This window comes from Schistocerca piceifrons, chromosome 6, assembly GCF_021461385.2.
Source record: "Schistocerca piceifrons isolate TAMUIC-IGC-003096 chromosome 6, iqSchPice1.1, whole genome shotgun sequence".
Lineage (NCBI taxonomy): Eukaryota > Metazoa > Arthropoda > Insecta > Orthoptera > Acrididae > Schistocerca > Schistocerca piceifrons.
In genome coordinates, this window is record NC_060143.1 from 176,827,324 (window position 1) to 176,899,412 (window position 72,089).

The 72,089-nt window shown below is 40.9% G+C and overlaps 1 pseudogene; it reads left to right on the forward strand.

Moving 5' to 3' along the window:
- Window positions 1-30,926: 30,926 nt before the first annotated feature.
- On the forward strand, window positions 30,927-31,044 carry LOC124803733 (annotated as a pseudogene).
- Window positions 31,045-72,089: the final 41,045 nt, after the last annotated feature.

Consider the following 72,089-nt stretch of genomic DNA (forward strand, 5'->3'; position numbering starts at 1 on the left):
GCCTAGGCGGAGTATAGCACTCTTGAAGTGGGATTCCAATCAGCCAGGGATTTTGGTAGAGGTTGGATTCGGTGTTTCAGTCCAGGGCAGCTCGGTGTGCAGACCTTCATTGGACGACGGCAGTCGGACTGCGGGCGCACGGAATTTGCTTCTGCTGCCGGCGCGTGAGACGAAGGCGAGAGTTGCAGTCGCACCGTGACGCCGGCTGTTGTAGCCAGCGATTCAGCCGTGGTAAGAACTGCGCAATGCGGAGTCCTGAGTGTTCGTCGTAAGGGACAGAGATGGGGATAGAGATGGCTTTCAACTTAGATAACGTCGAGAAAATTTAACTGTTATATAGGAAAAATGGGGAACCGAGCGTAATCAAGGGGTGCGAAACGTCTTCTTTTTATACTCCTGTCTTGCTCCGTCAGAGCTGCGTGGTCATTCATTGCGAGATTGTATGCCGCGATATCTAAAGCCACCAAACTGCTTCTCTTCCTTAATTCAGCCACGGTCTTTCCTCCACTAGCTACGAATCAATGTCAGTTTTAACTCTTTCTTTATTGTTAAGTTTATGTGATTCATTTCACTAGGCCTTTGAGATTGTTTCTTCATTCAAGCATGTCACGCTTGTGGGGACCCTAAAATTTTATGCCGTCTGAGAGCATAAAATATAATAAATAAATATTAGTAATGCGGCTGCTTAATTCTTTGAACTCTTCGAAGTGAACGCCAGTATATCTCCCAATCCCCCGCACTCTTTAGCGTCCTACGCTCTGTGAGAGTAAAGTACTGAATATATTACCAACGTGTAGTTCCTGACCGGTCGTTCTGGAGTTCAACAATTAAAATTTCGTTGCGCAATTTGTTCTTTAGGATAGAGGGTAGGGTTAGTAATCAAACGAAGAATCATGTACCGTTGGACGATTTGGCACTCAGGGCTGAATAAATAACGTCAGTCACATTGTTTGCGCACAGTTAGCGCTCAGCTACCCGAAGTCCTTGTTACAAGGCGAAGTGACCTACTTTTATCAGAAGTGTGGACCACTTTTACGTTTCCATAGCTATAAAAACTTAATAAGCCGGTAAGAAAATATTTAACGACAAGAAGTCTTCTCCTCTCATTAGGTTATTTCTGCGAGAGCTCAAATGTTGAAATGTGTGTGAATTCCTAAGGGACCAAACTGCTGAGGTCATCGGTCCCTAGGCTTACACACTACTTAAACTAACTTAACGCCAAGGACAACACTCACACCCATCCCCGAGGGAGGACTCCGAACCTCTGGCGGGAGGGGCCGCACGATTAGTGACATGGCGCCTCTGACCGCGTGGCCACTCCGCACGGCTCTGCGAGAGCCTAAAGAGAACCTGTGATGATGGACGAAGAGAATGTCAACAAATATAGCTATGCAGGACGGTTACGGAAAATTTTCTCCAAATAGTGTCGACTCCGAACCATAATACTCAATAGGATGACGAGAGTTCACGTGCACTCCCATTGCAGTCCTACTACATTGAAACGGCAGTTTTTGGTGAACTAGAACGAAACTCTACACTGTACATCATTTGCCATAGATGGCATGGTGAATCAGATTGACTGTACCATACATCTTAGGAGTGGGCAACTGGAAAAAAGAAAAAAAAAGTATCACAATCGGGCATGCAAGGTGCAAAACATCCATTCGTTATAAATGGCGTATCGTAGCCAGCCGAGGATCTGATTGTGGCGCAAAGTAGCGTACATTGGCACACATTATTGGTGAAATCCCAACAAAAACATTTGAAGGGCACTAGGACGACTTCGCAAAGACTTTCATACGTAACTGTGTATCTTGGGATGGGAAGGCCAAGTGAGCCATAACTGTATGTTACTTTTTTCCGTTGAGAAATTCAAGTAAAAATGTGACATAATTAGTGACACGTTCAATATTAATAACGTCCGCTCCCGGTAGCTGAGTGGTCAGCGCGAGAAACTGTCGATCCTAAGGGCCTGGGTTCGATTCCCAGCTGGGTCGGAGATTTTCTCCACTCAGGGACTGGGTGTTGTGTTGTCCTGGTCATCATCATTCAATCCCCATCGACGCGCAAGTCGCCGAAGTGGCGTCAAATCGAAAGACTTGCATCAGGCGAGCGGTCTACCCGACAGGAGGCCCTAGTCACACGACATTTTTTTTAACATTAATAACGCTCAGTTTGCTGGGAGACATTGTAAATTTTGAACAAAACATTCAACCCTGTGACTGAGGAAGTCGGGATGAGGGGTACACTTAGCATATACGGTCAAGGCCCCTATAATGTCACTACTTAAACACATCTACAAAAACAATAAATTAACAATTTATTCAAGACAATATTTATAGAACAGTTAAGAGACAAAACGTGGCCATCTTTAAGACAATACCAAAATGACAGATAGCTTGCTTCTTAAGCAAGGTAGAAAATTATTATCACCAAGACTGACTTAAAGAGATGAGCCACAAAGATTTCAGTAGCTAAAAAAACAATAAATTACAATCTGGAAGTAATTTAAGAAATGTGACACAGATAATTATTTTTTTAATGAACAAAAATTTGCAATGTGAAAATGATTTACGAAACGCACACCAGCTCATTAAAAACCCAAACAACACAAACAGCAGAACAAGTCACGAATTAATACAATTAATTACCAAGCAAATTTTAAAAGCCTTTTTTTTTTTTAAATATACATGAAACACGTTAAAAGTTTACCAAACGGGAAGAGACGCCAAGCTGCCCTGGGTAAAAGGTGACCTAACTTAAAATGCCTGAAGCAGCAGACCAACTATCCAAAACAACACCTAAACGCCGGGGCCCAACCGGGAGTCACTTCCCATTAGACGACACGTCACAGCTTCTGTGCACCGAAGTGGAACGTGGCGCTGCTCCCACACACCCCAACTCGCAGAAAACTGGAACACAAACAAACCGCAGAAGACACGGCAAACACCAACCAAACATCAATTAATATAAGTTAAGAGATCAATAAATAACAATATAAATGAAGAAGTAATTGCTCTAATACTGAGCGAGTACATTCAAATAAATGCACGTATATAAAGGAACTACGTATAAATGACTAGCTTTACAAAATACGAGTCTTTACTACTAACTGAGTGAATGCTTTCAAATAAACGCACGTATATAAGTGACCCAAATTTTACAGCAATATACAAGGGACATCGACTTGATGGAAATCAAAATACACTGAAAATCTCATACAGATAATACAAAAACTTCTGGATACCGTCCCAAAAGCCAAAAAATATAACACACACACACCTTCGTGCTAATCAGCTTCCTAATAGTAATCCAACCTACGGATTTTTAAAAGGAAGTAGTAACTGCTGGTCTCCATGCGGTCACACACTTTGCCGGCTGCTCTTACTTCAACAACGCATACATTAGGGCAACCAAACAACAAGTATGCTCTCTGGAACGCAAATTGTTCAACGAAACGAAGGCACCAAAATCACTTAATCTTCGATGGAGAGCGTTGTTCGAGATGGTCTCCAGGGATGGGTCTCTCCGAGAAAACAGGCACCAAGGCAATGCGACGAACCGCGCCCGGAGCTGACATCAGGCAGGTTCGCCACAAACTAGCGACCGTCTTACGAGGTAGGCCCGGCGTGCCGCTGCTGGCCGAGCACGCGTGTTTCCCTCTTTCGTCCACTCAAACACCTCATTGCGCCACGTAGCGAGTCCAACAACAACTGCCGCGAGCGCGAAACACCCGCGAGATCGCAACAGAGGCAAAGATCCTAGTACTGTCGGGTAATCGATAGGGTCGAGCCAACGGGCTGGTGTCCAAAAAAGACGCACCACGGCTCAAACACAAATAACTGGAACCTGTAGGGCCCGAGTTGCCTATACGATCTAAGTAGTCCTTTAAGATAACGTATAAGGGACAGGCAAATAATAACGTGACAAACTTAAGAGAAGTAAGTAAACTGTTCATTATTTCGAAAGTAATTACCATCTCTGTTAATACATTTATCCCACTGTGAGACAAGCTAGTCATTGCTTCCATGCAGAAAAGTTTGCGATTGCCCACCAAAACATGATTGGACCAAGGCGTGTACCTCTTCGGGGGACACGAATGTCTTTCTTTAGAGCTCCAAAAACATGAAAATCGTATGGTGAGAGATCGGTACTGAGTGGAGAACATATAAGGGCAGACCCTGATGTCGAGATTCTTTCGACTTCGCTACAGAGGTTTCGCTGGGAACCCCTGTCGCGATCACTCCCCATGCGATTTGCATATTTTTGGAGCCGTGAAGATAGACATTTGTGGCCGTCGATTTACTTCAGACGAAGATGTGCACACCTGGGTACAGTTATGGTTCCTTAAGCAACCAGAAACATTTTTCCAGGGAGGCACGGACCATCTCCTCTCAAAGTGGTATAAATGTATTAACGGTTATGGCGATTACTTTTGAAATAATACACAGTTAACTTACTGTTTCCACTTTTCGTTTTTATTTGACTGCCCCTTATACGAATCTACACTGTGTACTGTGATTGTCTATGTAGTTCTCGAGACTGCCTAGGTACATCGTGGTTATAGCAACTCTGTGTGATTTAATAATGCTTCGGTGGCTGTAGACTGGTTGAACTGTATGAACAAAGTCACTTTTCGTAACTGAAAGGTTATGTATATATACTTGTCAAGAAATAGTGCTGCTGCACGTTTTCATTCTCGAGAGGGACTGACATAATAAAAGCAAGGTAGATAGCTCGAGCTAGGCTGACCTCAAAGAGATCATTATTAACAAAAGGGAGAGAATATTTATTGTTCGATCTTGTGTCATTCATCGTACGGTGCAGATAATATTTGACGTGTCTAACGCCTGCCAGTAATAACAAATACGACAGTGATGATGCACACGTCTATGAACTCAAAACAACCAAGTGGGCACATTCAAGAAAGATTACAAGAACGTTCCGCATTTGCACGGATTACACAAAAGCAGTTCCTAACGTTCATGAAGAGAACCTACGTAAAGAAATGACAATGATTTAGGCAAAAAAATTATTCGGTATGGTTTTTGGAGGAATGCACATGCCAAAGCTTCAAAAATCAGCGAGTGCATTACCAGGAGAAAAATTAGATTTTGTCCTGAGAAATATGACTTGCGAAGTCTTCTATTACCTTCCAATTATTTCAGAAATTTTGCCAAGGTTATGATCAAGAGCAAGCACAAATCTTCAAAAATGCATAACACTGTACCGTCTGTAATAATGTTACAGGTTTCGGTTCTGAACAATCAACAACGGGAGATGCACAGCGTACGAAAGTGGACAATGTGACAATGCCAAACGAAATAAGAAAAACAGGAGAAGTGTAAAATCGATAAAAATACTCAGGGAAAATTATCACAAATATATCGCATGTCTTACATGCTTTAAAATAAGTTATTACAGGGACCCATAATCGCCAAGATAATATGAAATCGAAAACTGTGACAAGATAAAAATATGATGGCACGTTGACACAAGGACTACCAGTAATGTACAGCAATACAAGCCAAAGGGCTTCAAGGTCAAAGATGCCAGTCTTGACCGGATCTAAAGTAGTTACCATTAAATAATCATGTGATAATCAGATTAAAAAACTGAAGTATTAATAGTTTTACACTTGACTGAGATTACATAAAACACCAATAAAATAAAATACAAAAGTAACAGATGAGCTAGACTGAGGAATGTAAGAATATAAAATATTTTACGGTCTATTCACAAAACGTAAGCATGTGAAATACAAGCAACAGTTCAGTCCCTGAAATTAAAATCAGTCAAGCCATATCAGACGAAACTATAGATTAAATTAAAATAATAATAAGCAAATACAATTTTTAGGAATCTAGAAAAATATAAAATGAATGTAGAATATGTGGACGCAAAACATCTAAAATTTTATACGTATGACAAAAGAAGCATGGTGTGCATCTAAACTTTAACACACTTATTTCAGAAGTATCATGTAAGAATTCTACGATCGCAAACCTGAACGGATTGACTGGATATGCTCACACATGTGTATCAGCTCCTGAAGTCCAAACTATGAAACACAGACGCCATAATCATACATAAAATGTCAATAAACGTAAAACACAGTTCCACGTAATTAGATACATAAAAACTATTGGCTTGCTTTTCTGATGTAATAAAGCACACGAACCAGTCACGTTAATGTGACCAGTGCCTATGTTCGACGTCAAAGTGCAGTAACCACTGACAAAAACCAGGGGTCAGCACTTGAAGGTGAGGATATATAGAGCGTGTCGAGGGGACGTAGATAACAGTGCAGTCGTTGGAAGTATGAATTAAAAAACGCCATCAGTCACAAATTTTCATGATTTATTAAACGCACAATGCATATCGGACCCTGTGGATCCATCATAAGGTGTAACTTGTCTTAATACATGATCTATTTTGGCTCTTAAATGAGGTGCGAAATGCATCGTGTATTTAATAAATCAAGAAAATTTATTACTGAAGGCGTATATTAATTCAATCTTCCAGTGTATTGAATACAGTCACGTTTGAAACTGCAAAATATCGATAAAATTAAAGTGCAGTCACTGTCGCAGAGCGGAAGCAGAACGATTTATCTGACTTCCAAAAGGGTATGATCATTGGTTTTCGTCCCAAGGGCGAAAGCACTCCCGAAACGGCTAAGTTTGTGTTTGCGTGCCGCCGTGGTTAAAGTATACTTTGCATGGCATACTGGCGCTATCCAAAATCTGAATCAAGACACTGCTATAAGAAAGGTAAACGATCGCGGCGGACATTAATACAGGCGAGTAGATGGGCAACCATTGAACAACTGCTCGCCCAGATAACCAACGGCGTTTTCTCAACGACCGTTCAGCTTATGTTGTCGTCTATGGGCCTCTGCAGCAGGCGCCTGGTTCATTCACCCATGCTGACTGCTATTCATCGGTGACAAAAGTTGGAATTTGCACTCTGATACCACAACTGGACTTGGACTAAGTAGCGACAGGTGGTATTTTCAGATGAATCACGTTTTGTGCTCCATCGGACAGATGGTCGTTGGCGTCTGCAGCGTGTAACGTCTCAAAGCAAACACTCTGCAACGTTCGCCGCGAAGATGCAGGTTGGAGGAGGGTACTTTATTGTCTGGGGAATTTTTTCGTGGCATTCCCTAGGTGATCTCGTCATTTATGTAGGAACAATGGATCAATATAAGTAGCCTTCTATCCTTGGGGACCGTATCCATCCTTACATGCAGTGCGTTCTTCCTCGGCACGATGGCATCTACCAGCAAAACAATGCAACTTGTCACACAGTGTGTTTGGAAGAACACCAGAATGAGTTTGCCATACTTCCTTGGCCATAACAGTCCTGGATTTAAACCGAGTCGAGAATCTGTTGGACCACCTCCAGCGATTCTCAACCGAATAACCTAGCGCAGGTGACGATGGCACTTCACATCACTGTGACAGGTAGTCATATGAATGTGAATGGACAATGTAGTAAACTCATCATTAGAATACCACCGTCCACATTAAGGAGAAATTTCACCAAAAACTGTGACCTGCTTCGCCTGAATCTTCGTAACGAGTTACCCTTTTCAACTCGCCCCGGGGTTATTCGAAGCAATCACGCTGCTCCGAGCGATGGCTAAGAGAGAGAGAGAGAGCTGTGACTCCTACCATTTGAGGAAGTTAATCTAGAAGAAGGTATTAGCGACCATAGTGTATGTCAGTGGAAGTTGCAAAAAAACCAAAGAAAAAGCGTAGAGTTTTCTTGTTTGGGAAGGCAAATTAAAGTGTCATTGATGAATATCTTCATAGTCAGCTCCAAGCATTCACCGCGGGACACAAAGATATTGAGCATCTTTGGTCAGAATTTAAGGGTGCTGCCCACCATGTGCTAGAGAAATATGTGCCTAGCAAAAATATAGGGGAGGGAAAGGATCCACCCTGGTACAACAAACATATTAGGAAGTTACTGAGAAAGCAGAGAATTTTGCACAGTCGTTTTAAACGTAGTCACCGCCCCGCTGACAAACAGAAATTATGCGAAATGAAAGCAGCCGTCAAAAGGCCAATGAAAGATTCTTTGAACGAATTTGAAAGCAATATTTTATCTGCAGATTCTAAAAATAACCCCAAAAAATTTTGGGCGTACGTAAAATCTATGAACGCTACAAACAATTCAATACCTTCTCTTGCTGACAGTACGGGTAATGTAACGGATACTGATAAACAGAAGGCCGAAATTCTAAACCTGGCTTTCAAAAACTCGTTTACGGTAGAGGATTGCAGCACCATTCCCCCTTTCAATTATCGAACAAATGAGAGGTTGGATGACATAGTGTTTAGAGTATCTGGGATTGTAAAACAGTTAAGATCCTTAGACGCCAGGAAGGCATCTGGCCCAGACGGTATCCCTGTAAGATTATATGTTGACTATGCTACAAGTATAGCACCATTCCTATCCTCATCTATCAGAGATCACTGGAACAGCGGGAAGTTCCAAGGGACTGGAAGAAGGCCCAGGTCATAGCAATCTATAAAAAGGATAGAAAATCGGATGCACATAATTACCGGCCAATTTCACTGACATCGATTTGTTGTAAAATCATGGAACATATTGTGTGTTCAGACATAATGACCTTTCTAGACTCTGAGAAACTCATGAAGAAACCAGCAAGGTTTTAGGAAACAACGGTCATGCGAGACACAGATGGCCATCTTTGTGCATGATATACAGCAGGCTCTAGATGCCGGCTCCCAGGTTGATGCCATATTTCTCGCCTTTCGAAAGGCGTTCGACTCAGTTCGGCACTGTCGCTTGCTCCAAAAAGTGCGCGCTTGCTGGCTGTCCGATGACACATGCGGTCGGATAGAAAGTTTTCTAACAGAGAGGGAGCAGTATGTCGTCCTGAACGGGGTAACATCAACAGAAACAAGAGTAACTTCAGGTGTGCCCCAGGGCCGCGTAATAGGTTCGCTGCATTTTACGATTTATATAAACGATCTGGTTGATGGTACTGACAGCGGCATTAGACTGTTTGCCGACGATGCTGTAGTCTACAGGAAAGTAGTATCAGACAAAAGTTGTGAACAAATCAATGAGGATTTGCAGAAAACAAATGCGTGGTGTAATGACTGGCTGTTATCTCTCAACATTAGTAAGTGTAGCCTATTGCGTATAACAAGGCGAAAATACCCATTAATGTACGAGTACAAAATAAATACTCAGTCTTTGGAAGCGGTAACATCCGTCAAGTATCTGGATGTGACTATTCGAAATGGTCTCAAATGGAATGATCAGATTACACAAGTAACGGGCAAGGTGAACTCTAGATTGCGGTTTATTGGTAGAATGCTTCAACAAAGGAAATTTCTTACAATATGTTAGTTCGTCCAGTCTCAGAGTATTGTTCGTCTGTATGGGATACTTACGAGTTGGGTCTGATTCAAGAGATTGAGAAGGTCCAAATAAGAGCGGCACGATCCGTGACTGGTACATTTAGCCATCGCGAGAACGTTAGAAATCTCAATGAAAATTTGAAGTGGGACACACTTGCAGATAGACGACGCGCTAAACGGAAGGGGCTGCTCACTAAATTCCGAAATCCGATCTTCACCGGGGATGGAGAGCGTATATTATTACCACCAACTTTCAAATTGCGCAATGATCACATTCAAAGATAAGGGAAGTTAGAGCTCGTACTGAGGCGTTCAGACAGTCGTTTTTCCCTCTTGAGATCCGCGAGTGGAACAGAGGAGGGGGAATTATGACTTTGGTCCGAATTGTGTCCTCCGTCACACACCACTTGGTGGCTAGCGGAGTATATATGTAGATATAGAAATGTAACCATACCACATTCGGTGAGTCAGAGAGTCGATTGCCTTTTTCGCCGAATTCAGCGCTTTCGACTAAAACAAATGGAGGCACGTTGAAACAGCAACCACGTTTCAACCTTGCCAAAGGCTATCGCGTGGTTAAGTTTCCTGGAGCTCTGATGCGTGTGTGCTATGAATAAACTCTCTAAGTGCTCTTTCCCCATAATTTTATGAAGGGTAAGCCACATTGTTGTTTCCTATCCAATATTTCCAATATCAGCCCATTCGCCATTTTCAGGTGCTGTGAGTACCGCTGTTATCTGTACTATCTGCCTAGACTGTAACTAGACTGTGAAGCCAAATTCAGGTCTAAACAGCGGCGCGGAACCAACAGTAATTCACAGTCGAGGCAGCGAGTACACAAACCAGCGTAACTCGCAGCACCTGAGAAATGCAACTGCGTCGATCGTCAATAAGTTATGCATAAAATGGAAACAGCAGCTCGACTGTACACCCGGAAGGACTTAGTGAGAAAAACTGAGGGATCTAGTTTCTTATATATTTTCATATCTTTGCCTTATTTCTCAGTTTTCTATTTTATGTGTCTTAAAATTTTCGCCAGTTTTGCCGTACGACAAACAAATAAATTGTAAATACGTCATATTATTAGATAATTGTTCGACAAGAGCAGCTTTGTAGTAGTACTTTATTTCATCGTACTAACGTCATACGTTGCGCATCATCATCGGCATTTGTATTACTCAAACTACACATGCCCATGCTATTCTAAATGCGGTAGTAGCTCTGTTACGCTTTCACGACTAAACCGCTGAACCGATTCTGGTCAAGCCTGGTATGGAGATAGCCCGAATGCTGAGGAGGAACGCAGGCTATTTTAGGAAGTTGTATTCTTTTGACTATTATTTGTAAATGTGGTATACGTGAGTGGCACACAGGCGACGCAGAAGCAGTGCTCGACGACTCTTAGTCCTATAGATTATTCCGTGACTGTGCAAATCCCAAGATGTTGTTCCCGTGGTTTATGATATTGAGTTCCTACACCACCTGGAATAACAGAAAATTTTTGGTAGAGACGAAACCGGAGAAACATATTTAAAACTGTTACTACAAGCCTTGCCAACGTACTTCTCATTTAGCGTGTAGTTCTAAGAGAGCTCAAGCTGCGAAACTTACTAGAATTCAACAAACCTGAGAGCAATCTCATGTCCACCGGCACTTAGATGCAGGCCGACCGGAGTGGCCGAGCGGTTCTAGGCGCTACAGTCTGGAACCACGTGACCGCTACGGTCGCAGGTTCGAATCCTGCCTCGGGCATGGATGTGTGTGATGTCCTTAGGTTAGTTCGGTTTAAGTAGTTCTAAGTTCTAGGGGACTGATGACCTCAGCAGTTAAGTCCCATAGTGCTCAGAGCCATTTGAACCAACTTAGATGCAGAATGTCAGGTGGTCTTAGTACCTACAGAGACGTTAGAAGAATCACAAGTCCGTCGCATTTTAGATGTTTCTAAGATGCTTGAAGACTCACAAGTACGATACGATATTGCAGCGCCTGTGCTATTCCGAATACGATGCAAAGGGCAAGTCACTTTCAAGTAAACTGTCTCGCCTTTATGGGAATATACATACACGTACGAGTAAAGGTTGTTGACATATCAAAGTTTGATTCTTCCCGTCAGTCTTGCACGGACTGCCGTAAGGTGAGGCGACAGCTCGCTATCTGCGGGAAATCCAGGTTAGATACACGGTTCGGTACAAATTTCTATTGTCATTCCATTCCACAGTTGATGGTTGTCCATATTCGCAGTTGCGAATAAGTTAAATGTAACTCACAACTACGCAGTCATTTAAAGGCTGAATGGCAAACAGAGTCGGACCTTTACATGTGGATCGTGAGAGGAGTTTGTTGAGGCTTCATTTGATTCGGATCTATTGACTAGCTACTTTAAACATAAATCAGTCATCGTAGGGGGAAGGATCAGAAGTGTAGGCCCTATAGCGCATTGCAACGTAAGGGGGTAAACTGTTGTTACGTGTTGATCTTGTGGCAAAATTTCACATACAGTAGTAGGTGAGCCGGAGAAACCCCTAGAAACTCTGCTTGTATAAGAATATAATGAATCGACACATTTTTTAAATATAATTGTAAAATATGATCCATGCTTTCAGATTCGCCATACAGCAAAATAATAGGTACACATTCCCTTATGTACCTACATACAGGCATGCCATACATTTTTTACACATACGTCTCTAGACCGCTATAAACACAGACACCTCGTAAAATTACTAGCTTACTTACTCACCATCAAACATTATTAATAAAAACCTAATAATATGGGAGGGAAGCAGCGGGTAAAGGCTAGTTTCTTAAAATAAGTTACTTACAGTGTTTATTGTTGTGTTTTATGACTATGGGATTTTTCAGTTAATTCTAATTTGACTTGCCTTACGTGCGACGTTCTTTAGCGTATACCAATGACAGTACTTCGCAAAGCTTGTGTAATTATACGATTACGGAATTTTTCAGAAAATATATGTTGTTGTCATTGCCAATTGCTGTATATGCAGAGATTGCTTTTGCTGTACATCATAGAAAATACGCACTCACGGAAAAAAATCACGACACCAAGAACGAGTTGTGCGACATAAACGAAGATCAGTAAGCGTATTTCTACCCCTGAAAGTTAATGTCTATTCAGATATCACACAGTCGCATGAGAATGGCGATAATAGCGCCACTATGAGGATGCAAATCAGGTTTGCTTCAAATACATGCTTCAACGGTCATGAGCGTGGTGAGTTGATGTTTGAAGAATGATAATGATATTTTAAATTTTAAACACTAACAGCCTCAGCTGCAAAGTTTACCTAGATTTACCTAGGTTTCAGTCGGGATAACCCATCCTACCATTTGTCCATAGTGAACATCGTCAAGATAAAACTACAAATCCATAAATTATCGTCAGACTGTAAAAAACGTATCTGAAACTGCCTTGACCCCACTTCGCGACCGCGATGGGGCAGCCACGAATGCTGTACTGGAACTGAATTTTTACAGTCTGACGATAATTTATGGATTTGTAGTTTTAGCTTGACGATGTCCACTACGGACAAACGGTAGTTACTTTTATTCCGAAGAAAGTTGGGTTATCCCGACTGAAACCTAGCTAAATTTAGGTAAACTTTACAACTGAGGCTGTTGGTTTTTAAAATTAAAATTTATATTCATACAGTTGCTTACAGGCCCACGAAATGTTGAAAATATTTAAGTTTCAGGAATGACCTTAAGGCGACAAGACCGCGTTATCAACACTTCACTGAGTTTGAACGAGGCCGTACGACAGGACTAATAGTAGCTAGATGTCCCTTCTGCGACACTGTAGAAAGTATTGGCAGAAATGTAGCCACTGTACGTGTACTGCTGGCACTAGTGGTCACGAGAATGTAGCCGGCCGAAGTGGCCGTGCGGTTAAAGGCGCTGCAGCCTGGAACCGCAAGACCGCTACGGTCGCAGGTTCGAATCCTGCCTCGGGCATGGATGTTTGTGATGTCCTTAGGTTAGCTAGGTTTAACTAGTTCTAAGTTCTAGGGGACTAATGACCACAGCAGTTGAGTCCCATAGTGCTCAGAGCCATTTGAACCATTTTGAACGAGAATGTACAGTTGCGAGAAGACCTGGCTCCGGACGGTTACGTGGAAGTACCGAGAGGAAAGACCGACGTGTTCGGCGTATGGCTCTGTCGCATCGTACTACATCTGCAGCAGTAATGTGAGCAGCAGTTGGCAACACAGTGACACAACAAACCGTTACAGATCCGTTACTTCAAGGACAGCTCCAAGACAGATGCCCCAAAACCACCACCATTTCCGACTCCACTGGTACCTCATTGGAGGTCTGTTGTGTTTTCTGATGAAGTCTGAATCTGCTTCGCTGCCAGTGATTGCCTTTCGTTGGTTAGATGGAGGTCAGTTGAGGACCTGCAGACATCCTGTTTGCGTGCCAGGAACACTGGACATACACATGGAGTTATGGTCTCTAATGCGATTTCGTATGACAGCAGGAGCACTCTCTTGAGTATCCCACGCACCCTGCTTGCAAAATCGTACTGATCGATTGACCAGTCGTGCTGCCATTCATGAACAATATTCCTGGGGGTACTTTCCAGCTCACATCCGCTGTTGTAGCCCACTATAGCCCAATACGCCCTTAGGCCTTCTCGACCACCACATCTGTCTCCAGTCTAGGACATTTGGGATATCATCGGACGACAACCTCAGCGTCATCCACAACCAGCATTAACCGTCTCTCTACTGACCGAACAAGTGCAACATTCATGGAACTCCGTCCCACAAAATAGCATCCAGAACCTTCACAATACAGTGTATGCACGTTTGCATTCAACATTCTCACGCAGGATATTAATGTACCAGCATTTCACATTTGCAATGGCTAAATCCGCGTTTACATTAATCTGTGATCTTGCTAGGTTAACCACTAATTAATTATCCATACATATGTTTTCGAAATTATATTACTCTACATTAATTACTTTTTAGTGTCGCGATTTTTTCCGACAGTGTATAACACTACTTTCAGTTTGTATTATCTGTATTAGCAGAACAAAGGAATGTGTTTTCATTAAGATGCGAAATTTTCGATGAGTTTTTTGTCTACTTAATCGTCCCGTTCCTATAAAATAATCTCAGGATGTTTCGTTATATATGTTCAGGTTTCTATTTATTCCAACATATTTAGTAATCTGCCTTTTTCGCCAATATATTGGATGGATAGTCTAACAACCCTACCACAACAAAGGTAAAAAATTAATTATGACTGTAGTGTTGCTCACTCTGCTAAATATTGCATTTTCTGGCAACAACAAAGTTATATTATTTGGCAGGTGTCATCAGAGCACAGTTAATAAAGCCATTTCATGAAATAATGGGTAAACTAGGCACTCATCTTTTCGTGTTTCCCACGCTGGTCTCGTTGTGAACTCATGGCTCAATCGTCGAAAATCTAGGTAGTGATGACTCCAAGTTCGGATGCAAAGAAGCCTAGGTGTTATTCTGCGATATTCAAAAGTTTTATAGATGCGCTTCACAAACCGGACAATGACGATGTAAAAAAGTAATCAGCACTCCGAATTAAAGTTACACTTCCAGAATGAGATTTTCACTCTGCAGCGGAGTGTGCGCTGATATGAAACATCCTGGCAGATTAAAACTGTGTGCCCGACCGAGACTCGAACTCGGGACCTTTGCCTTTCGCGGGCAAGTGCTCTACCATCTGAGCTACCGAAGCACGACTCACGCCCGGTACTCACAGCTTTACTTCTGCCAGTATCTCGTCTCCTACCTTCCAAATTTTACCGGGCGTGAGTCGTGATTCGGTAGCTCAGATGGTAGAGCACTTGCCCGCGAAAGGCAAGGGTCCCGAGTTCGAGTCTTGGTCGGGCACACTGTTTTAATCTGCCAGGAAGTTTCATATCAGCTCACACTCCGCTGCAGAGTGAAAATCTCATACTGGAAACATCCCCCAGGCTGTGGCAAAGCCATGTCTCCGCTGTATCCTTTCTTTCAGGAGTGCTAGTTCTGCTAGGTTCGCAGGAGAGCTTCTGTAAAATTTGGAAGGTAGGAGACGAGATACTGGCAGAAGTAAAGCTGTGAGTACCGGGCGTGAGTCGTGCTTCGGTAGCTCAGATGGTAGAGCACTTGCCCGCGAAAGGCAAAGGTCCCGAGTTCGAGTCTCGGTCGGGCACACAGTTTTAATCTGCCAGGAAGTTTCAAAGTTACACTTATTTTTTATTACTTTTGTTGCAACATTACTTTACAATATAAAACATACTTGAAAATATCTTCCTCACTGTTAAAGTTCACATTTCATAAACTGACTACAATTTGCGTCTTTTCAACATGACGATCAAGACTTGACTCTCTAATAACCGCTTACGCGCCCGAAAATCAGAGTTACAAGTACGTCAAAGATCATAGTGACATAAGAATAACATCATTCCAATATAAGCATATCGATGTATCAAAGCACCTCTACATTAGTGAAATCAAATCTAATTGTTGTCACTATTTTACAGAAACACAGTAGAATATTGCTGGTATCGAGAGGTTGAGGTGAGGTGCAGTAATGGTTACGTAATTCAAGTACCATTACGACAGGAACTGTTACTGGCTGTGTGGCTTTTTTCTTTTGAGTGTGTAATAAACGAAGGCAGTTTCGTGCCATTTAGGTTCAGTTGTTCTTTACATCTTGTTTTGAAGTTTCATACAGTTTGTCATATGTAAATTTTCTTACAGTTTTCGCATTTTAACTTATATACACTTGAACGTCTAAATTATAGAGGACTGTTCTACGTCACTATAAATTTGTGATGATCTGCAATGGCCGGAACTAGTCTGGTGAAATGTAACGCTACCACAAAGCAACTTTTGTCAAAGAACTAATTAATAAATTGACATACTTACAAATTCTACGAGCTGCAGAGTACCAAACTTACAAGACAAACAAATAAATATAATAGCCGATTGCTGAAGAGGTAATCAGAGACGAAGCGTAAGCTCTGATACGACAGACAATGGAAACTGGACTTTTACTTTTCAAAAGAACAATCCCAGTGTTTGCCCTCATTGTTGAACCCCTCTCCTTCCTGGATTGTAGGAAGATTAGAGGTTAACATCCCGTCAGCGATGAGGGCATGAGAGAGAACACACATGCTCTGGTTGGAAAGGACAGCGACGGAAATCAGCCAAGTACCTTCAGCGATTTGGGGAAATCACAGAAAACGCGAACCTGGATGGCCAGGGAGGGAAGTGAAAATGACTGCGCCACATCACTCGGTTCCACTGTTCAAGCGAGACCCAAAAAATAATCGTAAATATTTCTTGACAGTTACTTGAAAAATAAATAATAAACCAAGCAAGCAGTATCAAAACTAAGTTGAAGCCCGTAATGAGGATTCCTCAGGTCTAGCACAAAACACAAAAATTAACGTCTGTTGTAATTACGTATGGATATAAATATTAATATAAACAGTTCGCACTAAGCAGTGCTTCCATCCATTGTCCGTTGCAGCCGACACGAATAAAAACGGCACGGCCCGTGAGCCTAGAGTTACACAATTTCCCGGGGTCTCTGCCACGCTCCCGCTGCTGTGCCATTGGTATGTTCTGTTTCATTTGTTCCACTGACGTTCCGTTTGTCAATTTACCTTCGCGCCAGGTCGTGTTCGTGCTGAACAATCACCACCGATGTTACAAACAGTGGCACGCGTCCTGGTTACGCCTCGCCTACGCCGCAATTATTTTCCACTCACCGACGTTATCAGCTTTTCTCTGCTTGAATTTCAGCGGCGAACGTTCGGTATCTGCAAAAGTTTAACCATCATATGGTTGAAGAAATCAGTTAGCGTAGTGGAATTCTCTTTTCCGTTCCGCGTTTACTGCTAGGGCTGCAGTGACTCTAAAATAATTGACTTGCCGATAAACCAGCCGTAACTTGAGGCTTGCGAATAAAAATGGAGGGGTAGTGGAGAAATAGGAGGAGGAATTATTCTCGCTGTATCCGAAGAGTTCTGTATTCTGCTACTCTGTGGTATTGCACTAGCTCAGAAATGCGCAGCTTTGCTACACTAGATCTGTATTTTAGTAGCTGCACGTGGCAGCTGAGTGGTTCTTGTCTGACAAATTAAAAGTATTCCCAGCGTAATGAGTGGTCCACATGGGAGCCACAACAACCAAGAAACTGAAAGATATTTTGAATGATAGTCTCCTAGGAAACACAGCGTTGAAGAAGTCCATGAAATGTAACAGAACATGTACCTTGTCACAGAATGATTTCATTGTGTCGATACGTGGGATTTATCACACTAAAAAAAGAAAAAAAAACTTTGCTGTTTGTAGCACTAACGCTAAAGTTAGTAATGCGACTTCGAATTCTTGTTGTAGATGCTACACCACAAGGCGCAGAGACTCCACGCGTTCTAGTAGAGTCAGAGGGGTTGCCTGAACAGCAGGCGTTAAGCGGTGAGACGACGCCATAGTTGCTGCTCGGGTTACAGAGAGCCCCACCTGTGCCGCACTCTTTTGCAGCAGCTGTCACTTTGGCGGAATTAGAGCTTTGCTAAATATTCTTCCTTCTGTCGTGTATTTAGTGGCCTGTATGACCTGACAACAGAGAGCGAAGTGGATAGTCAACTGGAGTTCAGCTGGAGGTTCAGCAGGTCTACTTGCAGGGTTGAAGTCCTGTTAGCCAGTACGATGAGCACAGGCAGATCTCAGGCAACCACCCAAACTTGAAGTAACATGTTTAGCACCTTGATTACTAGTCAAATAATATGCGTAATGTCTGTGTTCTTCAGTTAAATATTGTACGAGGGTTATCCACAAAGTACATTACGATTTGGAATTAAAAATAAATAAAGTGTTCGAAATTATTTTAATTATATACAGATGAAAACCACACTTAAATACTACTTTTCTACATAGTTGCCATTTAAATTAAGGCACTTATCGTTGCGATGGACGAGCTTGGAAATTCCTTCGTCGTAAAATTCGGGCGCCTGCGCCTTCAACCAGCAGGCGTCGTCATCAAAACGCTGCACAGCCGACCACTTCTTCATTGCTGGGAATAAGTGGAAGTCGCTCGGTGCCAGGTCGGGACTGTACGGCGGATGAGGAAACAACTCCCACTTAAAAGATTCGAGAACTTCACGAGTGGCATTTGCCGTGTGGGGCCGGGCGTTGTCGTGAATCAGCAAGATCTTTGAGCCCAACTGTCCCATGCGCTTGTTTTGTATTGCTCTTCTGAGGTTGTACAGAGTTTGGCGATACCTTTGAGAGTTTATTGTAGTGCCTCTTTCCAGGAAATCCACAAAAATCACACCTTTTCTGTCCCAAAAGAGGTAACCACGTGGTTGAAGGCGCAGGCGGCCGAATTTTACGACGAAGGAATTTCCATGCTCGTCCATCGCTACGATAAGTGCCTTAATTTAAATGGCAACTATGTAGAAAAGTAGTATTTAAGTGTGGCTTTCATCTGTATATAACAAAAAAAATTCCAATACTTTATTTATTTTTAATTCCAAAACGTAATGTACTTTGTGGATAGCCCTCGTATGTAAGTTATTCAGTAACAAATTTCGTGAACTTTTGCTCAGAACCGTCAGTCAGCACTTGTATTTGCCACTTTGGTAGAACTGATACGATATTTTTATGCATTACCAATACTGCAGTAGAGACATCTACTTATTCAGGGTCCACATGAAAGACGACATTCCTCGCCATGAACTCGTAATTACTACGTTTCATAACACCCTCAAGTTGAATTTGAGAGTTGCATTTTGCAGGGATAAATGGGAAGGAGAAGAGGAAGAAGAAGACGCAACTAAAGAGATCGAACGGTTAGCTTAATAAAACAACGGAATATACAAACAACTTCGGTACGCCAGCAATTACAGAACGAAATTTCACTGTGGATAGACAATAAACGACGTACAGTCGTGGCCAAAACGAGTGAGACCCCTCGTCCTTTCATCATGCTGATCAACACAGCTTTGAAGTCTGCTACACAGCATAACAGACAAGGCGACGAAGTGCTACCAACATACTATGCACAGGCGCGAAATTGAAAAACTACCCAAACTTTGTCAGACTATTTTCAATCATGTGTAAGACTGTTTAATGCTGATAAATGTGTTAAACACAACATGTAAATATAAGATATAAATGAAAGAAGAATCGCTAATTAGTATGAACTGACTAATAAAATAAATTTCAGCTTATCGAGATAACATAACTGTTTCAGTAAGACAAAGTACCCAGATCGTTACGAATTAGCAAAATATTATGCGCATTCGGCCGCAAAACGGTCTGTGTCAACGTTCAGACCAGTCATACTGGATTACCGTTGCTGACCTGTCATGAAAGTGTGCAAACTTAGGAATGCGTGAAGATTCATACCGAAATTCAGTTAAAAATCATTTAGTGCCACACTTAAGTCAATTCAATTATTGTCAGAAGCGGAAAAAGTAGGCAGTAACAAGCATGAAATCCTACAAGAGTTGCATATTCACGTCCACGGGACACCGGTACAGAATAAAGGAAGCAAAAAAACATTTTGGGGGCCCGAGAATTTCTTAAAATTACTTTACTGTTAGTCTATCTGCCTCCATCGAGATTAGAACCGAAAACAAACCAGACCTCCCTTGCAGTAGCAAACACCTTTCGCTACGCTAACAGACAACCCAGACAATCAGCCCTCTATTATTACCCCAGACATGAATAAGCCGGCAATTTCGGAATGAAAATGGCAAAATGATGTGCAGTTTCTGTTGCATAGAGCTTTCTGGACTCAAAAACGTGAATTTTCTACCTTTATGTCACCGCTTATGTGACAATCATTCGGGATGTTTATCGAAATAGCAAAATACTGTTATAAGCGAGTAAATTCAGTAGTATAATTCTGCTGTACCCCAGGAAATATACGGCGACACAGCTGCCAAACGTATTCTACAATGTTTCGAATTCTCCATTAGACTCGCCACAGCCAGAAAAGTGTTTCTTAAGCTAGCTAGCAATGGGAATGCTCACACTTCTAAAACTCGGTGGCATTAATACTGGGGCACGTGTATGGGCAAATGGATTTTATTTTCATTCCTGTAAACGTGATTTGGATCGAAAGCGTAGTTACGATTAAGATGCTGATGTATCGACTACAACTAGAACATTTAGAGTAAAGAGTAGAGGGAAGTATTTGTGTAGCCCTCATCTTCAGTAACTGCCGTAGCTATTTTCGTTGTCAGGATTACGTCACCTACATCGGTATAAATGGAACACTACTAGTCTCACTTTCTTGACCGGTTATTTAAGATCATTAATCGGTTGGGATCAATTAAATAATTTTTTTTACGTCCGAGAATGGTCAACCTTAGCAGAACTGTCATTCACAACATATTAAAATCATGACCCGCCCGAGTGTTACGCAGCCACCAACATGTAGGCAGTGAGGTAGTGTGGCATTCGAAGGGAAGTTTATCACTTTTTGATTTCTTTCAGCATTATATCTTAAAACCCATTTACCTCGAGTACGAGTAGACATAATAAGCGGAAATGTATCGCACTTCCTGCGGTATATGATCCCTTGGTGGTGTAAGAAATTGAGTTTCTAGGTCAACGTAATCTAAAGATATGGCCGTTTATGTAAAGAAAATTTACGAGAAAGGTCAAAAAATGCCTCTAAGAACTATGCGACCAAACTGCTTAGGTCATCAGTCCCCTAGACCTAGAACTACTTAAACCCACCTAACCTTAGGACATCACAAACATGCATGCCCGAGGTAGGATTCCTACCTGCAACTGTAGCAGCAGCGCGGTTCTGGACTGAAGCGCCTAGAACCGCTCGGCCACAGCAGCCGGTTTGGAAACAAAGCGAATATAAACACATTTTCCTTCTTATAAGGCAACCTTCTACAGGTAAAATTCACAGAGTGTTCTTCAGGTTGCCTCAGATATTTCAGAAATGTTTCTTGCGTTAGGCCTGCCATATATGCAAAACGTAGACATTTCATATCATGTAATATTTATCAGTATAAGACATAACAAGAGCGGACCAGCTCCTTCTGAGAAAAATTTCAGATTCTAAGTTCCTCCACTATGTAATGACACGGGTACGTGCTTGCGATCTCGCGTTTATGCCATAGATTTCCATGTTACACATATTTGGCCATTGCGTTGTGGCTGCAGTCGTGGAGGAGGCTGTCTGTTTCCTACTAGCGCTGTTTTCGCAGCGGATATTAACCTCGACGAGTCATTCAGTCAGAGCTAAATGGCCCATCTGGCAGAGGTAGACAAGGGCGCTATAACAGCACTCCATGCAGAGGGATTTTCAAATGGCTGTATAGCAAGAACTATGGGTCTTCACAAGTCGACGGTAGCCAGGTGGTTTAGGCGAAAGGAAGAGAGTGGTAACCTGAATAGAAGGTCTCATGGCCGTCGTGGCAAAACTGCAGCAGTTCAGGATCAGCAGATACGCCGTTTCAGTGAGAACCACCCATTAGTCTTAGACGACCATAATAATATTATTGTAATGGAATGGCCACCTAAAGGAGCTGACATGAACCTCATTGAGAATATTTGGGGAGAAATGGTCAGAATAATAAGGGGAAAGGGACAGCCACCGACGACTCGCCGACAGCTTTCTGATGTAATTCATGACGCTTGGAATGAGTTACTTGAATCTCCTAGTTATGTGGTTAGAGTTGTGGGCTCAATGCCCAACAGACTTCGAGCCGTTGTGGAAGCCGGAGGAGGTTATACGCGATAATAAGCAGCATCAGCAGAGGTGCTTTTTTTTCCAGCCCTTCAGCTGCAACAAATGTTCAAGTTTTTTTTTTTCTTTACAGACGTATATTTTATATAATTTTAAGGAAACGCAGTAAGTGGAATGTGGACAAACAAACTAATTCACAGCAAGATATGTAATATTTAATTTGCTAAGAGAAGAAATACTCACCTTATATATTCATGCAGTCTCTAAAAATATATGACACATGTGTATATGCAAGAAGGGTACAAAACAATTCAGCACAAATGAAAAATATTGAGGAGAAGCTCGCCGATGAAGGCGTAATTGGAGAACAAAGGTTGAGCTAGAAGGAGAGGTAAGGAGGCTCGAAAAAGCAGCGAAAAATCAAATACCCAATAGACTTCGAGTCGTCGTCGCAGTAAAGGGCGACTGGTATATGTGATTCGGAGCAACAGTAGAAGAATAGTTCTATTTACTGATTTTTGAGGCTTCATTTTGTGACGGCTAAACAGTGCTGCTTCATGAGACCCACTGTCAACATGTGGCTAAACATCAGAGGTGTAAAAAATGTTGTGAGGTGCCGAATTTCTCTGGAACAGTAACGTGTTTTGGACAAGATGATTTTTGGTTCATTTCATTTTAACCATTCACAGTATGCTGTGATATTCTAATCTATGATTTCATATTATTGTTACGTATCTTATCTTCAGTGAAAGTGAACGGTGGTAAGTTTCAAGATATAAAGAATAACTGGAAGTTTTTAATTTGTGGAATAGCGTATTTAACAGTCAATATTTTCAACAAATCTGTTATTATAGGACATATTAAGAAGCAAGTCTAAAATGGCATTGTGGAAAGATCAGGTTGGTCTCTAAAGGGTGACGACGGTCAAATAGCAAATACAAAAATATGAGTAACAACTATTGTTGATGGTGAGGAACCATAATCGATTTGCCACTATTCTGTAATTGTATTTCTGAAGTTTGTCGTCGATCCTAAGACTGAAACCGATACTCCGTTTTACGTAAAGAATATAAACTTTAAAATTAACCTAGCAGCGCAGAATATTAATACACAGTATACAGATCAGGAACCTAATCCCACTGCCTTTAATTTTATTCTCACGGATGCCATTGACACAGTATATAACAAGAGGAATAACAAAACACTCAGAATCAATACAGAGAACTCAAGTGTCCAGTGGATTCAAAAGTTTGCTATAATTGCGAAAAATTGCTTTCACTGACTCCTTCATGCCTTCATTTTCTCGGTCAGACAGTCTTTGAAACTAGGACTAGCAACATAAAAGATTTTTCCTCAAATTGTCAAATTGGAAGTCGAAGAGCAAGTTACATAATTTATGATGACAACAAACGTTTTTCAAGTAGACTGATCGCTGCAGGCATCCAACGCTTTTATTGTGCGTTACATGCGCAGTATATAAACTGGCAACGCCACCAACACACAATACCATTAAGCTACGAAACAACTGTAGAAAAACAGAGCATCCTTGTTGTCCATGTGATGGATAAGACAACTAATTCGCAATATAAATGTCAATGTATGCAGCAATTTCTGATGGAACTGTCATAAATTTAAGAACATAGACATTCATAAATTTTGCCTAGAACAGCATATGGAAGCATGTGCAACAGAATTAGAATGACCCAAAAAATCCCTCATAATATTAAGTGTATATCGAGCACCTGCAGGTAACTTTAATCTGTTTGTAAACCACCTTGAAGCTGTACTGGTCCATTTAACAACCAAAAACAAAGAAATAGTGGTTGCTGGTGATTTCAATGTAGATTTCCTTAAAGACTCTCCCAATAAGAACTTATTTGAGTTAGTAACACTATCATTTAACTTAAATCCCACTGTAAAGTTCCCCACTAGGGTAGCCACTTTCTCACAAACAGCCATTGATAATATCTTTACAGAAAAGTCCAATGAACAAAATTATATTACAAAACCAATAGTCAATGGCTTCTCAGACCAAACATTGCAGTTCCTTCTGTTAAATGTTAATACTGAACAGGATATAAAATCTGTTAAATCTGAGCTCAAGAGGGTAATCAATAAGCCAAAAATTGATTATTTTAGGACACTCCTCAGAGACATTCACTGGACTGATGTTTATAGTGCTCATGGCATGAATGAAAAATATAACACTTTTACTAATAAAGTGCTTACCTTATTCGAACACTGTTTTCCCCCAAAACGTACCAAGGTTAGAGCAAAGTCTACAAAAACTGGATTACTCGAGGAATAGGGGTATCTTGTAAAACAAAAAGGAAACTGTATCTGTCAATCCGAAACAGTTCCCATGTTGATGCTATAGCACATTACAAGAAATACTGCAAAATATTAAAGACTGTAATACGGATGTCAAAGCAAATATATTACAAGGAAAAGATAGTCATATCAGATAACAAAATAAAGACAATATGGGATATAGTGAAAGAGGAGACCGGAGGAACCAGACATGAAGAGGAACAAATAGCATTAAGAGTAAATGATACATTGGTGACAGATGTGTACAGTGTTGCAGAACTTTTTAATAAACATTTTATAACTGTTACTGAAAAGATGGTGTTGTCAGGATCGGTAGATGATGCTATGGAATACCTCAGACCAGAAATTTCAAGCAACTTCCATAATATGAATTTGACCCTCACTACCCCAACAGAAATAATGTCCATCATAAAATCTTTAAAATCAAAAACATGTAGTGGGTATGATGAAATATCAAGAAAGTTAATTAAGGAATGTGATTCTGAGCTAAGTAACATATTAAGCTATCTGTGTAACCAGTCATTTATCAGTGGAATATTTCCTGAATGGCTGAAATATGCTGAAGTTAAGCCACTGTTTAAGAAGGGAGATAAAGAAATAGCATCAAATTTCCGTCCAATTTCACTGTTGCCAGCATTCTCAAAAATTTTCGAAAAAGTAATGTACAGCTGGCTGTATAACCATCTTATCTCAAATAACATACTGTCAAAGTCACAGTTTGGATTTCTAAAAGGTTCTGATATTGAGAAGGCTATCTACATTTACAGTGAAAATGTGCTTAATTCGTTAGACAAAAAATTGCAGGCAACTGGTATATTTTGTGATCTGTCAAAGACATTTGACTGTGTAAGTCACAATATCCTTTTAAGTAAATTAGAGTATTATAGTGTAACAGGAAATGCTGCAAAATGGTTCAAATCTTATATCTCTGGCAGGAAACAAAGGGTATTATTAGGAAAGAGACATGTATCAAGCTATCAGGCATCATCCAACTGGGAACCAATTACATGTGGGGTCCCACAAGGTTCCATTTTGGGGCCCTTACTTTTTCTTGTGTATATCAATGACCTTTCATCAGTAACATTACCAGATGCCAAGTTCGTTTTGTTCGCCGATGATATAAACATTGCAATAACTAGCAAACCAAGCGTAGTCTTAAAAAATCAGCAAATAAAATATTTGTGGACATTAATCACTGGCTCCTAGCCAATTCTTTGTCACTAAACTTTGAAAAAACACACTACATGCAGTTCAGAACTTGTAAGGGGTGTCCCACGAGTATATGTGTAACATACAATGACAAGAAGATAGAAGAAGTGGACAGTGTTAAATTCTTGGGATTACAGCTTGATAATAAATTCAACTGGGAGTAGCACACTACAGAGCTGCAGAAGTGTCTTAACAAATCTCTGTTTGCAATGCGAATTTTGTCAGACATAGGGGATACAAAAATGAAAAAGCTGGCATATTATGCTGACTTTCATTCCATAATGTCATATGGGATTATTTTTTGGGGTAATTCATCAAGCCAAGCTAAAGTTTTCTGGGCACAAAAACGTGCAGTAAGAGTTATATATGTTGTGAACTCAAGAACATCCTGCAGAAGCCTGTTTTGGGAACTAGGGATACTAACTACTGCTTCCCAATATATTTATTCCTTAATGAAATTTGTCATTAGAAATATATCACTTTTTAAAACCAACAGCTCAATTTATGGAATCAATACTAGAAATAAGAATAATCTTCACAAAGATTTAAAGTCACTTAGTCTTGTACAAAAAGGTGTGCATTATTCAGGAACACACATTTTCAATAACTTGCCAGAAGCCATAAAAAACTTTACAACCAATGAAATTCAGTTTAAGAGAAGCCTAAAGGATTTATTGATGGCCAACTCCTTCTACTTCATTGATGAATTTCTCAGTAAAACCAACTGGTTTGTATATATATATATATATATATATATATATATATATACATACATACATATATATATATATATATATATATATATATATATTTCCCGAGGACATGCAGCTTTACTGTATGATTAAATGATGATGGCGTCCTCTTGGGTAAAATTTTCCGGAGGTAAAATAGTCCCCCATTCAGATCTCCGGGCGCGGACTACTCAAGAGGACGTCGTTATCAGGAGAAAGAAAACTGGCGTTCTACGGATCGGAGCGTGGAATGTCAGATCCCTTAATCGGGCAGGTAGGTTAGAAAATTTAAAAAGGGAAATGGATAGGTTAAAGTTAGATATAGTGGGAATTAGTGAAGTTCGGTGGCAGGAGGAACAAGACTTTTGGTAGGTGAATACAGGGTTATAAATACAAAATCAAATAGGGGTAATGCAGGAGTAGGTTTAATAATGAATAAAAAAATAGGAGTGCGGGTTAGCTACTACAAACAGCATAGTGAATGCATTATTGTGGCCAAGATAGACACAAAGCCCATGCCTACTACAGTAGTACAAGTTTATATGCCAACTAGCTCTGCAGATGATGAAGAAATAGATGAAATGTATAACGAGATAAAAGAAATTATTCAGGTAGTGAAGGGAGATGAAAATTTAATAGTCATGGGTGACTGGAATTCGTCAGTAGGAAAAGGGAGAGAAGGAAACATAGTAGGTGAATATGGATTGGGGGGAAGGAATGAACGAGGAAGCCGCCTTGTAGACTTTTGCACAGAGCATAACTTAATCATAGCTAACACTTGGTTCAAGAATCATAAAAGAAGGTTATATACCTGGATGAATCCTGGAGATACTAAAAGGTATCAGATAGATTATATAATGGTAAGACAGAGATTTAGGAACCAGGTTTTAAGTTGTAAGACATTTCCTGGGGCAGATGTGGATTCTGACCACAATCTATTGGTTATGAACTGCAGATTGAAACTGAAGAAACTGCAAAAAGGTGGGAATTTAAGCAGATGGGACCTGGATAAACTGAAAGAACCAGAGGTTGTAGAGAGGTTCAGGGAGAGCATAAGGGAACAATTGACAGGAAAGGGGGAAAGAAATACAGTGGAAGAAGAATGGGTAGCTCTGAGGGATGAAGTAGTGAAGGCAGCAGACGATCAAGTAGGTAAAATGACGAGGGCTAATAGAAATCCTTGGGTAACAGAAGAAATATTGAATGTAATTGATGAAAGGAGAAAATATAAAAATGCAGTAAATGAAGCAGGCAAAAAGGAATACAAACGTCTAAAAAATGAGATCGACAGGAAGTGCAAAATGGCTAAGCAGGGATGGCTAGAGGACAAACGTAAGGATGTAGAGGCTTGTCTCACTAGGGGTAAGATAGATACTGCCTACAGGAAAATTAAAGAGACCTTTGGAGAGAAGAGAACCACTTGTATGAATATCAAGAGCTCAGATGGCAACCCAGTTCTAAGCAAAGAAGGGAAGGCAGAAAGGTGGAAGGAGTATATAGAGGGTTTATACAAGTGCGATGTACTTGAGGACAATATTATGGAAATGGAAGAGGATGTAGATGAAGACGAAATGAGAGATAAGATACTGCGTGAAGAGTTTGACAGAGCACTGAAAGACCTGAGTCGAAACAAGGCCCCGGGAGTAGACGACATTCCATTAGAACTACTGATGGCCTCGGGAGAGCCAGTCATGACAAAACTCTACCATCTGGTGAGCAAGATGTATGAGACAGGCGAAATACCCTCAGACTTCAAGAAGAATATAATAATTCCAATCCCAAAGAAAGCAGGTGTTGACAGATGTGAAAATTACCGAACTATCAGTTTAATAAGTCACAGCTGCAAAATACTAACGCGAATTCTTTACAGACGAATGGAAAAACTGGTAGAAGCCGACCTCGGGGAAGATCAGTTTGGATTCCGTAGAAATGTTGGAACACGTGAGGCAATACTGACCTTACGACTTATCTTAGAAGAAAGATTAAGAAAAGGCAAACCTAGGTTTCTAGCATTTGTAGACTTAGAGAAAGCTTTTGACAATGTTAACTGGAATACTCTCTTTCAAATTCTGAAGGTGGCAGGGGTAAAATACAGGGAGCGAAAGGCTATTTACAATTTGTACAGAAACCAGATGGCAGTTATAAGAGTCGAGGGGCATGAAAGGGAAGCAGTGGTTGGGAAAGGAGTGAGACAGGGTTGTAGCCTCTCCCCGATGTTATTCAATCTGTATATTGAGCAAGCAGTAAAGGAAACAAAAGAAAAATTCGGAGTAGGTATTAAAATTCATGGAGAAGAAATAAAAACTTTGAGGTTCGCCGATGACATTGTAATTCTGTCTGAGACAGCGAAGGACTTGGAAGAGCAGTAGAACGGAATGGACAGTGTCTTGAAAGGAGGATATAAGATGAACATCAACAAAAGCAAAACGAGGATAATGGAATGTAGTCAAATTAAGTCGGGTGATGCTGAGGGAATTAGATTGGGAAATGAGGCACTTAAAGTAGTAAAGGAGTTTTGCTATTTAGGGAGTAAAATAACTGATGATGGTCGAAGTAGAGAGGATATAAAATGTAGACTGGCAATGGCAAGGAAAGCATTTCTGAAGAAGAGAAATTTGTTAACATCGAGTATAGATTTAAGTGTCAGGAAGTCGTTTCTGAAAGTATTTGTATGGAGTGTAGCCATGTATGGAAGTGAAACATGGACAATAACCAGTTTGGACAAGAAGAGAATAGAAGCTTTCGAAATGTGGTGCTACAGAAGAATGCTGAAGATAAGGTGGGTAGATCACGTAACTAATGAGGAGGTATTGAATAGGATTGGGGAGAAGAGAAGTTTGTGGCACAACTTGACTAGAAGAAGGGATCGGTTGGTAGGACATGTTTTGAGGCATCAAGGGATCACAAATTTAGCATTGGAGGGCACCATGGAGGGTAAAAATCGTAGAGGGAGACCAAGAGATGAATACACTAAGCAGATTCAGAAGGATGTAGGTTGCAGTAGGTACTGGGAGATGAAGAAGCTTGCACAGGATAGAGTAGCATGGAGAGCTGCATCAAACCAGTCTCAGGACAATATATAAGTACAATATAACTTCTGCACAATTTCAGTGCAATAATGTGTTCATTGTAAATGTGTGTGTGTGTGTGTGTGTGTGTGTGTGTGTGTGTGTGTGTAAGTATAATCTAACTTCTGCACCATTTCAGTGCAATAAGGTGTTCATTGTGAATAAGTATTATAGTAGTTGTATTACATGTTTATTATCTTATAAATAAATAAAAAACTTTTTTATTTTAAATTCAGTGCTTTAGTATTTGTAAAATGACTTTCATATAGTGTTCATTAAAAAATGACGATCATTCCACTTGGGACCTGTGGAATGGTACATTAGCTTATTTGTTTTAGTTGTGAATATTTGTCATGTATTGTTTTTCTGACATATTCCACATCCTGGAGGACCTCCTCACTACGGATCAATTGGAGTGAAAGTAAATCTAATCTAATCTAATCCTGGACCAAATAACATACACTTCCTATGTCTTAAGTGCGAATCATGTAGCAAAATTAAAGGACATAAAAATATTGAGTGGATTTACTAACATAATTATGAACCAGGCAAGAATGTAAATCGATGGTCACATAGTTGTCAAATCTATTCTACGGTGTTGCCATTGTCCATTAGACTAGCAGCAGGAAGAAAACGTCCGCTCAGCTAATGTGCTGAGATAGCACTTCGGAGACGCCACAGCATCGTCTGCCACCACTTCGTGGGAAACGAAATACCTCAGGTATAAGCCAATGTGTTGTATTCGCATATCTGTGACTATGCCTTGGCGCTAAAGTGTGGTTATGGATAGTACATATGCTCAGATTGCGAATCTAACAACATGAATAAAGACAATGGGAAATGAATTAGGCGTCCTTCCTTTTCCGTAACATCAAATATATTTTAGTTATTCTATCTTAAATGAACTGCGCAGAATATCATTCACCAGAAGTGAATAACTTTTTAGCAACTCCAGATGATATTAACAGTTTGCCGGTGCGGGTTAGCCGTGCGTTCGACGGCGTCTTATCGCGGACCGCTCAGCTGCTTGCGCCGTCAGTTCGAATCCTTCCTCGGGCATGTATGTGTGTTAGGTTGGGTAAGTTTAAGTAGTTCTAGGTCTAGGGGACTGATGACCTAAGCAGTATGGTCGCATAGATCTTAGAGCCATTTTTTGACCTTTTGCTTACATTTTCTTGACATAAATGGCCGTATCTCTAGATTGCGTTGACATAGAAGCTCATTTTTTAACACCACCAAGGGACCGTATACTGCAGGAAATGCGATACATTTCCGCTTATTATGTCTACCCGTACTCTAGGTAAACGGGTTTTAAGGGTTGAGTAGACAGATAGACGGTCATGTAAGTGAGACTAGTAGGCTTCCATTTTTACTGATCTAGGTGACGAAATCCTAACAGCGAATACAGCTACGACAGTTACTAAAATTGAGGGCCACATAAATAATCCCCCCTACTCTTTATTCTAGGCAACGGCCTTGCCGCAGTGGATACACAGGTTCCCGTGAGATCACCGAAGTTAAGCGCTGTCGGGCGTGGTCGGCACTTGGATGGGAGACCATCCAGGCCGCCATGCGCTGTTGCCATTTTTCGGGGTGCACTCGGCCTCGTGATGCCAATGGAGGAGCTACTCGACCGAATAGTAGCGACTTCAATCAAGAATACCATCTTAACGACCGGGAGAACGGTGTGCTGACCCCACGCCCCAAGTATCTGCGTCCTCCACTGAGGATGACACGGCGAACGGATGGTGCCTCTAGTCTTTACTCTAAATGTTCTAGTTGCAGTCGATACATCAGCATCTTAATCGTAGCTACGCTTTTGTTCCAAATCACGTTTACAGGAATGAAAATAAAATCCATTTGCTATACACGTGGTAATTCAGATCCCAGAATTAATACCACCGAGTTTCAGAAGTGAGAGCATTCCCATTGTTAGCTAGCTTAAGAATCACTTCGGCTAATGAACGTTTTCTGGCTGTGGCGAGTCTAATGGAGAATTCGTACCTTTTTAGAATACGTTTGGCAGCTATGTCGCCGTTTATTTCCTGGGGTACAGCAGAATTATACTACTAAATTTACTCGCTAATAACAGTATTTTGCCATTTCGATAAACATCCCGTTTGATTGTCACATAAGCGGTGACATAAAGGTAGAAAATTAATGTTTTTGAGTCCAGAAAGCCCTATGCAACAGAAACTGCAGATCATTTTGCCATTTTCATTGCGAAATAGCCGGCTCATTCATTTCTGGGGTACGGCCGAATGCGCATAATATTTTGGTAGTTCATACCGATCTGGGGTACTTTGTCTTACTGAAACAGTTATATTATCTCGATAAGCTGAAATTCATTCTATTAGTACAGTTCATACTAATTAGCGTTTCTTCTTTCATCTATATCTTATATTTACGCGTTGTGTTTAACACATTAGTCAGTATTAATATAGTCTTACACCTGATTGAAAATAGTCTGACAAAGTTCGGATAGTTTTTCAATTTCACTCCTGTGCATAGTATGTTGGTAGCACTTTGTCGCCTTGCCTGTTATGCTGTGTAGCAGACTTTAAAGCTGTGCGGATCAGCATAACGAAAAGGAGAGGGGTCTCTCTCGTTTTGTCCACGGTTGTACATATAATGCTGAAAGGAATCAAAAAGTGATAATTTATCAGGGGCGATCAAAAAAAGATTCCGTTCGAATGCCACACTACCTCGCTTCCTACATGTTGGTGGCTGCGTAACACTCGGGCGGGTCATGTTTTTAATATGTTGTGAATGACAGTTCTGCTAAGGTTGACCATTCTCGGACGTAGACAAAAATTATTTAATTGATCCTAACCAATTAATGTTTTTAAATAACCGATTCAAGATCAGTAGTTAAACAAGCAGATGCTATTTCAAAAAATCAAGGAAATCGCAAAACAGAATCTGTACTGTTACAACATTCAATTAATTTTATTGGTGACACTAAGTTCAAGCTTGCTCAACACCTGTCTCCTCCGCAAGAATCTACTCACAGAGAAACAAATTGATCCTGCTTCGAGTGGCACAACTGGAACTTTCTTAGACTAAGTCTGAGATTGATCAGTGGACGATTTGTCAGCAATGTCTGAAACAAATAATACACCTCTCAGTAACGTGTTAGCTGGACACCCACCAGACACTCTCAGAACACAGTCTCGATATTCCTATGACAGCCTTCATTAAACATGATTCCCTCTCACTCTTTCTAGACATGGAACTGTTGCCCAACCCCAAAAAGTTCATATAAAATGCTCTAGAAGCTTCTCAATTTAAAGCAACGTCTGCCTGTAGGGCTTAGCCACCTGCAAGGCCTCATGGATGTAGAAGCGGGAAAGTACTTTGCATTTTGTGTGGGTGGAATTCCTTACCGTTGACTCCTGGGTGCTAATATGATAAGGAAGACGCACTCCAGTGAGGCTCAAAAAATCGCAGGTGACTCTTGTTAGACGGCTACAATTAATGTCCCATTTCGCCTTTTGCCCACGTCCGTGACAATGGGAAGCGATGGTCGCTGGGCCACTCCACAGGCCCTCTTTGCAGCGTTCTGTAAAATTCTGCCCCTTGCCTGATGAAAAAAGAATCTCCCTGCTCTCTCCTGACCTGCCTGAAGTCTGTCACTTTCTCAGCCTCTCTCACTATACTAGAAAACGCAAAAGTTACTTTTCTAAAGCAGTCATTAGTGTCTAGCTGTCCACTGTCAACCAGTACAATTAATTAACTGATAACCGCACCCAACTTTAGATCCCAATGGAAGAAATATTGCTTGTTAATCTAATCGACCAAATTAATTACGTTAATTGATCATGTAAGGAGCTAACGGCCTTGCCGTAGTGGTATCACCGGTTCCCGTCAGATCACCGAAGTACTGTCGGGCTGGGCTAGCACTTGGATGAGTGTCCATTCGGTTTGCCGAACGCTGTTGGCAAGCAGGGTGCACTTGAACCTTTTTGAGGCAAACTGAGGAGCTACTTGATGGAGAAGTAGCGGCTCCGGTTTCGTAAACTCACACACGGCTGGGAAAGCGGTGTGCTGACCACGTGCCCCTCCATATCCGCATCTAGTGACGCCTGTGGGCTGAGGATGACACGGCGGCCGGTCGGTACCGTTGGGCCTTCATGGACTGTTCGGGTGGAATTTAGTTTAGTTTTATATCCTGTAAGAAGTTAATATACAGCCGCCTTACAACTGTATGCATGATTCAGAGTCGCGCTTGGTTGTATATGATCTCAAAGAGGAACTTTTTGATCGCCCCTTATCTTTACCGTACAAACCAATATTTACAACCTAATACTTCTTTTGTGGTGCTCACAAATAAAAAGTTGGAAGAACATAAAACTAATTAATTAATATGTTAAATTGTCACGTTATAAAATTACAATTACAATACTAAGTGTGGCCACAAATAGCCTATGTCGAAAAGCTTTGATAACAGCTGTTAAACAAGAGATCAGCTATAAGACTTGTGTGGTAGCAGTTACTAGGACGCTCTAAGCAAACCCGAATGATGGAACGACGTCGCTTATTGCTAACATATTGATCAGTCTTTATCGGTGGCTTACTGTATGTTTACCGGGAAACCTTACTTGTATTTTCTGTTATGAAAATTATACTCCTTACATGTTGTTCATATTGTTACTGTAACCTGCTGTGCTGCTTGAACTTATGTAAAATATTGTTATGACAGTTACACTATACTTTCCTACTAGGGTATGCAAAACTGCATCTGATTTTCCTAGAGCTCTTAAAAAAATACCACTTACGCAAGTATTCGAATTTGGTATTGCGACCACCTCTGGATTTACGGAGACGACGCAAGATACTGGAATACGTTTATCTGACTACTACTTACGATAAAGCACACGAACACATTAATTAGGTAATGGGTTCTGTCATATGAGCATCGTGTGCAAATCTGATTATAAGCTAGCGTGTCGAGTGATGCAATCCTTTTGTGACAAATAATTTTCTTTGTTGCTTTAGACACCGACTTCCTTACATCCGGAATGAAAATTTAATTAGAGATAAAAGCTCTCAAGGTGTACACTTTTCTTTTCTAAGTAATGAGTCCAGCTTTTCTCTGCGAGAGCAAAAATTTGGTTTAGTCAGAGATAACTCAGTGTAGGACTGGTTCTGAACAAAGTCCTCTCGTGTCTTAATGTGTAGCCACCTAGAAAATACACATGTGAAAGCGAGGAACCGTCTTTCTGGTAACTACCACTCTAGATTTCAAAAATGGAGCACAGAAAATTGCCAAAGCATCGACGATAAAGTAATTCAAAACTATAAATAAAATTTTCCAAACGTTCTGCATCGAAACACAACTACTAAATACAAAATAACGCCAAGTATGTCCCGTTTTATAACTGTCTTATGTAGCTGTTAAACAATTTGGGAGAGCGACACGCAAAATACGTAATGTGATATCTGAATTGCAGTTACTGATCGGCACGGCTCGTGCTTTTCTACACTATTTGAGTTAGTGTGATAAAATGGAACACCTACAGCCGTCCTTATGATGTATTTTGTTATATCGCTATCAGTTTCGATGCTTTAGTGCGCCATGTTCAGGCTGAACTAGGGCTGAGGGGTTAACTCCAATCTCAGTCCGTAGTTGATGGTTGGAGACACATCATTCATAGATGTTGGCCCCTGATGAATTGTGTATTCCACTTTATTACGTAAGTTAATGGCTGAAGTATCTCAAATATCCAGTCGAAAATATGGTCATACAAAATTTTGAATTAGTATCGGCACTAGTTTCTCTGCACTAAATATCCGTGTTGGGGATTGTAACAATGCTCAGCTAGCAACGTACAAAGAATTCCATTTCTTACGTACTTGACTCTGATTACAGATGTGTGAAGTTATTAATATGACAACATTTTGAAACAATTTATGTAATGAGCCTTTATAATCTACACCGTAACTGATTTTAGTAGCATAATTATATATAAACGAGTTACCAATGAAAATCAATAATGCAGTTTAACCTTGTTTCAATGGTATCGAATTAGTAAATTTAAGTGTTCTCAGTCTAAATGTCTACCATGAGTAAGAAATGACGAGAGTTTTTTTATTCAAGCTCTGATTTGTAGCAAACTTAAAACCACAGTGAACAGCCGATGAAGTTTTTAAGACGGCAAGTCCTGAGGCGTTGTCTCTTTTCCTTTTTAATTAATTCAGGTCATGTGTATGTGCAAATTTAATGCACTAATATCTAAATAGGAAGGCACTAGGACAGTTAGGATGTGAGTTGACAGCGATTGCGTACTGCTTGCCCTGGTATGTAGCTGCACTGGGTAATTAACAGAGACAGGTCTTTCTTTATGTTGACTAAAATCTTGCAAACTGTTTGTGTTATCTCTGTGTGGTCTGATCTCTCCCTCCCCAACCTATAATTACTGATTCAAATTAATTGTTTAAATTCTGCTTCTGCTGTTTTGCGGGACATATACTTTGTCCTTCGTAACAGCACACAGAAAAAACAAGGTGGTAAGTCCAGAAATGTTGACTGATGAAAATAATTGGTTCTTAGGTGGTAAAATTCTTCTTTACTGTTTCTCATGGTTTGCGTCTAGGGGTCTTCTTTCTCGCTTTTATGTAGAGTGTTGACAAAATATTTGGATTTGCAGGAGTTCACGGGTTTGGTCTTGTTGTATCATTTCTAATCAAATCTATGAGCACTCTTCACTCATCACTTTGTTCTTACATTCTTGAAATCATTTCACAAATTTTAATTAAAATTTTTCTTTGTAGTTCAAAATTATAAAAAGGTAGTTTCGGGCATTGTTATTTAGACATAATGGGCAACACTCGCCCAGCTTTGACCACACTGGGCCATACTCAACCTCTCTCGGCAAACTACTTCAACAGCAACTAACTTACTAGTATTTCTTGTAAAAATTGTCGTGATTATCTTGATGAATGTAAATGTCAGAGGGGTATGTAAACATGAAAAAAATTAATAATCTTTGACAAATGTGTTGTTACCTTCCTATTTAACAATATATGAACTATCAGTAAGTGACATACGAAGCGTATTCGCAAAGCAAGGGCCGATCGGTTGCGAAATGGAAACCACTGTAAAAATCCGATTAATCTTTCCACAGATGTATTGGGCAGTGTCTCTAGTACGCCCGTTGATCACAGCACGTCACTCTTTTCAAGATACCTAGTGTCTCCCGCCAAGTACGAGGGTCTGAGGCTATGCAGCCCACATCACATAACTGTCATGCGTTTTCTTCTTGAAGACAGTTCTCAGCCGCATTCTGCAGGGGCAATGAAGATGATCCTGCAGCGTTTCCTTTGGAAGTGTTTGATTATCCATAATACAGCCCATAATTGGCTCCCTGTGAGTTCCATCTCTGCTCACATGAACCGCTGGCTAAGAAGATAACATTTTGGCACAGACAACGAGCTGTAGGCCAGCGTAGATAATTGGCGGAAACTACTGGCGGCTGCCTTCTGTAACGAGGGTATTGGAAAGTTGGCATAAATCTACGACAAAAGTCGAAGTCGGATCGGCGACTATGTACATAAGTAGCTGGAAGTTGTAGATAACTGTTGCAAATAAAACATTTTTGATTTTCACAGTGGTTGACATTTCGCAATCGATCGGACCTTACTTTCCAAATACACCTCGTATTTCCAGGGTACCGACCTGTTTTGCGATAAGGTCTGAAAGTTGCAAAACGTTCTACGGCTAGCATTTGGAGTGGTACACCGAAATACTTTAACACCTCGACACCTCACGTGCCTTGGCGCCTCCTCTGCGCTGCAGACCCTTCTCTCGTCCCCCCGTGAGGTGAAAGTGGCCACCGCCTGTGTGTGGTTTGCGAGATTCTACCAGCATCCGAGCTCCGCATTTCCACCTTCCCAGAATTTTTGCACATTAACCTGCGGTAATTCTGCGAGCAGTAGTCTCTCCGCACTGTAATGAAACTGGCCAGACTACATCATGTTCTATGTACCAAGTGTAATTTCTGATACAAGGTGTTCTATCATGCATTTTAGATGCCCTCCGTTAACTGTCATAAGATTTTGTAAATACGAGGGCTTTATAATGTTACTTAAAATCCGTCTTGATTGCAAATTTTTTAATTATTCATATGACCGGTTTCGGTTCATTCAGAACCATCTTCAGATCTGATATTTCAGTTACAGGAGTAACCCGTCCAAATCCAGCAACTTTCACATGCTACGTCACATATTTATGAAACCGGTCATATGAATAATAAAAAAAAATTGCAATCAAGACGGATTTTAAGTAACATTATAAAATCACTGATTGCTGTTATCCCATAAGACATTATGTCTGTTTTTGCAAAATACGAGGGCTGTTCGGAAAATAAGGTCCGAGCTGTCGCAAAATGACAACCGCAGCGAAAATCAAAATTTTAATATTCGCAACAGCTAGCCGCACCTTCCAGCTACCTCTCTAAATAGTTGCCACTCCGACTTAGACATTTGTCATGGCGTAGTACAAACTTACCAGTACCCTCGTCATAGACAGCAGCTGCCTGTGCTTTCCGCCAAATCTCTACGCTGGTCTGCCTTTCGTTGTTGACTTCGTAGCCAGAGATTCATGTGAGCAGAGATGAACAACGGAAGGAGCCAATTAAGGGCTGCATTGTGGGTGATCAAACACTTCCATCGCAAACGTTGCAGGAGCGTCTTCATTGCCCCTCCTGAATGAGGCGGAAAATTGTCTTGAAGAAAGAAACGCATGACTATGTTATGTGGGCTGCATAGCTTCAGGCGAAGTCTCTCACCACATCCTCATACTTGGCGGGCGGCATTGTTGTTTTAGGCATTTCTAAGTGATCACTTTGCACTCTGAACTGAAATGATTGATATGAAGCTATCGACAGGCACACAAGACACTGCCCAACACATCTGTGCGAAGTTCCATCGGATTATCACTGCAGTTTCCATTTCGCGCCTCATCGGACCTTACTTTCCGCCTTTCTGCCTTTCGTTGTTGTCTTCGTAGCCAGAGGTTCATGTGAGCAGAGATGAACAACGGAAGGAGCCAATTAAGGGCTGCATTGTGGGTGATCAAACACTTCCATCTCAAACGTTGCAGGAGCGTCTTCATTGCCCCTCCTGAATGAGGCGGAAAATTGTCTTGAAGAAAGAAACGCATGTCTATGTTATGTGGGCTGCATAGCTTCAGGCGAAATCTATCGCCACATCCACATACTTGGCGGGCGGCGTTGTTGTTTTAGGCATTTCTAAGTGATCACTTTGCACTCTGAACTGAAAAGAGTGATATGAAGCCATCGACAGGCACACAAGACACTGCCCAACACATCTGTGCGAAGTTCCATCGGATTATCACTGCAGTTTCCATTTCGCGCCTGATCGGACCTTACTTTCCGAATACGCCTCGTAGTTCCTTGTCGGGAGAAAAAACATCTGCGGAATCTACAGGTTTTTGAATGCCTGCTTTCACGGAACTTTTTTTTCTTGACAGAATCGTATCTGTTAGCACTGAAAACCACTTCTCCTCAGATTCTGAGACAGTACTGCATTACTGGTTGTCTGACGGACTGTCGCCTGAGCAGCTGGTGTATATTATGGTTTAAATGGTTCAAATGGCTCTGAGCACTATGGGACTCAACTGATGTGGTCATAAGTCCCCTAGAACTTAGAACTACTTAAACCTAACTAACCTAAGGACATCACACACATCCATGCCTGAGGCAGGATTCGAACCTGCGACCGTAGCGGCCATGCGGTTCCAGACCGTAGCGCCTTTAACCGCTCGGCCACTTCGGCCGTCGGTGTATATTATGGGATATCTGGGTTCCCACACCAAGCGATTTCCCGTGCATGCTGAAAATAAGCGTCACGATTGGGAAGCAGACAGTGACATCGGAAGACGTACCAGGGATGTCAGTAACGTGTGGCGGCAAGGCACTCTATTGGGGGAGTGGGTTTTGCCGTCTTCTGGAGGAAGAATTCGGGCCGAGGTATGATCATGCAGTTGGCAAAGAGAAAACCTGCCGATGCAGTTTGTAATCAGAATTTTTCGAAGTGCTTCAGGTGGAACGTCTTTGGAGGAGGAAGTTCCTGGGAGAATTTTTTTGGACAGTCATTCCTGGGATGGAGTGATGTGAAGGTCGGAGAGTTCGCCAAGTTGTGGCGATCAAGACTGTTGATCGCCACAACAAGTCCAATGTTCGAATCTGAACAGTGGCGCCCTGGTCCTGGACTTTCAGATTAGCAGCGCAGAGCACGGGCTTCACTCACGACGGACAGTTGTCTGTAATGAGCATCCTTGCAACTCCGGCACATAGGGAATTTTCCGATGTCCTTTACACACTCTGTAGCGCGTTTCCTTGAATTTGTGATGACCTCAAGCCACAGGAAATATAATTATCAAAATCTGAACTGTGAAGTCATCCAAAATTCTAGTTGGAAAACCACACTCTTTGTTATTCTTCTCAATTGGTCACGATCCCACTTTGTTTATGAACTGAAAACTCTAATCTTCACGAGAAACTGCTCTGAAATTAACCTGAACCGACAAAATTGTGTATATTTTCTCTGAAACTTCAAGGACATCTAAGACAATATCTGAAAGGAATTAGAAAAAGTGACAAAATTTCGTGAATCACACACAATACTGTTAATAATTGCATGAACACTGGGGGGCTTCAGAATACATCTACCCACTTTTGAGTATAACCAGTGTCTCTTAATACTACGACTCGTAGCAGTACTATATCAAAAAGTTTTATTACTGGTTAAACAGTCCCTACGTGATTTGACAGCTGACATTTATAATTCACGCTCACGTCAGGAAATGCACCAATACGGGAATAGCAGCTTTTACGTTATTGGTCAGAACGCAAGCAATTATGGCGGTCCCCGTAATTTTCGCGCGACGCCATATTTCGCGACAAAATACTGTTATTAGTCACTGTTATAATATATCTAGTCTCATAACAATACATAAAATAACTACAATAATTTTGACATGCAAGGAGAATTAGTTCTAATGAGAGGTAGAAGTTTATATTAACTGGTGTTTCGACAATGACTACCAGGCAGCGTTCCATTCACGGATTGTAATTTTATTTTCGTTAGCAGAAAGCAAACATAAACTAAACAAAGAATTTATTTGAATAGAGTCTGTAATTCCTATACTTTTAATAGGGAAAGAAAGTTTATAGGTCAGGGGATAGCGTTCGGCGAAATCTCTTAACTTTTTGTTGCATATGAAGCGTTACGTTGGGCAGCGCGATGTCGGCGGGTTACGATGATGAGAGCAGGATACAGGCAGTTCCGCTGGTTAATCTTCTCCGGCGAAACACAAATAGAGTTCTCGCACAGCTGTATCCTTAACCCCATGGTGATTAACAAACCACAAGGCGTCAGTATACGACCGTTGTTGACATGTCCTCTCTTTCAAAGTACATTACGTAGACATCGCTCGTTTTCACACTTTATGCACTGTCCGTGGCGCTATCGTCCATAATCACACAGTTCGTCACATTCATATAGTCTTAGCCACAAATACACAGTTCATAGAATTGTTCTTGTGTGTGAAGCACACCGTAAACAATGTCCACTCTGTTCTGGCATTTCAAACTTCGACAACGGCACTGAAAGTCATCTATATTGCACAGTTAATTAAAGTCGTCACTTGATAGAATGTAATAGACAACAGTTCAACCACCAAAAACCAATACCAGCAAAGTTCATTCGCATAAAAACACTGTTCGTGTCGGCCACAACAAAGTATTGTTAGCGGCACTTTCACAGTCCGGTTTATTTGCTCTTAAAGTTCGCTGGCGATGGCATTACGTACCACAGTGGTAAAGAGAATTAACAATCTGATAGTTCGGTATCACTGTCCATACAATTACGTATGCTTTTCATAAAACACAGTACTATTCTTCCGCGTACGCTTCACAGACACACCATCCACCATCCCCTCTACTACGCAACAACCTTTCGACTATCGATATCACTATCGCTGTCCCCTGTCTATAGATGTTATATCGTTATCGTAAATTACATAAATCTTTATAAATGTTATTGACTGCATTTTTAACAATTAATAATATTCCAAAAGAGAACTTTACAAACTTTACCACAGGTACAAAGCAAGAAACATATTTATCCAATGGCAAACGAAATAATCACAATTACAACTTTACATTTGAAAACCACAGTAGAATGTTACATAATCACAATTAGAAATGCCCATATGAACAAACGAAAAAGAATAGAAATCTAAAGAAAATCATGAAAAAAAATTATATGCGTAATTAGCAATGCCTTCACAAATTGCAGCAGCAGTTATTTCATTAATGCAGTATCACAGACTTAAAGTTTAGTGGTTTACAATCACTGGCGCTTGCGACAGAATCAGAGAGCGTTGATGTTGATACCCAAAGAGAGAGGCGTCACGCAGGGAATCCCAACCCATCCCGCCAACTTTGACTACCGACTATTACTAGTTGTAAAATTCTGATTCATAAGTGTTTTAATTGGATCTGCGTTTTATATCGGTATGTTTGACCACCATATTCCACTAGCATTTCTTTTACAATAAATACGTTGTTTCAATCAATGAAAAATATCAAACGTGTGTGAACTCCTAAGGGGCCAAACTGCTGAGGTCATCGGTTCCTAGACTCACACACTACTTAAACTAACTAATGCTAAGAACAACACACACACCCATGCCCGAGGGAGGACTCGAACCTCCGATGGGGAGGGGGGGGGGGAGGGGTGCAATCTATGACATGGCATCTCAAACCGTGCGGCAACTCCACGTGGCTGTTTCAATGAACTTATTTGTCATTTCAGTGGAGAATACGAGTATATCTTGTTTACTTGATTTTTTTGGTCTTTTCTGTTGTATATTTGATGATATTTATTGTTTTATTACGAGTTCGCCAAGTCACAGACCACTACTAACAACCCCAACTCCCTATCGCATCCCCTTCCCCCCTCCTCAAAATCCCGTCGAAAACTGAAGACAGATGAAGCAGGATAAAAGGAAGAAGGTGTGCTGAACTGTGAAGAAAAAACAAAATAGAAACAATGAACAGTTCAAGCTCAACAGGTGCAACACTGAGTGATGCGGAATAGCCACGGTGTGTGGGTAAAGTGGTCAAGGTGTTGGACAGGAAACCGGACTAGTCGTGTTCAGAATTCCGTCGCGATATTTTATTTTATTTTATTATTTTTTTCTCATAATTATGAACTGTCCATTCGGTCATAAACGTTTGTTCTCTTTCTGTAGTCTTGGCAGTTTGATACTGTACATTGGCTATAGAATATGAGTCATGTGGACAGAGCACAGGGAACCATGGGTAAATGTGGAAGTGTTGCGTTTTCTTGGTGCAGTTTATGTGACAAATTGTTATGTTTTTATCATTTCCTTGGGAGTGATTATATTCACATTCCTACGAACACCTAAACATGGCAAGGAGGCATATGGCACTAACTCAACAGGCTTACAAATTTGGTGCGTCGATAAGAAATTTCTATCGTATGACACATGTACTGTCACTAATAGTGTGTATGGCACACTAGACGAGTTTTCCGGTGAAGGACTGGGTTGACTTCTCGCCCTGTCATCAAACTTTTGCCGTTCCCATTCGAGGGCCACTTCCTTTTGATTGCCAATAGAGTAGTTGTGCTGAATCTCAAATGGTTCAAAAGGCTCTGAGCACTATGGGACTTAACATCTGTGGTCATCAGTCCCCTAGAACTTAGAACTACTTAAACCTAACTAACCTAAAGACATCACACACATCCATGCCCGAGGCAGGATTCGAACCTGCGACCGTAGTGGGCGCGCGGTTCCAGACTGTAGCGCCTAGAAACGCTCGGCCACCTCGGCCGGCGCTGAATCTCAATTTAGGTCCCTTCCTTACATGCCGCTGCTGCAAACGGACGTTACACTACGACACAGACACAAATTTGAATACAGCGAAAAGCGACGGAGCAGGTGGCGCAGTGGTTAGCACACTGGGCTCGCATTCTGGACGACGACGGTTCAAACTTATTCCCGTCCATCCTGATTTAGCTTTCCTATGATTTCCCTAATCCGCTTCATACAAATGCTGGGATGGTTCTTTTGAAAGGGCACGGCCAACTTCCTTCCCCACCCTTCCGTAATACGGTGGGACCTATTACCTCGCTATTTGGTCCCCTCCCCCAAATCAACCAACCAACTGTGAAAGGCGAAAGAAAATTGTTACAAGGAACTTTAAACACGGCTCGCCTCTTTTCGTTGGTCTCATTTTGTTCGTTTACGGTCATTGCATTTCTTCCTAGCGGGCATCCCATGACACCCGTTCAGGTACATCGTTGATGTAAAAATGGTTCAAATGGCTCTGAGCACTGTGGGACTTAACATCTGAGGTCATCAGTCCCCTAGAACTTAGAACTACTTAAACCTAACTAACCTAAGGACATCACGCACATCCATGCCCGAGGCAGGATTCGAACCTGCGACCGTAGCAGTCGCACGGTTCCGGACTGAAGCACCTTGAACCGCTCCGCCACCGCGGCCGGCTCGTTGATGCATTTACTAAGTTTATTTATTTATTTATTTATTTTACAGAGAGTATCCATGCTTCTCACCGAACACGCAGAGCTACCGAGTTAGCAAATAAAGTTTATTAATACTAGGAAGCGATGTGGGTTTGTTAGTTGGTTGTGCTGGAAGGGACCAAACAGCGAGGTCATCGGTCCTATCTGGTTATGGAAGGATGGGGAAAGACTGTCGTGCCTGTTCTATCACCCCAGAAGTTGCCTGAAGTGATTCAGAGAAATGAACCACTCCGCCACTTCGCTTGGTAAACCACGGTGCCATGTTTCTTCCACATTGCCCTGTGTTGCAGTTCTCGTGATTGGATCGTTCACTGTTTCTATTTTGTTTCTTTTTGACAGTTCACCACCCCTTCTTCCTGCTTTATTGCTTGATTTGTGTTTCCCTTGCAAGGCCACACATCATTAGTAAACATTTACAACATTTTTACTAGTGCAAGGTGGTTCTATGGGAGGGGTCATTCCTGTGGAGAATTTTTTTTTCTTATAAGACCAAACTGCTGAGGTCATCGGTCCCTAAGCTTACGCACTACTTAATCTAACTTAACTAAGTTACGCTGGTGACGACACATACATCCAGGCCCGAGGGAGGTCTCGAACCTCCGACGGGGGAAGCCGCGCAGACCGTGACGAGGCGCCTCAGATCGCGCGGCTAACCCTGCGGAGAACTTAATTACAGGCAGTTCCCACATTTACCGTTCGACCGTGGCATTTTGCGAGCTTTGTGCAGATGTTCTATGCAGTGTCCCTAGTACGCTCGTCAATTGTGTCACCTCGCACTTTTCGGTTCTGAGAGCACAGCGAGCCAATAAAAGCCTTGAACAATAGAGTCTCCCGCCAAGTGTAAAGCGTACGCTGTCATTGTGATGGTTCCGGCCTGATTTCATGCAGGCGACGTAAAGTAACTGACATGCGTGGCAGCAAAGTGGGGCAGTGTTGCAGAAGTCACTGCAGCTGTAACAAAGACACGCGTGCGTAGTTTTCGTTGGAAATTGTTTCATCACCCACCATGCAGGCCGGACATGGCTCCCTCTGATTTTCATCTCTTTAGTCACATAAACTGCTGATATTGAGGACTGCATTTTGGCGCAGACAACGAGCTGGAAACCAGCGTAGACAACTGGCGGAAAGTACAGGCGGCTGCCTTATGTGATGAGGGTATTGGAAAGTTCTCATGACGCTACGAAAGAAGTCTAATCCAGAGCCGCGACTGTGTAGCTAAATATTGCAAATAAAACATTTCTGATTTTTATCGTGGTTTCCATTCCACGACATGGGAGCTTGTAAAAATAGGTCTCCTCTAATTATTCCGCTACTTTTGAATGCTTCAATAATATAAAGAAGCAGGTAAAGAAAGTCTACATCCTCCGTCTTTAGAAGCTTTGTACGCTAAAATTAAGTTGCGACATTTATACTTCCACTTATTTGTACAGTCTAGCAATCAGGCTGACACGAATGAACAATGGAATGCCACAAACGTTCTTCATGAGATGTAGCCTAAGTGAATTTTGGTACGAAGATTAATATCTTCCAAAACGTAAGAAATTATTGGAACACATATTTATGTCCGTGCTGTACAAACTAGGAATAGAAGTCCAACGTGGTCTGTTGTGTCAGTGTGACTGAAAATATGGCTCCACAGCAATATGTAGCCATTTAAAAGACAGACCCAACAAATTTGGACGAGATTCCTGGATTCGACACGTACAGTAGTCCTGTGTTTACTTCTCACAGCCAAACTCATCCTCCAAACCCTGTTTTCAGAAGCTTTAAATCGTCTGTAGAGAAGATGCTACTGTAAACCGCTCTTGAAGACAGAGCGCGGTCACACCACAGTGCAGAATATCGCTAATAACTTTCCTGATCATGCTGTTGCGATAGTAGGTGACTTCAACTTGCTAAATATACGTTGGGAGAGTCATGCTAACAAAACGGGTGCCAGAAACAAAGACCCGTTGGACATTATTCTGAATGTCTTACCCGAAAATTACTCCGAGCACATAATTAGAGAACCAACTCGTGAAGGTAAAGTCACAGACCTGAACTTATCGGATCAGTTAACATAGAGGAAGGTATCAATGTGACAGCAACTGTGACTACAGGTATTACAAGAGATGTTAATGAAGGCAGGGAAATATTTTTGTTTAGCAAGAGTGAAAGGATACGAACTGCATCGTATCTCAGAAATCAACTTCAAACATTCAGTGCTAGGGACAAAAATGTGGAGCACAAATTGAAAAAAAAGAAATGAAATTTTTAGACAACTATGTTACGAGCAAGGTTTTAAGGGATAAGAAACACCTATCGTCATTTAATAGCCGTGCTAGAAAACCGCTACATGAGCAAAGAGGGCTTCAAGAGAAGTCAAAACCTAGCAGACAAACAAAACCTGAACGAAGCGAAAATGAGCGTAAAGAGAGCAATGGGTGAAGCTTTCAGTGACTTTGAAGGTAAAACGTCGTCAGTCGATCTGACAAAAAGCCCTAAGCGGTTTTATGTAAAATCAGCCAACAATTCGAAATCATCTATTCCGTCACTCACTGACCTTACAGGCACTTAATAGAAGACAACAGGGAGAAAGTCGAAATACTAAAGTCCGCCTTCCGAAATTGTATCAACCGCTCGTAATACGCTCCCTCCTTTCACTCATCATACGGACGTCGAGATGGCAGATACTGAGATAACCGATCGCGGAGTGGAAAAGCAACTACAACGAGATACCTGTAAAATTCTAAAAAGATTGTGCGGAAGTCCTTGCACCCCTTGTAGCAGCAGTTTATCGTAGTTACCTCGAGCAACAAAGGGTACCTGGCATCTGTAAAAAGAAAGTGCTCGTCTCTCCCGTTTTGAAGAAGGGTCGGACGACAAATACATACAACTGTAGACCTATACCGCTGACGTACATCTGCTGTATAGTTGTGGAACACGTTTTATGCACAAGAACTACGACGTTTTTGGAAAACGAAAATCTCTTCTATAAAAATCAGCATGGATTCCGCGAACTTACGAAACTGAAACAGGAAACTCTGTTGAAGGGATGTGATTATTTATATTATTTTAAAAGGAGAGAAAAATATACTGGAACTCATCTATACTTCTCTACAAACACATGAAACACACTGAAACCTTTAATTGTAACTTCTGTGGCAAAACAGTATTCATCTATCAAAAGTTGTGAGGTACTTCGGTATTTTCAGCAGTTACGAATGTCCTATTTATGTTAGGACCGCTTACGTGGACGATAGTAAAGCAAGAAAAATTTTAGTACAGCCACGACGTGCCGGTACTGTGACGATGAAGTATGGTATTCCAATTTTGTCATCGCTTGGGACTGTCTACAAAAAATGGGTTGCAGAGTTTGAAATATAATTACATTTTTGGACAGTGGTTTTAAAGCTTTGAAGTGAGGGAAGGACTTTCTTCAAAAGCTAAAAACTAGCTGCTACGTCAAAGCTTTTACGAGCACAGCGGATGGGAGTCACTTTTTGCTTTACGAAGTGCTAACCTAATTTTTTTGCCTTTATAAAGGATCATAGAATAAATATTGGCATCTAGGTTATATGAAGCATTATCGCGTCTAATATGTGAAGAGCATATTTTAGTTAAATGACATAATCAGTTTGAGTGTAATTACGGACTGGTTAGGTCGAGTGCTATTATAATATTCATTAACTTTAGTCGTGTGATTCTTTACCTTTAGACGTCCTTCTGTATTTATGGCGAAAATAATTAATCTTCGTCCATCAGAGGTGTATTAACTTCTGTTTGATCAAATAACAAATACAATGAGGATTCATATAAATTTGTCAAAAATGTTAGAATAAACCTGGCGAAATGAGAAAACTGCATGTTACATTATTTTCACAGTATGAATTAACTCACTTGCTGCAGTGCGTTTACCCTTGTTCGGATTCCTAGTTTTGCAGCTACATTGTCACAACTTTCTAGTGAGATTTATAGAAGTATGCTTTCTTTAGATGAAAGCATATTATTATATGCTGTATCCCTTTGCATCAGGAACGCAGACGATTAATTATTTTTTGGTCTGAAGTTATTGTAGCTGCTTGCGTAAGTTTCTGCCATTTTCACAACTCAAACAGTTGACTTTGACGTGCCTGGTTACAGACCAATTCATTTGTTGTTGTTGTTGTTGTTGTGGTCTTCAGTCCAGAGACTGGTTTGATGCAGCTCTCCATGCCACTCTATCCTGTGCAAGCTTCTTCATCGCCCAGTACCTACTGCAACCTACATCCTTCTGAATCTGTTTAGTGTATTCATCTCTTGGTCTCCCTCTACGATTTTTACACTCCGCGCTGCCCTCCAATACTAAATTGGTGATCCCTTCAGTACCTCCTCATTAGTTATGTGATCTACCCATCTAATCTTCAGCATCCTTCTGTAGCACCACATTTCAAAAGCTTCTATTCTCTTTTTGTCTAAACTATTTATCGTCCACTCCATACAAATACATTCAGAAAAGACTCCCAGACACTTAAATCTATACTCGATGTTAACAAATTTCTCTTCTCCAGAAACGCTTTCCTTGCCATTGCCAATCTACATTTTATATCCTCTCTACTTCGACCATCATCAGTTATTTTGCTCCACAAATAGCAAAACTCCTTTACTAATTTAAGCGTCTCATTTCCTAATCCAATACCCTCAGCATCACCCGATTTAATTCGACTGCATTCCATTATCCTCGTTTTCCTTTTGTTGATGTTTATCTTATATCCTCCTTTCAAGCCACTATACATTCAGTTGAGCTGCTCTTCCAGGTCCTTTGCTGTCTCTGACAGAATTACAATGGCATCGGTGAACCTCAAACTTTTAATTTCTTCTCCATGGATTTTAATTCGTACTCCAAATTTTTCTTTTGTTTCCTTCACTTCTTGCTCAATATACAGATTGAATAACATCGGGAAGAGGCTACAACCCTGTCTCAATCCCTTCCCAACCACTGCTTACCTTTCATGCCCCTCAACTCTTATAACTGCCATCTGGTATCTGTACAAATTGTAAATAGCCTTTCGTTCCCTGTATTTTACCCTTGCCACCTACAGAATTTGAAAGAGAGTAGTCCAGTCAACATTGTCAAAAGCTTTCTATACGTCTACAAATGCTAGAAACGTAGGTTTGATTTCCCTTAATCTATTTTCTAAGATAAGTCATAGGGTCAGTACTGCCACACGTGTTCCAACATTTCTGCAGAACCCAAACTGATCTTCCCCGAGGTCGGCTTCTACCAGTTTTTCCATTCGTCTGTAAAGAATTCGTGTGAGTATTTTGCATCCGTGGCTTATTAAACTGATAGTTCGGTAATTTCCACATCTGTCAACTCCTGCTTTCTTTGGGATTGGAATTATATTCTTCTTGAAGTCTGAGGGTATTTCGCCTGTCTCACACATTTTGCTCACCAGATGGTAGAGTTTTGTCAGGGCTGGCTCTCCCAAGGCTATCAGTAGTTCTAATGGAAAGATGTCCACTCCCGGGGCCTTGTTTCGACTCAGGTCTTTCAGTGCTCTGTCAAACTCTTCACGCAGTATCATATCTCCCATTTCATCTTCATCTACAACCTCTTCCAATTCCATAATATTGTCCTCAAGTACATCGCCCTTGTATAGACCTTCTATATACTGTTTCCATCTTTCTGCTTTCCCTTCTTTGATTAGCACTTGGTTTCAATCTGAGCTCTTGATATTCATGCAAGAGGTTCTCTTATCTCCAAAGGTCTCTTTAATTTTCCTGTAAGCAGTATCTATCTTACCCCTAGTGAGACACGCCTCTACATCCTTACGTTTGTCCTCTACCCATGCCTGTTTAACGATTTTGCACTTCGTCTCGATCTCATGTTTGGGACGTTTGTATTGCTTTTTGCCTGCTTCATTTACTGCATTTTTGTATTTTCTCCTTTCATCAGTTAAATTCAGTATCTATTCTGGTACCCAAGGATTTCTATTAGCCCTCGTCGTTTTACCTACTTGGTCCTCTGCTGCCTTCACTATTTCATATCTCAAAGCTACCCATTCTTCTTCTACTGTATTTCTTTCCCATACTCTTGTCAATCGTTCCCTAATGCTCTCACTGAAACACTCTACAACCTCTGGTTTAGTCAGTTTATCCAGGTCCCATCTCCTGAAATTCCAAGGATTTTGCAGTTTTTTTTTTTTAGTTTTAATCTACAGTTCATAAGCAATAGATTGTGGTCAGAGTCCACATCTGTCCCTGGAAATGTCTTAGAATTTAAAACTGGTTCCCAAATCTCTGTCTTACCATTATATATTCTATCTGAAACCTGTGGGTATATCCAAGCTTCTTCCATGTATACAACCTTCTTTTATGATTCTTGAACCAAGTGTTAACTATGATTAAGTTATGCTCTGTGCAAAATTGTACCAGGCGGCTTCCTCTTTCATTCCTTACCCCCATTCCATATTCACCTACTACGTTTCCTTCTCTTCCTTTTCCTACTATCGATTTCTAGTCACCCATGACTATTAAATTTTCGTCTCCCTGCACTACCTGAATAATTTCTTTTATCTCATCATACATTTCATTTACGAAGGTTGCATGGTTTTGCTTTGGATTTCCATACGTAAATGTGAGATCATAATATTGAGTCTCTACAAGTAACTAATTGCATAAATTTAAATATCACACAGCTATGGTTTATTGTTAAACTCTGACCTGACTTTCCCGTTCTGACATAGATATCTTCAATTTATTTCAGTGATGAATTTTCTCACGGAGACAATATACGGTAGGTTTCTTGGTATGAAACGTAAATTTGCCGATTCTTTTAATACGTTTATTGTGAGGTTATTATTGATAAAGTTTAATAGAGGTGATTATATTGTTTGTGGAAAGGCGTATGATACAAACGTTTCTTCACTCCACTATAAGAAGCTGTCTTTTTGTTTGTTTCATGCATTTTGCAGACCATTTTTCTGCCTTCATCGGAATACTAAAATCCTGTGAGTCATTTCTTGAGAGACATGCCGCTCTCATTGGATGCTGCTGTCGCAGGTTTTTGAACAATACTCTAGCTGTATCATTCAGTGATTATAGCATTATAAAAATTAACATCCGTAAACCTGGTGGTGATGTGAAATATAATACGGAGTTTTCTCAGTATACACCATTTTACGACAGTAAGTTCTTATTCGTCATCGTAAACGTGGGTCATTAAGACATTTATTCAGAAACTCTGGAATCTTAAAGTTTTTTCAGAATTGTTCGTCCCATGTTTATTAAGAAAGATTACACTCAGCGAAGCGAACAAACAAATAACGAAATATTCTTCTGATTAACTTCTCGTGGTCGGGGTTCACAGTAGAAATTTTAAGGAATGTTATATTTGCCGTTGACTGTAGAAATTATTTATTTCACTGTTGTAATTTCGGCCTTTGGGTCATTTTCAAGTTGTACGGCAGAAGCTAAAACACAAAAATGAAGCACAGTGTGTGCTCGTATATACCGAACTACATTGACATGTCACGTAGACAGCTGTACCTTACAAAAATGGTGCAAACAATACACCATTTACATCCTACTTCAGCACATGTCAGACTTTAAAATCCTCCGACAAATATACATGTCATCGACAAAAATAGAAATACAGTAACATCAGAACAATGTGTAGCTCTGTGCATCGTGAAATTATGTGAATTACATGAAATATTTCTACTGTTAACATCATTCACGTAAATCTTTACAAAGAGATGCTCTTGCACACTGTTTAGATGTAAACGGAGGCCACTAGCAAGAAAATAAATACACAACTCAAGACTGTCTTTGCACTAATCAGAGACAATACATTCCAGCGATAACAGTTCTAACCTTCGTATCATAACATATTATACAGCTTTCTAGGTGATGGTAGTTGTAAGGAGCAAGGAAACAGAATAGGAGAATATATTATAGCACTAGTGTAAAAAATATGTTTGTTATCTGTCCTAAAAGTCTGACACTGGCTTGGGTACTTATGCAGGGTTACACATTACTTCGTTTGCGTATATCTTGCAGCAGATGAAAAAGTATAGAGGACGTAAAATGCGCGATGGTATAATTTACGTCATTTCAAGTCGTACAGAGCTTTATACGCGTCTGATGTTTCTGTATTTCTACAGTGAAAAGACCTGTTTTTGATGATGGCATGTATACATGTTGGAGGATTTTAAAGTCTGACTTTGCTGAAGGAAAATGTAAGTGTTGTATTATTTTTAAGATATTTTCATAATGTACAACTGTGTACGTGCCATGTCTATGTAGGTCTGCGTATACGACTACATTCTGTGCTTCATTTTTCTATTATTTTAACTTTTGTGGTACCACTTGATAATGGCCCAAAGACCGAAATAGAACGTGTGAATTGAATAATTTCTGCAATCAATGGTGAATATGATGTCCTTTAAAAAAACATTCTTCGCTGCTATAGAAGATTTACCTCCAAAATGGATCTCTATACAACGTGTATTGTCGAAGCTGCAACAAAAGGCAGATGGTATTTCTGAAAGCCGGTAGACTTCCCTTAATATGTATAAAAAAGATGAATCATTGCGAACTCATACTGTACATTACCCGGAGTTTGTTGGCTAGACAGTTAATTGATATAAAGTTGGCTATATTTCCGGTATGTACGGCAACAAACAGTAATCACACCAGCATTCATCACGCTTCCAGTACTCTGTCAGCCTTCAACGGACGAAATAGCTGCTGAAACCAAGATACTGTCTCAGTATAGATATTACTGAAGCATAACACTCTTTTTGCAACAGGAAAACGTGTGTTTGTGTTAGGTTGGGTTGGAAATGTAACGGTGACTTCCGGCGGTGCGGAAATGCATGTATCACCTTGTTGTGAACAGGACATTTTCTTAATGACCGCAGGACATTGAGGACTTCCTCGTGGTGAGCTGCACTGCTGTGGAAACGATTTCTCCATTTATCTTACATATGTTTCACGAAGGGCTTTTGATCACACCTAATACTTGATTGACTGTTTTGAGCAGGGAGAAAACAACAGTGGTCTGAGTCCACTATAACCCGCACCGTAACTGAATTTATCGTGCGGTTTCTGTCCTTGTGATTCTAATAAAGCCAGCCGGTATCCTTACAGAGTAGTAGGAGACCCTTAACTAGTCCTTTATTAGACATAATTTCTTCAGAAATTAATGACCCACATATTCTGTATCTTCATCTCTACCGTTTCGCATTGGAAGTTTAAATGTAGTGCGGTTTCGTCCCCCTCAGCGCACAGTCTAAACTTAGGGGCTTCTTTCTCTATACCCTTCACGTGCAGATATTTCTTAAAGTTCCCGTGGCGAATCATTAGTCCTACAATGAGTTTATCTGTCCATTGTTCAAGCCTAGAATTACAGAACTCTTGAGGCATGGCTTCGGCATCATTAGCTTGCCACGTTTTTGTTTCAGGATCTTAGTCTAAAGTTATGCTTGCCCAATCCTGATCCAGATACACAGTTTTGACTTCACTGTAGCCTTAGTGCTGATTAGTACAGGCGCAGGTCCAACAAATAGAGTTGTCCCACCCATCCTGGCCAGCCGATCAGTTTGTTCATAGCCACTAATTTCTGAGAGACCATGAATCCCTAGCAGGTTTACCCTCTTGCTTTCCCCTAGCCTCAGAAGGTAGCCTCGTAGGTCTTATTACAGTCCTCCCCCCATGAACCATGGACCTTGCCGTTGGTGGGGAGGCTTGCGTGCCTCAACGATACAGATAGCCGTACCGTAGGTGCAACCACAACGGAGGGGTATCTGTTGAGAGGCCAGACAAACGTGTGGTTCCTCAAGAGGGGCAGCAGCCTTTTCAGTAGTTGCGGGGGCAGCAGTCTGGATGATTGACTGATCTGGCTTTGTAACATTAACCAAAACAGCCTTGCTGTTGTGGTACTGCGAACGGCTGAAAGCAAGGGGAAACTACAGCCGTAATTTTTCCCGAGGGCATGCAGCTTTACTATATGGTTAAATGATGATGGCGTCCAATTGGGAAAAATATTCCGGAGGTAAAATAGTCCCCCATTCGGATCTCCGGGCGGGGACTACTCAAGAGGACGTCGTTATCAGGAGAAAGAGAACTGGCATTCTACGGATCAGGGCGTGGAATGTCAGATCCCTTAATCGGGCAGGTAGGTTAGAAAATTTAAAAAGGGAAATGGATAGGTTAAAATTAGATATAGTGGGAATTAGTGAAGTTCGGTGGCAGGAGGAACAAGACTTCTGGTCAGGTGAATGCAGGGTTATAAATACAAAATCAAATAGGGGTAATGCAGGAGTAGGTTTAATAATGAATTAAAAAAATTGGAGTGCGGGTAAGCTACTACCAACAGCATAGTGAACGCATTATTGAGACCAAGATAGACACGAAGCCCATGCCTACTAAAGTAGTACAAGTTTATATGCCAACTAGCTGTGCAGATGACGAAGAAATTGAAGAAATGTATGATGAGATAAAAGAAATTATTCAGATAGTGAAGGGAGACGAAAATATAATAGTCATGGGTGACTGGAATTCGACAGTAGGAAAAGGGAGAGAAGGAAACATAGTAGGTGAATATGGATTGGGGCTAAGATATGAAAGAGGAAGCCGTCTGTTAGAATTTTACACAGAGCATAACTTAATCATAGGTAACACTTGGTTCAAGAATCATAAAAGTAGGTTGTATACATGGAAGTATCCTAGAGATACTAAAAGGTATCAGATAGATTATATAATGGTAAGACAGAGATTTAGGAACCAGGTTTTAAATTGTAGGACATTTCCAGGGGCAGATGTCAACTCTGACCACAATCTATTGGTCATGAACTGTAGATTAAAACTGAAGAAATTGCAAAAAGGTGGGAATTTAAGGAGATGGGACCTCGATAAACTGACTAAACCAGAGGTTGTACAGAGTTTCAGGGAGAGCATAAGGGAACAATTGACAGGAATGGAGGAAAGAAATACAGTAGAAGACGAATGGGTAGCTCTGAGGGATGAAGTAGTGAAGGCAGCAGAGGATCAAGTAGATAAAAAGACGAGGGCTAGTAGAAATCATTGGATAACAGAAGAAATATTTAATTTAATTGATGAAAGGAGAAAATATAAAAATGCAGTAAATGAAGCAGGCAAAAAGGAATACAAACGTCTCAAAAATGAGATCGAAAGGAAGTGCAAAATGGCTAAGCAGGCATGGCTAGAGGACAAATGTAAGGATGTAGAGGCTTATCTCACTAGGGTAAGATAGATACAGCCTATCGGAAAATTAAAGAGACCTTTGGAGAAGAGAGAGCCACTTGTATGAATATCAAGAGCTCAGATGGAAACCCAGTTCTAAGCAAAGAGGGGAAAGCAGAAAGGTGGAAGGAGTATATAGGGGATCTATACAAGGGCGATGTACTTGAGGACAATATTATGGAAATGGAAGAGGATGTAGATGAAGATGAAATGGGAGATACGACACTGCGTGAAGAGTTTGACAGAGCACTGAAAGACCTGAGTCGCAACAAGGCCCCGGGAGTAGACAACATTCCATTAGAACTACAGAGGGCCTTGGGAAAGCCAGTCCTGACAAAACTCTACCATCTGGTGAGCAAGATGTACGAGGCAGGGGAAATACCCTCAGACTTCAAGAAGAATATAATAATTCCAATCCCAAAGAAAGCGGGTGTTGACAGATGTGAAAATTACCGAACTATCAGTTTAATAAGTCACAGCTGCAAAATACAAACGCGAATTATTTACAGACGAATGGGTAAACTGGTAGAAGCCGACCTCGGGGATGATCAGTTTGGATTCCGTAGAAATGTTGGAACACGTGAGGCAATACTGACCTTCCGACTTATCTTAGAAGAAAGAGTAAGGAAAGGCAAACCTACGTTTCTAGCACCTTTGGTGACCTTAAAAGCAACGGTGGTAGCATTAAGAATGCAGCGGGAATTCCACTGTTAAATGCAGAGGAGAGAGGAGATAGGTGGAAAGAATACATTGAAAGCCTCTATGAGGGTGAAGATTTGTCTGATGTGATAGAAGAAGAAACAGGAGTCGATTTAGAAGAGATAGGTGATCCAGTATTAGAATCGGAATTTAAAAGAGCTTTGAAGGACTTACGGTCAAATAAGGCAGAAGGGATAGAAAACATTCCATCAGAATTTCTAAAATCATTGGGGGAAGTGACAACAAAACGACTATTCACATTGGTGTGTAGAATATATGAGTCTGGCGATATACCATCTGACTTTCGGAAAAGCATCATCCATACAATTCCGAAGACGGCAAGAGCTAACAAGTGCGAGAATTATCGCACAATCAGCTTAACAGCTCATGCATCGAAGCTGCTTACAAGAATAATATACAGAAGAATGGAAAAGAAAATGGAGAATGCTCTAGGTGACGATCAGTTTGGCATTAGGAAAAGTAAAGGGACGAGAGAGGCAATTCTGACGTTACGGCTAATAATGGAACCAAGGCTGAAGAAAAATCAAGACACTTTCATAGGATTTGTCGACCTGGAAAAAGCTTTCGACAATATAAAATGGTGCAAGCAGTTCGAGATTCTGAAAAAAGTAGGGGTAAGCTATAGGGACAGACGGGTCATATACAATATGGACATCAACCAAGAGGGAGTAATAAGAGTGGACGATCAAGAACGAAGTGCTCGTATTAAGAAGGGTGTAAGACAAAGCTGTAGCATTTCGCCCCTACTCTTCAATCTGTACATCGAGGAAGCAATGTTGGAAATAAAAGAAAGGTTCAGGAGTGGAATTAAAATACAAGATGAAAGGATATCAATGATTCGATTCGCTGATGACATTGCTATCCTGAGTGAAAATGAAGAAGAATTAAATGATCTGCTGAACGGAATGGACAGTCTAATGAGTACACAGTATGGTCTGAGAGTAAATCGGAGAAAGACGAAGGTAATGAGAAGTAGTAGAAATGAGAACAGCGAGAAACTGAACATTATGATTGATGGTCACGAAGTCAATGAAGTTAAGGAATTCTGCCACCTAGGCAGTAAAATAACCAATGACGGACGGAGCAAGGAGGACATCAAAAGCAAACTCACTATGGCAAAAAAGTCATTTCTGGCCAAGAGAAGTCTACTAATATCAAATACCGGCCTTAATTTGAGGAAGAAATTTCTCAGGATGTACGTCTGGAGTACAGCATGGACTGTGGGAAAACCGGAACAGAAGATAATCTAAGCATTTGAGATGTGGTGCTATAGACGAATGTTGAAAATTAGGTGGACTGATAAGGTAAGGAATGAGGAGGTTCTACGCAGAATCGGAGAGAAAAGGAATATGTGGAAAACACTGATAAAGAGAAGGGACAGGATGATAGGACATCTGCTAAGACAAGAGGGAATGACTTCCATGGTACTAGAGGGAGCTGTAGAGGGCAAAAACTGTAGAGGAAGACAGAGATTGGAACACGTCAAGCAAATAATTGAGGACGTAGGTTGCAAGTGCTACTCTGAGATGAAGAGGTTAGCACAGGAAAGGAATCCGTGGCGGGCCGCATCAAACCAGTCAGTAGACTGATGACCAGAAAAAAAAAAGACTTAGAGAAAACTTTTGACAATGTTGACTGGAATACTATCTTTCCAATTCTAAAGGTGGCAGGGGTAAAATACATGGAGCGAAAGGCTATTTACAATTTGTACAGAACCAGATGGCAGTTATAAGAGTCGAGGGGCATGAAAGGGAAGCAGTGGTTGGGAAGGGAGTGAGACAGGGTTGTAGCCTCTCCCCGATGTTATTCAATCTGTATATTGAGGAAGCAGTAAAGGAAACAAAAGAAAAGTTTGGAGTAGATATTAAAATCCAGGGAGAAGGAATAAAAACTTTGAGGTTCGCAGATGACATTGTAATTCTGTCAGAGACAGCAAAGGACTTGGAAGAGCAGTTGAACGGAATGGACAGTGTCCTGAAAGGAGGATATAAGATGAACATCAACAAAAGCAAAACGAGGATAATGGAATGTGGTCGAATTAAGTCTCGTGATGCTGAGGGAATTAGATTAGGAAATGAGACACTTAAAGTAGTAAAGGAGTTTTGCTATTTGGGGAGCAAAATAACTGATGATGGTCGAAGCAGAGAGGATATAAAATGTAGACTGGCAATGGCAAGGAAAGCGTTTCTGAAGAAGAGAAATTTGTTAACATCGAGTATTGAATTAAGTGGCAGGAAGTCATTTCTGAAAGTATGTGTATGGAGTGTAGCCATGTATGGAAGTGAAACATGGAAAATAAATAGTTTGGACAAGAAGAGAATAGAAGCTTTCGAAATGTGGTGCTACAGAAGAATGTTGAAGATTGGGTGGGTAGAGCACGTATCTAATGAAGAGGAATTGAATAGGATTGGGGAGAAGAGAATTAAGTGGCACAACTTGAGTAGAAGAAGGGATCGGTTGGTAGGACATGTCCTGAGGCATCAAGGGATCACAAATTTAGCATTGGAGGGCAGCATGGAGGGTAAAAATCGTAGAGGGAGACCAAGAGATGAACACACTAAGCTGATTCAGAAGGATGTAGGTTGCAGCAGGTACTGGGAGATGAAGAAGCTTGCACAGGATAGATTAGCATGGAGAGCTGCATCAAACCAGCCTCAGGACTGAAAACCAGAACAACAACAACTTATTACAGTTTTGTATACCAAACACATACTCCTGGGACTTGGTTGCTTTTTTTACTAGCAGCCCTTCTAATGTACAATACAGCACCTTTTGTCTTGGAACAAATATTCCTTATGCGAAATGTCGATGATAACTTCGCATTCAGGGTTACCTCTAGACGACCTCTATTGCTAGAGTTTTGTCGAAAAGCTTGAGATTCTAGTACCTATCCGGGATAGACTTCCTTTCCTACTGTTTGCTTTATGTGTTAATACTGAAACAACATATTTCACGAAAACCTGATCATTCCTATTTTTTGCCTTAAGAATTAAAACTGAAGCCACATTCTTGATGTATCATAGTTGCAGAATTAAGATTCTGTTAAATCACGACTTCTTTGACTTGGCGATTGAAAACCCGTGGTGGGATTAGTAGAAAACGTCGGCCCGCGTTGACGCAACAAGCCTTAGAAAAGACAAGAAGGCCATTAAGGCGATATGTCGCTAATATTCACGCCTATCACCATCTGTTTTCTTTGGAATTGGAATTGTTACATTCTTCTTGAAATCTGAGGGTATTTTGCCTTTCTAGTACATCTGCAGACTAGGTGGAATAGTTTTGTCATAGCTCGCACTCCCAAGGACATCAATCTGACTGGAATGTCGACTACTCCAGGGGTCCTGTTTCGATTTAGGCTTTTCAGTGCTCTGTCAAATTCTTCTCGCAGTATCATATCTCCCACCGATCGTTATCTACGTCCTCTGCACTTTCTAAAATATTTTAAAATTGTGAATAAAATGTTCAGATGTGTGTGGATTTCGAAGGGACCAAACTCCTAAGGTCATCGGTCCCTAGACTTCACTTAAACTCGCTTATGCTAACAACAGACACACACCCATGCCCGAGGGAGGACTCGAACCTCGGGCAGGAGGGGCCGCGCAGTCCGTGACATGGCGCCTCTAACCGCGCGGCCACTCCACACGGCTTTAAAATTGTGAGCATGGCTTGACGCAGCAAGTGAAAAGTGAACCTTCGCGAGAATAAAGTGAAATACAGCCAATCATTTGCAGAAATGAAAGGTTTATTCAAACCTTGCGGTCTAGGTTTCGACATCTTTAAACACACTTCTGTAGAGAGATTACTGATTACGCTGGTTACACAGTGTTGTGGAGGTACGTTAAAATTGTAGCCAATGAGAGATAAAATTCACCCCTATAACAGTAGAGTCATACAAATCATGGCCATTGTCATTAGACAGTACTTCACAAATGTAACTAGTGAACTGGTCGATCTGGAAAAGATGTTTTTAAGGACGTCTAAATCTAAGTCAAGGCATTTGAATAAACCTTAGATTTCTGCAAGCGGCTGCCTGTATTTGACTTTATTCTCAGGGAGTTCTCTTCCTTTAACGTCATTTTCTTTGTACAGCCCTTCCACATATTCCTTCAACCTTACAGCTTTCCCTTATTTTATTTTATTAACAGAATCTTCCGTCGGTTCTTGGCAGAAAAACATTATAATAATAAATGAAAAGCACCAGTTTGCTTTTGTTCTACAATATATTGTAGAACAAAAACAAACTGGTGCTTTTCATTTATTATTTCCCTTATTTCTTAGTAATGATCCTCTGCCTCAGCTCCTGTTATTAATACAGCTTGCTTCTCTTTTTCCCAAGGGCCTATTTAATCTTCCTGAAGCATCTTATGTCGTAACAACACTAAAGCAATATTGCCGGCCGTGGTGGCCGAGCGGTTCTAGGCGCTACAGTCCGGAACCGCGGGACTGCTACGGTCGTAGGTTCGAATCCTGCCCCGGGCATGGATGTGTGTGATGTCCTTAGGTTAGCTAGGTTTAAGTAGTTCTAAGTTCTAGGGGACTGATGACCTAAGATGTTAAGTCCCATAGTGCTCAGATCCATTCGAACCATAATGCACTGTTGTTGCGGTTCTGTGCGTCGAGTCGCGTTGACGCTAACATTTGTAGAAAACATGCTGGAAATTTCATTTTCACTGGGCTAGCATCTGAATGAAGGACTGTTTATTAATAATCAGCTGCCTCAGCGACAATTCGGCTGTTACGAGCGTACGGGTGTCGCATGGCACCATTGGTCTCCAGTGTCTTCTTATTTCACGGTATGGGATTTTTTCGTGGCAAATTGTGGAAAAATTAATTTATGTCTCTCCCCTTGCGACAAATTTGTGTAAACAGCGACGCGGGATAACAAAATCTGTGAATAAAATAAATGCAGACATGAAAAAATATGGCACCAGTTTGACTATGTCCAGTAAAGCGCACATCGAGAATTTTTATAAGTGAGTGAAAATTTTGATCCAAAACACAACTGTAAGAAGTATCTGAACACTATATGTGCATATATGTAAAAGACACCCCGCTGTAAAATCGGTTAGTTCTTTTAAAAACAAGAACTTCGAAGTTATTGATGTGTGTTATAATTTATCCCAAAATTTCTGTCTTCGTTCATGTAGAATATATGTACTTACGAAATGGGGTGAATTCTTTAGGACACCTGGCATGCAGGGTGCATCATATTTAGCGGCAAAAACTGATAGAGGTGAAAATACACGACAACGGAACCAAAACTGTTCCAATGGACATAGATCACCGTTTGCAAGATAATTGCGAATGTAAAACATTAACTTTATCCTGAAATATTGTTCCAGTTAATACAGCTGTATTTGAAATGTAAAATTTTCGATTAAATTCCCATCTAACTGGACTAAACTTTCACCCTTCGCCTACGTCAACAAGAAAAATTGTGCTGGTTCTTAGTGTTAGAAGTTACTGTACACTAGCACCTACTGGAGGAGGTGTTTTCCTCGCATTCGGATGCAATACTGCACTCGTCTCTGCAGTCAGTTGCGAATTATTTCTAACGCACCCAGGAATATCTAGTAAATTTTGAAAAAGCTGTCCAGTTCGCTTATCCTGCCGTTCAACGGGAGGGTTGTGCACGTAACATTTGAGAGATACATAGAGAAAAATGAAGGCATTATCATGCATGGAAGAAACAATTAAGACGGCACGCAATAGAGTTTGATTACGGTACTGACACACGGTTTGTAGAGAGCAGTCATCTTGATCATTGACAACGAACAGCTGATACAATTCATACGCATTTTCAATGAGCTAGATAGGGAATATGACATGTTAATATCTGCGATTATCAACGCTCAGAAAGGCATTCTGGAGCCGCATCTGATCAATACAGTGTAGACTGAGCTGATAGAAGACTAGAACTGATAGAAGACGACTTCAAGGATAAGCGGCTCCTTTTCTCTCTTATGGCCGACAGCGGTTACACAATTGATCAGAATTACTAATCTGGATTTTTTTGAGTGATCAGTCTTCTAACTGCTTTTATACTGCCCGCAACGAATTCCTCTCATTTGCCAATCTCTTCATTTCAGAGTAGGTCCTTCAACTTACGTCCTCAATTATTTTCTGGGTGTATTCCAATCTCTAACATCCTCTGCAGTTTATACCATCTACAGCTTCCTCTAGAATCATGAAAGTTTTTCCCTGGTGTCTTAACAGATGTCATGTCAAGCTGCCCCTTCTTATTGCCAGCGTTTTCCGTATATCCCTTTCCTCTCCGATTCTGCGTAGAATGAGCACATTCCTTACTTTATCACTATAGAAAATTTTCAGTATTCGTCTGTAGCGCCACGTCTCAAATTCTTCGATTTTCTTCTTTTCCGGTTTTCCCGCTGTCCATGTTTCACTACCATACAATGCTGTGTTCCAAATGTACATACTCAGAAATTTCTCCCTCACATTAAGGACAACGTTTGATACTACTAGACTTCTGCTCTTGACCAGGAATGCCCTTTTTGCCAGCGATAACTACACTACTAGCCATTAAAATTGCTACACCAAGATGAAATGCAGATGATAAACGGGTATTCATTGGACAAATATATTATACTAGAACTGACATGTGATTACATTTTCACGCAATTTGGGTGCATAGATCCTGAGAAATCAGTACCCAGAACAACCACCTCTGGCCGTAATAACGGCCTTGATACGTCTGGGCACTGAGTCAAACAGAGCTTGGATGGCGTATAAAGGTACAGCTGCCCATGCAGCTTCAACACGATACCACAGTTCATCAAGAGTAGTTACTGGCGTGTTGTGACGAGCCAGTTGCTCGACCACCATTGACCAGGTGTTTTCAATTGGTGAGAGATCTGGAGAATCTGCTGGTCAGGGCATCAGTCGAACATTTTCTGTATCCAGAAAGGCCCGTACAGGACCTGCAACATGCGGTCGTGCATTATCCTGCTGAAATGTAGGGTTTCGCAGGGATCGAAATGTAACGACCACTGTTCAAAGTGCCCTCAATGCGAACAAGAGGTGACCGAGACGTGTAACCAGTGGTACCCCATACCATCACGCCGGGTGATACGCCAGTATGGCGACGACGAATACACGATTCCAATGTGCGTTCACCGCGATGTCGCCAAACATGGATGCGACCATCATGATACTTTAAACAGAACCTGGATTCATCCGAAAAAATGACGTTTTGCATTTCGTGCACCCATCTTCGTCGTTGAGTACACCATCGCAAGCGCTCCTGTCTGTGATGCAGTGTCAAAGGTAACCGCAGCCATGGTCTCCGAGCTGATAGTCGATGCTGCTGCAAACGCCGTCGAACTGTTCGTGCTGATGGTTGCTGTCTTGCAAACGTCCCCATCTGTTGACCCAGGGATAGAGACGTAGCTGCACGATCCGTTACAGCCATGCGGATAAGATGCCTGTCATCTCGACTACTATATTCTGCTAACAGTCATTGGATCTCGACCAACGCGAGCAGCAATGTCTCGATACGATAAACCGCAATCGCGATAGGCTACAATCCAACCTTTATCAAAGTCGGAAACGTGATGGTACGCATTTCTCCTCCTTACACGAGGAATCACAACAACGTTTCACCAGGCACCGCTGGTCAACTGCTGTTTGTGTATGAGAAATCGGTTGTAAACTTTCCTCATGTCAGCACGTTGTAGGTGTCGCCACAGGCGCCAATCTTGTGTGAATGCTCTGAAAGCTAATCATTTGCATATCACAGCATCTTCCTCTTGTCGGTTAAATGTCCCGTCTGTAGCACGTCATCTTTGTGGTGCAGCAATTTTAATGGCCAGTAGCGTAGCTTTTGATGTCCTTTCTCCGTACAACATTGGTTAGTTTGGTGCCTAGGTAGTAGAATTCCTTAACTTTATCTACTTCCTGACCATCAGTCCTAATGTTAAGTTTCCCGCTGTTCTCATTTCTGCTACGTTTCATTACTTTCGTCTTTCCTCGATTTACTCGGAATCCATATTCTGTACTCAGTGGATTGTTCATTCCATTCAGCGGGTCGTGTAATTCTTCTTCTCTTCCACTCAGGATAGCAATGTCATCATCGAATCGTATCATTGATATTCTTCCCGCTTGAATTGTAATTCCACTCCTTAATCTTTCATTTATTTCCATCATTGCTTCTTCGAAGCACATATTGAACATCCTTGTCTAACACCCTTTTTAATCAGAGCACTTCGTTCTTGGTCGTTCATTGTTATTATTCCCCCTTGGCTCATGTACATATTGCGTATTACCTGTCTCTCCCTACAGTTTACCCCTATTTTTCTCAGAATTTCAAACATCTTGCACTATTTTAAATTGTCGAACGCATTTTCTATGTCGACAAGTACTATGAAGGTTTCTTGGTTTTTCTTTAGTCTTTCCTCCATTATCAAACGCCACGTCAGAATTGGCTCTCTGGTCCCGTTACCTTTTTTAAAACCAAACTGATTGTCATCTAACACAGTTTTCTTTCTCATGTTTATTCTGGAACTTGTTCTTGTCAGCACGAGCTGGATGCATGAGTTGACAAGAAGATTATGCGATAATTCTCGCACTTGTCAGATCTTGCAATCTTCGGAGTTACGCGGATGATATTTTTACGAAAATCAGATGGTATGTTACTAGACGCATATACTCTACACGCCAACGTGAATAGTCGTTTTGTTGTCACTTCCCCCAATGATTATGGAAATTCTGATAGAATGTTATCTATACCTTCTGCGTTATTTGATCTTAAATCTTCCAAAGCTCTTTTAAATTTTGATTCTAATACTGGATCCCTATATCTTCTGTATCGACTCCTGTTCCTCCTTCTATCGTATCAGACAGGTCTTCTCCCTAAACGGGCCTTCAATGTACTCTTTCAACCTATCCATTTCTCCTCTGCATTTGACACTGACATTTCACTCTTTATGTTACCACCCTTAATTTTTATTTCTCCGAAAGTTGTCTTGATTTTTTTTATATGCTGAGTTAGTCGTTTCGACAATCATTTCTTTGTTGGTTGCATCGCATTTTTCATGCTGCTATTTTTGCGTTAACCTCACTGCACTTTCTGGGGCAATGGCCTTGCCGTAATGGATACACCGGTTCCCGTCAGGGCACCGAAGTTAAGCGCTATCGGGCGTGGCCGGCACTTGGGTAGGTGACCATCCGGGCCGCCATGGGCTGTTGCCATTTTTCGGGGTCACCTCAGCCTCGTGATGCCGACTGAGGAGCTACTCGAGCGAATAGTAGCTACTCCCGTCAAAGAAAAACATCATAACGACCGGGAGAACGGTGTGTTGACCACACGCCCCTCCTATCCGCATCATCTCGAGGATGACACGGCGGTCGGATGGTCCCGACGGGTCACTTGTGGCCTGAAGACGGAGTGCTTTTTTCACTGCTCTTCCTATTTATTTCGTTCCTAAGAAATCTGTATTTGTGTATTCCTGACTTTCCCATAACATTTTTGTACTTCCTTCTTTCATTGAACAACTGACGTTGTTCTTCAGTTACTCGTGGTTTCCTCGCAGTTACCTTCTTTGTACCTTTATTTTTCCTTCCAACTTCTGTGACTGCCCTTTTTAGAGATGTCAATTCCTCCTTAACTGAGCTGCCTACTAAGATATTCCTTATCGCAGTATCTCAGCCCCAGAGAATCTCAAGGGTATTTCTTCATTCCTCAGTACTTGTGCTTCCTACTTCTTTGCATATTGATACTTCCTTACTAGTCTATAAAATTCAGCCCCCCCCTTCATTACTAAATGGTCTGCTCCTGGGTACGCCATGCAGTCCTGTGATTTCGGAACCTCTTTCTAACCATGGCGTAATCTAACTGAAATCTTCCAGTATCTACCGGCTTTTTCCAAGTATGCCTCCTCCTCCTCTTGTCATTCTCGAATATAGCTGAAATCTATCACAGAACTGTCCGGCCCAGGTAGCTGAGTGGTCAGCTCGAAAGAATGTCAGTCCTAAGGGCCTGGGTTCGATTCCCGGATGGGTCGAAGGTTTTTCTCCGCTCTGGGACTTGGTGTTGCGGTGTTCTAATTTTCGTCCCCATCGACACTGTGGTGTAACGACGTATTAGTTTTCGTTTGATATATGACCATGTGCAGACTTCGTCACCTACGTCAGTTACAACCCACTTCAAAATGATTCATATTCTTTTTAAATTGTCATAGAATGGTTCTTGAACGAAACTGTAAAACATCAGTTGAGTCGTGTGCAGAAAATTACATCACTTGGGCCAATTGGTTTTCGTAACTTTTTTGAATTTAAATTTCGTTTGTTTCTCCTCAGAAAATTATATCGACACACGTTATCTTGATCTAATCGATATCAGAATCACACATTAAATAAACTTTTTAGATTCAAAGTTTCGGCCAACGCTGTCTGAATCAATAATCTTGTCAAATATATTATTAATCCGTTCACATAACTCTTCATAAATAAATCTTCAAGACACGTGTTTCACCTTTAGTAACATACACTATTTTATTAGCTTCCTACACATACAGATGTGAACTTGAGCGTTGACAGACAGTGACTAACATCTCAATAAGATTAAGCTCATTATGACGTCATTGTTGTAAAAAAAGAGTATAAAAATTCATTTTTTAATTTTTTAGAAACACGACGCAACAACTCGGTTCCAGGATCTTCTGTTGCTCCTTGGCTGTCGACCCGCGACGTATAGCGGCCAGCAATTTCCTCTCTGGTCGCGGCAACGAAGATGCTGTCCCCGCTCGTTGCGCCGATCTCTCCGTACATGAAACACATAAAAAAAAATACAAACTTTTAGATAATTCACATTTATTACAAATAATAAGAAAACACATAAACAAAACTAAATTAAACTTATAGTCACCTGCAAACTGGGCTGACTTTGGTGGATGGGTGACGCTTAATTTCGTCCCACTACATACCCCACCCACAAGCTCAGTTTGTCAGGTTTTAACCGGAATTAAAACTGTTCAATATACAATATTTAACTGTTAATACATTTTCCTCACATTTTACGTAACCTAGAGTCCTTGCTATTAGAGAGATTTAATCCTTTTCATACGATATCGTTGTGACTATTTATCATTTACTCTTAATTGTGCTCTTATGGTAATTCGTAACCGAATATAGGGAAATTGCTCCTCTTCAGTTAATAGTTGCTAATAAATACTAATTTAGTACGTTCTTTAACGTTGTACATTAGGACAGAGCGTTCAAATTGTGATAGATTAGTTCCAGTTTCATTTATTTACTAGAGTTATTCTTTTCAAGAATGTATATTACTAATAAGTTTCTCACAATAACTAATAGTACTATTTACTTTACGTCATTCTCTTCCCTAATGCCTTATTTAGGCCTGAGGTCAAGAAGAAATCAAGCAAAACTCTCTTTAGAATCTCGGCACGGCTTTCTTTACCTTCGGACACCTTGCTGGGTAATGGCCATTTATTTAGGAGAAACAAGCGAGAGAGCCCCGTTTGGTGTGTTCTATATTAACACTATTGCAAACCTCTATTAAAGGCACTCTGCTATGTTCTCGTGAGCCATATAGCTCTGGACGCCCATGGTCCCTAAAACTATTAACCATCCCCTTTGGTTCCTACTATCCGAGTAAATTTAAAATATGCAAAATTCCTTTTGACCTAAGAGCAAAGTTTCCGCCATATAAATCCCCCTTTTGGTTATCTTTCTCTTTTTGAAGTACCAGTAGATTATTGCAGAACACTTGTTTAAGCTTTCTGTTCTATTCTTTAAAATAATACGTAACTATCACGAAAAACTTCACATGAATAAACTATGAACGCTCTTCCGTATGTAACATATACTAAATATTAACTTATTTAGGAATGAAGAGTTTCATTTGATCAACACTATATAATCCTTTAATTACACCTGATGAAGGTTCCATAAGAAGTAATGCTTTGGGATGTACAATCTTATGTACAACATATGGACCTTCAAAGATAAAGAAGAATTTTCTACATTCCTTATCGATCTTAGAGCTTTTAGGAAGAGATCGTACTAACACAAGATCTCCTACCTGAAATGAGGGTTCTACAGCCTGTTGATTATAACTTTTAATTCTCCGTTCGGCATTTTTTACAATCTGTTCGCAAACTTTTTCGTCTGGAATATCTTGTTGTATCTCATTTACTGGTGGCCAAGGTAAAGCAGCTAGTAAAGGCTCACCTATAATTCGTTTGCCTAAAATTTCTATAGGTGATAATCCCGTCGTTAGGTGAGGCAATTCATTTAATATCTTTTCGAATTCAGGCATTAGTTTGGCCCACCGAGTATGTTTATGTGCACAATAAGTTCTACATAATCGTCCTAATTCTTTCATGACTCTTTCTACTAAATTACTTTGAGGGTGATATTTCGAAATTAAGATATGTTTGATTCCATATTGTCTTATCATATCTTGAAATCTTTGACTAATAAAGGCACTACCGTTGTCAGACATAAGTCGTTTAGGAATGCCCCAGTTAACAAAGTAATTTCGGGTGAGGCAGCGTATAACGCTTGCTGTATTCGCTCGTTTCAAAGTATACAGTTTCACATGTTTGGACCAACATTCCATTACAACAAACACATATGTTAATCCTCCCGAACTACGAGGCAGAGGGCCGAAAAAATCTAATGATAGTAGATCCCACAAACCTCGAGGAATTACAGCATATAATTTATAACGCTTGGATTTGTTATTAACTTTAACCTTTTGACAGGTTTCACAAGCCCTAATAATACTTCTCACAATACGTGACATATTTTTGAAATAATAATACTTCATTAGATGTTTAATACATTTATGAATTCCAAAATGCCCGTAACCTTCATGAATATAAGTAATTAACTCGTCCACAACAGTTTTCGGAATGCAGATTTTCCATCTCTGGTGTTCCCTCTGTGCTTTCCAATACAACAAGTCGTTAAAATATAACCACACACCCCGGGTGTTAACTGTTTCGTCCCCATTATTAAGGTTTTGTATAATTCGTAGAATAACATTTTTCTTTCCTTTATGTAATACGGTAACCTACTACTTAGGACTCGCATTAGATGACTTTCAATTAATTTAGCACGGTTTAAATTCCATTCAAAATAATTCCTATAACCTCTCCACCGTTTAGAATATGGAGGAGGGGCTAACAACTCTAAAGTTAAGTGTTGTTGTTTTCGTCTTGACCAATAATTTTGTTTAAACTGCTTAACAAAATCATCCCAATCCCTGAATTCAGTTCTATGCAGTACTGCCCACTCCGCAGCTTCTGCTTCTAAATGTCCTATTACAAATTGAATGCGTTTTTCATTACTCCATTTAGGAGATAATGATGTTTCAAAAGCTTTTATAAAGATTATAGGGTGCAGTTCGCCTCCTGGTTTGAATACAGGAAATCGACTTGCTACATTTGAATTTGTTGTTATGTCATCCAGACATTCTGCGAGAGAAATAGTCGGATTTTGTTTAGCTTGCAGAGACGGAGTTGCATCGGATTGGCTTGCCGTGATTGCCTTATTCATATTGTTGTCGTCCGTGCTAGCAAATTCGATGCGACTGTTGTCTCTGATTATGTTATTACCTCTGCTACCTGAAATGTCCTCGTTATTATCTAATTCCGATAATCGTTTAGTAATTTCCTGTATCCGCATTTCTGTATTGGATACTCGATTAGCTAATATCGATTCTTCACTGTGCTCACGATGTGAACGCTCTGTACCTTCATCAATGTTATTATCTTTGGCAGTCTCAAGATTACTGCATATTTCAGTAATTAAAAATTTCATGTTTTCGATTTCGGTATGGTCCTTTTCTACTTGATGAGTTAATGTCTCTAATTCTACGTTATCTATTGAAGAAATCTCTACAGGTTTGGTAGAGACCTCTTTAATAGATTTCAATAATTCTCTGCGAACAGTTTCTGTTTGCATAGAAAACTCATCTCGTAACATATCGTTATTTTTCTGTATTTCATTTACAACTAAGATATTGACACTATCTAGTCTCTCGGATAAGTCAGTAATATCGTGTCGCATGCGAGCTTTTTCCTCGCGCGATTCCTGGATATGTTCTTCTAACCTTTTACAATTATCAGCAATCTTATTACTAAGTCCTACTAATTTTTCCTGCATTTCAACTTTAGAAGACTCTATTTTATCACTTAATTCTCGACTGGTTTCATTAAGATATTCCTGCAACCTGTCTGTTGATTTTGTTAGCTCCCCTTTAAGTCTAGCAGTAGATTCCTCGTTAGACTGTTTTAATTCCTGTTTTAGTTCCTGTTTCAATCTAGCAGTAGATTCCTCGTTAGATTGTCTTAATTCCTGTTTTAGTTCCTGTTTCAATCTAGCAGTAGATTCCTCATTAGACTGTTTTAATCTAGCCATAAATTCTTCGTTAGACTGTTTTAATCTAGCCATAGATTCTTCGTTAGACTGTTTTAATTCCTCTTTTAATCTAGCAGTAGATTCTTCGTTAGACTGTTTTAATTCAGCTAGGAAATCCCCGTTAGATTGTTTTAATTTAGCTATCGCCCTAAAAAGGGATCTCACGCTCCTATCGGACATAGATTGCTCTTCGTCTGACATTTCACTTCCCGACATTATTGTAAGATATTAACTATTTACACACGCAAACTTGTAATCAACAATCCTGTAAAAGCACACTTCCTATGTACAACACTCCACTTCCAACTTGAAACAAACTCACCGGACACTAATATTGTAATTTGTAGTTCTCGATGATCAGTGTGCTGCTATGGGGCTGCAGAAGAAACAGCCGTCGATGCAGCCGCTGAGATGCTGCGACCCCGCTTCCGCAACCGGCAGGACGCTGAGTCGAACACCGGAAACGTCGCTGGCTGCAACCACGCCCGGCACCGCCGTAGACAGGCGAAGCCCTCAGCAACACCTCTAATACCAGCCGGAGGAACGCCCCGCAGCTGACGTACTGGGCCTATTAGTTTAGGGAGAAAAAAGGTTGTCGGGGTTTGCAGCGTTCAGCTGCTGCCCAACAGACGCGCCTTCTCGTGGAACAACTGCGTGACCGTACTGCTTGGCTGCGGCTCCGTCAGATGCCCACACCCACGAAGTCGCCGCTGGCTGGTGAAGGCTCCACGAAAACTCGCGTTGACTTCCGAAGGACTCTTGATGTTTTGTTTCGTACCTGTGTGCCTTAGTTGCACACAAGTCCTGTTTCTAAGGTCGCCACGGTGTGGTGTAACGACGTATTAGTTTTCGTTTGATATATGACCATGTGCAGACTTCGTCACCTACGTCAGTTACAACCCACTTCAAAATGATTCATATTCTTTTTAAATTGTCATAGAATGGTTCTTGAACGAAACTGTAAAACATCAGTTGAGTCGTGTGCAGAAAATTACATCACTTGGGCCAATTGGTTTTCGTAACTTTTTTGAATTTAAATTTCGTTTGTTTCTCCTCAGAAAATTATATCGACACACGTTATCTTGATCTAATCGATATCAGAATCACACATTAAATAAACTTTTTAGATTCAAAGTTTCGGCCAACGCTGTCTGAATCAATAATCTTGTCAAATATATTATTAATCCGTTCACATAACTCTTCATAAATAAATCTTCAAGACACGTGTTTCACCTTTAGTAACATACACTATTTTATTAGCTTCCTACACATACAGATGTGAACTTGAGCGTTGACAGACAGTGACTAACATCTCAATAAGATTAAGCTCATTATGACGTCATTGTTGTACAAAAAGAGTATAAAAATTCATTTTTTAATTTTTTAGAAACACGACGCAACAACTCGGTTCCAGGATCTTCTGTTGCTCCTTGGCTGTCGACCCGCGACGTATAGCGGCCAGCAATTTCCTCTCTGGTCGCGGCAACGAAGATGCTGTCCCCGCTCGTTGCGCCGATCTCTCCGTACATGAAACACATAAAAAAAAATACAAACTTTTAGATAATTCACATTTATTACAAATAATAAGAAAACACATAAACAAAACTAAATTAAACTTATAGTCACCTGCAAACTGGGCTGACTTTGGTGGATGGGTGACGCTTAATTTCGTCCCA